The following is a 68,032-nucleotide window of genomic DNA, read 5'->3' as shown; positions in this document are numbered from 1 at the left end:
TTCTTTCTTTCTTTCTTTCTTTCTTTCTTTCTTTCTTTCTTTCTTTCTTTCTTTCTTTCTTTTTCTTTCTTTGTTTCTTCATCTATTTGAGAGTAACCAGCTGACATAATTTTGAAAGTGAAATCTGATGGGTCAATATACTCCAGTGAATTATAAAGAAGTACATATGCATACCTTTAGTATGGTGATTTGAATTGTATTGTAAGGTGATTTGTCTTAGAGCTCTATTAAAAAAGTCCTTATTATAAATAAAAACGTCCCTCAAAAGTAGCGGTATATTCCTGCTTTATATCATACTTTAAAACTATTTTGGCAGACAGACTGAACCAGGTTGAAGGTAACTGAGGAGTGTCAAACCCATTGGTGAATTAGAAGGGTGTCTATCCCAAGCATGTGAAGACTTCCCCCGGTGGAATGGGTAGATGAGAACAATTTGTTCCAATGGCCATGAAGGCAGCAAAATAAGATGCTACGGAATGCTTAGAGCCTGGTTAGACTTCAAGACTCCAAAGTCATCAAGCCATCTCAGGCCATCACCAGTCACCCTGACTCTGTCCTGCCACTGGACTGTGATGATTCTGGAGGAGAGAGTGAGGCCAACGATTTCGTGAAACTCTGTGTTGCTTAAATCCAATTTACACACAAATCAAAACATATCACCAATACCATTTTACCGTTTTTACCTATCTCAAAGTCATATGGTGACAGGAAAGTGATGAAGCAACAGGGGGGGATACTCTTTGAGCTGCAGTCATAACCCTATACACAGGCAGGTTGGGCCTTAGGATTATCTTCTCACTGGAAGCAGCAGTGGGATTTGGCAGCACCATAGGTGTCTGAGCAGTTTTTTAAGGATCTCACTGCTCAACTTACGGTGTGAGGAAGTGGCTAGAAAAGGTGCCCTACAAATTGTTTGCTTACTCAACCCTGGCAAAACATGAACAAATCTAAAGAATCTACTGGAAATGTTCACATGGACTTTTCACAAGTTGTACCCAACTTGTAGTAGAGCATTCCAAGGTCATGTTGCTCTGATCAGCCACAGTCAGAAGCATTATAACTTGACTCTAACATAGTGATGTCATTTTGATCCTCTTTGAGAATGAAAAACAACAACAAATACATTAAAATAATTCTTAGAAATACTTCATCATAACTGTATTGCACTCCTAACAGTTCTGATTTCCTTAGTTTTGGAAGATTTTTCTAAAGACTGTCTACAAATGAAAATTGCACTAGTACTTAATATAAAAGATGAATAAATTGACACTAATGAAATTCCTTCTATGAAACTTAAACTATGAGTTAATCAAAGAGTATAGAAATAAAGTTTCTGCACATTTCAATATGTTCAAATGTAGTATGTTATATCCATTGACAGTGGAAAAATATAACTTCATTAATATCGCTCCACAAAATATGAACTCTTAGGCCATGTGGTGATCTTATCAGATTTATAATTCTTGACTGTAGATGTGTAGATATGCCAAATGTGGGAGCTCTGTCTATTTCTGGAAGTCAGAGGATGACTAACGGAGAAGACAGGAAACTAACTACCTACTGAGGCAGCCTGCTCCTTTTGGACAGCTCCTTATAAGGAGTCAAAAACTTATCTCTCTGGAACTCTCCTCATCATGCTTGTTCCTTATTCTGTTTCCTAAAGCCAGCCTGGACAAGGGTATCCCTTCCACCCTCACAACTTTAAGGATCTTTTTAAGAAGATGCCCCCTGAAGTCCGATTTCTAGCCCTTACCTCTCTCTAGTTTTATCCCATCTACATTTGTCTCTTGAATATACTGTCATCCCCTCCAATTGTATACATGTAAAACAAACCGTTCTTTTTTTGTAATTTAGATTAAATTTTATTTTAAAAATGAAAATCTGCCTTCTCTCCTTCTCCTCTTCCCTCTCCCCTATTAAGAAAGCAAGAAAAACAAAACCCTTAGTACAAATATGTGTAGTTAAGCAATTCCATGATTATCTATGTTTCAAAAAATAATGTTCCAATCTGCACTCTGAGTCTGTCACCTCTTTATTAGGAGGTGGGTAGCTTGTTTCATCATGAGCCCTTTGTGGGTAGTCATTGTATTACTCAGAATTTTCAAGCCTTTTAAAGTTTATTTTAACATATTGTTGCTCTGTATAGATTGTTCTGATTCTGCTGACTTCACTCTACATGAATTCATACAAGTCTCCCCAGGTCTTTTTTTGTAAACCATCCACTTCACCTTTTCTTATAGCACAACAGTATTCCACAACATTCCCATATCATAACTTGTTCAGTCATTCTCCAATTAATGGACATTTCAGTTTCCAATTCTTTGCCACCATGAAAAAAAAAAACTTCTAGAAACATTTTTGTACATGTGGGTCACTTCCCTCTTTATTTAATCTCTTTGAGGGTATGTGCACGTAGTGGTATCACTTGGTCAAAGTGTATACACAGTTACTAGATTTTTTAGGCATAGTTCCAAATTGCTTTCCAGGGTGGCTAGACCAATCCACACATCTCTACCAACAGTGTGTTGTTGTTTTTCTATATACCCTCCAACATTTGTCATTTTCCTTTTTTGGTCAACTTTGCCATCTGATGGGTGTGAGATAAAATCTCAGAGCTGTTTTAGTCTCCATTCCTTTAATTATTAGCTATTTATACTTTTTTCGGTGTTACAATTGATAGCTTGTTTTTCTTCCAATGAAAACCACATTCTCACGTTCTTTGACTATCGATTGAGGAATGGCTTTTATTTTTATAAATTTGTATCAGTTCCCCATATGTCTTGAAAATTAAACCTTCAACAGAGACATTTACTGCAAAGATTCCCCTTCTCCCATTTACATGCTTCTATTCTAATTGAACTTCATCGGGTTTTTTGTGCACAAAGTTTTAAATTTTTATGTGATCAAAATTGTCCATTTTACCTTTTGTGATTCTTGCTATTTCTTATTTAGCCATGAACCCTTCTCCTATCCACACACATGACAAGTAATTTCTCCCTTTCTCCTCTCATTTATTTATTATGCCATCCTTCACATCTCAGTCATATACCCATTTGGAGCTTATTTCAGTATGTGGTGGGAGATGGTCTATACCTAATTTCTGCCAGATCATTTTCCACTTTTTCCAATACTTTTACTGAATAATGAGTGCATGCCTCAATAGCTGGGTTGTTTTGGTTTCTGAAACGCCAGACTACTGTGCTTCTCTGCCCCACTTCCAAAGCTGTCTGACTTCTTTCTTTTTCCTTGGGCTTTCCCTAGTTTTGTTCATTGTACCAACAGTTTCCCAGGTCCTCACATCCAGACTTCCAGCTCTTTTTGTCACCTAACCCTTCCCCAAGTCCTGACTCCTCAGACAACCAGACTTGACATTTCTTCTATGCTTCAAATCATCCCTTGGACATCTGTAAATGCTCAGAGTTACCAAGGATCTTACAGTTCATTGAATCCAACAACCACATTCTGATGGATGAAGAAACCGAGGCTCATTTAAGTTAAGTTCATTCAGTGATTCAGAGGTATGGTTAGGACCTACACACAGGAAGCCTTTAGAGACCAAAAAATCCAACCCACAGAAGATTAATCTTCAAAATCTACTTCTTTCACTTTCCATCTATGAAACAGACCCCAGCTGGTCACTAAAACTCAATCCAATTCAACCAACATTTAATAAGCACCCACTATGTGTAGTCACTGTCTCCAGACTTTGGTTTTCTTTGTAAAATGAAAGGGGTTGCACTTAATGATCTCTAAAATTCCTGCAAAGGTTATGGTTTTATTGTAAACCTATCCCCAAACCCCTACTTTGGGCTCACACAGATTGGACCAGGAAGGACCTAATCCAGCTCATATCTTTAGAAGGATACAATATCCCCAGCAAGTGTTGCTGCAGCCTCTTCTGGAAGATTATCATTAATGAATGACTCACTCCCTCTTCAAGTACTCAATACCACTTGGGGATAGCTCTGATTGCTAGGAAGTGTTTCCTTAAACAGAGAGAAAAGCTGCACCTCAGTATCATCTAGCTCCCATCTCACCATCTTCTATGAGAGGCTTTGTTTGGTGCCTTGCTGGAATCTGGGTATACAATGTTCAGGCATTGCTTTAATAGAAAGATAGAATGGGAAATCTGGAAACTGGGAAGCTCAGGGTTTGAATTTCATCTCTGACACTCCCTAGCTGTGCAATGTAGGACAAACATTTCAACTTCTCTGAGCCTCACTTTCATCATCTGTAAAATGGAAATCATAATAACACTGATCTCTCAAGTTTATTGTTATAGTGAAATGAAGTAATGCATGTGAAGTGCTTCATGACTCTTAGAGAATTGTAATAACATCTACTGCACAAGATTATTGTGTGGGCTAAGTAAGATAGCATGCATACAGCTCCTTGCACACCTTAAGGGACTCTAGAAATGCTGGCTACTATGATTGTTATTGTCATCATCACCATCATCATCATCATCATCACCATCACCACTGCAGGTCTGATAGCAGTCTAGTCACCCAGACAAAAAGACGATGAGCTGATTCTGGCCCGACCTTATCCTGATGAAGCCATTCTGGCTTTTAGTGCTCAGAGTCTCTGTCTCCAAGTGGCCCCAAGTACTCCACTGATAACATGTCATTTTTGCTGTTCCGTTTTCAGCTGTGTCTGATTCTTCATGACCCTGGTTGGAGTTTTCTTGGCAAAGATGTTGGAGTGGTTTGCCATTTCCTTCTCCAGTTTATTTTACAGAGGAGGAAACTGAGGTAAACAGGGTTAAGTGACTTGCCCAGGGTCACACAGGTAGGAAATGTCTGAGGCTGGATTTGAACTCAGGGAGATGAGTCTTTCTGACTCCAATCCTGGTGCTTTATGCCCTATGGTGCCACCTAGCTGCCCTGGTAACATGTACCTTACACCTTTCCATCTTTGCACATTTGTCTAGCCTGATCATGACTAAGTAAGTTATATGGAAGCTCACATAAGATAAAATGGACAATTTTAATTATATAAAATGAAACATTTTCACATAAATCTAATATGGTTTTAAAATTAAGGAAATAAGTAACTGGGAACATCTTTGCAGCAAGTTTTTCCAATAAAGGTCCCATATCCAAGCTATCTGAGGAATTGATTTACATTTATAAGACTAAGAACCATTCCCTAACAGATAAATGGTCAAAGAATTCAAATAGGTAGTTTTCAAAGTAAGAAATTCAAGTTATCAACAATCACATGAAAAAACCCTCTAATTATGAATAACTGGAGAAATGCAAATTAACGCAAATTCGAGGTTCTACCTCATACATCAATCAGACTGGCAAAGATGACAAAAAAGGGAAATGAAAAATACCTGAGGGGTGTAGGAAAATGGGTACCTTAGTGCTCTGTGGTGGAGCTAGAACTTGGTCCAAGCAATTTAGAACTATACATCAAAAGTTGCTAATCTGTGCCCTTTGACCTTCCTATACCACCACTAGGCCCATCTTCCAGAGAAATCAAAGAGAGAAGAAAAGGAACTATATGCACAAGAATGTTTATAGCAGTTCTATTTGTGGTAGACAAAAATTGGAAACTAAAGAGTGTCCTCCTACTGGGGAATGGCTAAACAAAATGCAGCATGTGAATACAATAGAATATTACTGTGACATAAAAGATGATAAAATGGACAATTTCTTTTTCAATAGCATTTTTTTTCCAATTACATGTAAAGACAATTTTAAACATTCATTTAAAAATTTTTGAGTTCCAAGTCATCTCCCTCTTTCCCTCACCACCCCCTCCCTAAGATGGTAAGCAATTTGATATAGGTTATGTATATGCAATCATGTAAAACATATTTTCATATTAGTCATGTTGTGAAAGAAGAAATAGGCCAAAAGAAAAGAATCACAAAAATGAAATAAGGTGAAAATAGTATGCTCCGATCTGCATTCAGACTTCATAGTTCTTTCTCTGGATGTGGATAGTATTTTCCATTGTGAGTCTTTTGGAGTTGTCTTGGATCATTGTGTTATTGAGCAAAGCTAATGCATCAGTGTGGGTAAATCTTTTCAACTTTTTCTGAAATGCACCTGCTCGACATAAAATAGACAGTTTCCAAGCAAACTGGGAAGACCTCTCTGAAATGATGCAGAGCAAAGTGAGTAGAATTAAAACAATTTATGTGATGATAACATCATAGGGAAAAACAACTTTAACAGACTTTAGAGCTGAGCAATTCAATGATAGACCATGAATCCAAAAGAATAGAAGTGAAGCATGCCACTTACCTCCTGTCAGAAAGGTGATGGAGTCAACATGCAGAAATAGACAAACGGCCAATGTGTTGCTGGACTATGCACGTATGACTGAGAGCTTTATTTTTTCAATTAAAAATTGCTAAGTGGATGGAAGATAGTGTAAAGGACAAGTGAACAAAAGAAAAAAAATTTAAAATGATTGGGGCGTGCTGTCATAAGAGGTGTGAGAAATGAAAGAGTTAAGTTTCCACATATGTGTATAAGAAATCAGCACAGACAAACTAACTTCTCTGTTCAGGGTGGGGAGTGATAACACAATTCTAGGCACGTAACGTATGTCAGGGGTGGGGCATATAAGGAAGATTATAACTTAGAAGGATTTAGGACCAACCCTGATCCAGAAAGGAGGAGTTAAGCAATTACTCACTCACTATAAGGCTTGCTCTGGCTTCTTTTACCTAGAGGATTTCTCTCCTTCCAAGGAGGTGTGCCTGCTTCTCAGGAGAGTTGAAAGAATGCACTTCAACCTCTTTAATAAAAAGTCTTGGAGACACCAGTCTTTGGAACTGAGTCTGGGGTCATTTTTATAACAGTAGCAGTAGCAATATCCCCTTGAAAGACCTTGAACATGAGTAGATAAATCAACAGGAAAAACAGTAACAGAAGAAAGGCCTCCAGATCTAGTAAATTAATTTAGCCACCTATAAATAAAAACTGCAAAAAAAAAAACCCAAATAAAAATGATCCAATACTTGATGAGACAGAGAATCCTATGGAATTTGAGGAGAACATTGAATCACAATACGCTGTTCTTGAGTGACTTAAAAGAGAAATGAGAATTTATGTCCTACACTGCAAAAATAGTGAGCAAAATAGAAAACTTCAATCTGTAACGGTAAATGTCACCAAAGAAACAAAAGAGAGAACAATAGATTGAGAATGCAAATGCACAGAAGTAAAAGACAACTGGAGACGAGAAGCAAAAATGTTCTTAAAAGTAAATATACTCAGAAGCAAGACATATGGATCATATGATAGAAACATATAGACACATAGAAACATATAGAAAGCGTAGAAACAACCTAAGGATCATAGGTCTCCCAGAAGAACATGATAGGACAAAAAACTTTAATATCATTAATGAAGGAAAAATAGAAGAAAATTTGCCAGGACTTCAAAACATAGAAAATGAAATTCCAATTGAATGAATCCAAAAGTGGCCTCCAGAAAAAAAAAATAAACCCAAGGCTGCAAACTCCAAGACACATAGTGATTAAATCTAACAACTCAATTCAGAAATAATAAGTTCTGTAAGCCATCAGGAGAAAGACCTTCAAATGCAAAGGAGAGAATATTTGAATAATGAAAACTATCTTACATTCACTAGAAAAAGTAGGAGGGAATGGAATAATGTGTTCTGAAGAACACTGGAACTCAGGATGCAGCCCAGGTTGACTTATGCTGCAAATCTGAACTTAACCACTTGGGACAAAAGATGGTCGTTGAGTAATAAAGAAGAGTTTAAAACTTTTTTTTTGTTTTGTTTTTAGGCAATTGGGGTTAAGTGACTTGCCCAGGGTCACACAGCTAGTAAGTGTCAAGTGTTTGGTCTGAGGCCTGATTTGAACTCAGGTCCTCCTGACTTCAGGGCCAGTGCTCTATCCACTGCACCATCTAGCTTCCCCAAAACATTTTTTTTAAGAAAGAAAACCAGAACTGAGGAAATTATTTTTATCTCAAACACCCCAAACAATAGAAATACAATTGGAGTGAATAAATGCAGCTAGCAATAGAAACAGAGTGACAACAGAAACACAGGTGAGAAAATTCTTTCTAAATGTCCACGAAAAGACAGGGGTGAAGGTGGAAATCTGAGAGAGGTAACAGTGAAGATGTGGACAAAGGGCATTATAGACAGCACCTGGTGACACTCTGCCTACAGGTGAATACTTCTTTTGTGAGACTACATTACAACATGGGAGAAAGTAGGGAGGTAGAGAGGAGTGAGTGGTGTGTGGGGGTCAATTCAAGAACTAGAAATGAGAATAAGGTGACCTCTGTGATCTCAGAAATTGAAGAACCTATTGGGGGACAGGTTAAGGAGGGGGGGGGAGATTGAAAATAGAGGAAAGAAAGGAGGCCTTACTTTGGAGGTGGGAGGGGATCCCATTGATGGACAATGCTCCTATTGGGAGATGAGGACCTAGTACTAGGTAAGGCCTGGGGGTTTTAGTGCCTGAAAAGTCTACTAGTCCTTGGAAGGGAGAGTTGGAACCCTCGATGGACAACTGGCACCTGGAGGAATGGGAGAGCATGTACCCAGGGAGGAGATTTTCAGGCAAACCAAGAAAAAGAAGAGGTTATAGTTGGGGCGGGGGGAGGTGCCCTACCATAGGGCAGTGTCCTCTCTGACACTTGAAATAAATGGCATTGCTCTGAGGGTAAGACACAATGGAAAAGGGGAATCCATGGGGTAAGCCACAAAAGGCAGTGGCAGAAAGTTCCTAGAGGACAGATGGATACCTTGGAGGCTTTGATCGTATGAGGAATACAGAGAAAAGACAGAGACCAGATGATTATAGGGGTCATGAATCAGAGAATAGGGGTCTAGAGTAAATAGGCAGAGAAGATGGATAATGAAGAAAGTGAAAGAAATCCTTTAGAAAGGGGTACAAAAATGAAATTAAAAAGCTTATTGAATAGTACTAGCTAAAAGTGAGGAGAGAAAGAAGGAATCTATCTGACTGAGTAGAAAAAAGGGGGGAAAGGGGCAGAACTTTATAAACAGGTAAAAGCAGGAGAGAGGACCTAACAGACAAAACCCTAAATGGAAAGGGCAACAAATAAGAAGAGGGGATCAGGGATGAGAAGAGAGCCAGTGGGAACAGGGCCACTTTAAAAAAAAGATTAAAGTCAAGATAAATAATATTGTGCTTACAGCAGAACAGGGGAAAAGACATATTCTGAAAAAAAAACATTTTAGAGATGCCTGTTTAGAGACACAATTTTAGAAATCTATGATAATTTTAAATGTGAATGGATTAAGCAATACAATAAGACAAAAAAGGGTACAAATTGAATAAGAAAACAAAATCATACAAATGTTGCTATAGGAAACACATTTACAAAACAAAGACACACACACAAAATAAAATTGAGGGACTGAAAAAAAAATTCACCATGCACCAAGTGAATCCAAAAAAGCAGGAGTTGATATGATGTTATCAGATGAGGTAAAAACAAACACTCAGAGGCAATTAGGTGGTGCAGTGGACAGAGCTCTGGCCTTGGAATCAGGAGGACCTGAGTTCAAATCCAATCTCAGACACATAACATGAATTAGCTGAGTGACCCTGGGCAAGTCACTTAACCCCATTGCCTAAAAAAAAACAACAAAAAAAAGCCCCCCAAAAATCATTCAAAAAACAAAAAGAGATAAACAAGGAAATTATATTATGCTGAAAAGAATCACAGACAACAAACTAATATCAGTAATAAATTTAGATACTTCAAATGCCTTAGCATTATGAAAAATGATTTCTCTTGGTATTCTGTGTCTTGGAGACTCAGAGTCCCCAGCAGAGATTGCCTTGAGTCTTTTCCTGGTCAAACTCCCACCTAGGCTTGAATTGATTTAATATGATCAGCTTTGGGTAGAGACAGATTCTTCTGCCTAGATAGCCCAAGACTGGGGGTGGTCTGATAGGACAGGTATTAAGGTATATCAGGTATGTGACCAAAGTTACATACTCAAGACCTCATTTTATTATAACCTACCTCTCAGTGTGTTGAACAATCAGAATTGATTGGCACCCCTTGGAAATACCTACTCTTTGAAGGGCATATTTCTCTATACCTCTAAATCCCAAATCAAGCCAGCTCTGAACTGGCCCCCTTGGAGGGGCCCAGTTTTGGACTGAACTCCCATGCAATGCATGTCAAGTCAGCTTGAAAGAAATTGAAGAGTGGACACATGCACCCTAAGTTTGTTTATCTCTTTCTTAGAACAGACTCCATAATTTATTGGAGTTTGACAGCACCAGAATTCACAAAGGAAACATCTGAGCTTTAAGAAGACACAGACAGTAACACAATAATGACAGGAGACTTCAATATCCCTTTGTCAGTTTTTGATAAGTTTAATGGAAAGGTAAACAGAAGAGAACCGAACAAATTTCTGGAGAAACTAGAGTTAAAAGATACGATGATATCTTCTAAATGGGATAGCAAAAGAATATACATATTTCTCTGTTTATAATTTTCCTAATTTTGAACTATCCTTGAATCCCTGGTATAAATCCCACTAGATCATAAATGAATAATTTCTTGTATTGGTGTAATCTGCTTACTAGGATTTTGTTTAAAATTTTTGATTGACTATTAATTAATGATATTGGCCTATATTTTCTTTCTGTGTGTTGTCTTTCCTTGGTTTATTTTCAGTACTATATATGTCTCATAAAAAAAAATTCTGGCAGGGTTCTCTTTTCCCCCTCAACTTTGCCTTTACTTATTGTTCTTTAATATTTTGATAGAATTCTTTTATTTACAGCTAGATCTATTGTTATTTTTTCTGAAACTGGATTATTTAATATCTCTATCTGGTCTTCTGAGAGTTTGAGTATTTTATATTTTTGAAGGTATTACTCTATTTCTTTGTGTTCTTAGTGTTGTTAGCACACAATAGTGCATAATATGTTCTGATTACTCTTTTTCTGGTTTTGTTGTGATTTCACCTTGCTAATTTGCTATTTTATTGATTTTATTTTCTGCTCTTTTTTTAAAATCACCTTAGATAAGAGTTGATGGATTTATTTAGTCCTTTAAAAAAAACAAAACCAAACTCTGGCTTTTAGTTTCATTTATTATTTTTATGGTTTTTGTTTCTAATTTATCTATTTCCCCTTCTAATTTTTAATTCTCTTCTTTTGTGCTTATTTTGAGTTTGTTTATTAATTTTCTAATTTTAAAAAAGTGCATATTGAGTTCATTAATCTTCTCTTTTCTATTTTGTTAACATATGATTGTAAGGATATGATTTTTCCCCTGAGGACTACTTTAGCTGCATACCAGAAATTTTGGTATGCTGTTTCATCACAATCATTTTCTTTTGCATAGTAATGAGATGTTTCTATGATTTATTCTTTGGCATACTCATTATTTAAGATTTCACTGTTATGTCTCCATTTGGGTCTGTACCTTTTGTTTGTGGTCCTTGAACCAATTTCTATTCTGACAATTAAAAAGTTCAAGAGACATAGTTTCTGGGCAATTTAGTCATTTTATTAATAAGTCCAGCCGGTTATCAATAAAAGAATGGTCATTTGACCATCTCTCTTAAACCAAAGACCCCTAATGATGGCGGGGGAGGAGTTACAGTTTATATACCCTTCAAAAAGGAGATGTTCCTGTGGGATGCCTAACCACCTCTAATTGGTTAATCAAATGGGAGGTAGGCTATTTTGGGGACCTGACTTATTGAGTGATTTAGGTCACTCAAATCTTGGTCAAAGAGACATCAATTTCCATATCACCAGTCTTGATAATAGAGAGAATCAACATTTCTCTGGGACCAGTCTGAGCAAACACAATGAGGAGAAACATAGCCATTAGCCTAAACTTAGAGTTTAGTTTCTTTTACTGTATGATTAGATCTTGACCTGGGTAAATCTCTAAGAGAGATTTCCCATGCTGGTTGGTTTCTGGATGAAGAAGTAGAAAAGGGGCAAAACCTTAGTCTTAATGTAATAATTAGCTATTAAACAGAAGAGACTGTGAAGGATGTAATGATTATTTCTGCCTTATTACCTTTGTTTGTATTATCTCTGTGATGTAGTATATGGTCAATTTTTGTAAAAGTTCCATTTGGTACAGAGAAAGGAGCTGGAGAGAGCACAGTGACAGGCAGCTGTCATGAATGATGTAGCAGTGTTAGCATCAATGATTCAGCCATGGGCAGCAGCAGTGGTAGCCACAGATGGAGGAACTTTGGCAGGAGACTGACTCCAAGCATTCTAACAGCTGGAGCCTTTTCCTTTCCCTGGCTTGTAGCTTAGCATACTAATCTGGAATCCAGCAAAGTGGAACTGAATTCTGGTTCCTCAGAGTAGCTGAGGGAACAATAATGCATTGACTCCATCTTTTTGTCCTTGTTTTATGGCCCCATTTTACTGGTGGCCAAGTTAATTACTAAGGTTTTACTTCACATTTAAAAGTTTTTCTTGCTCATTATTTACATTATTCAGAATATTTTTTAGATGAAGATAAGATCATTTTAATTGCATCTTGAAAGTTTTTTTATATTTTATTGGACAATGTGAGGGAAAGAAGGGAAACTGGATAATTGATTGCACTAAATTCAATTAATAGTTACCATTTAGTTAGTGGGTTTTTTTGGGGGGGGAGGGTGAGGCAATTGGGGTTAAGTGACTTGCCCAGAGTCACACAGCTACTAAGTGTCAAGTATCTGGTCTGAGGTCAGATTTGAACTCAGGTCTTCTTGACTCCAGGCCCAGTGCTCTATACACTGTGCAACCTAGCTGCCCTTAGTTAGTGTTTTAAGGTTTGCAAAACACTTTACATGTATTAAGTCATTTGATCCTCATAACAACTTTGTGAAGTGGGTGTTATTATTATCATTCCATTTTACATATGAGGAACAGAGGTTCAGAGATCTAGAGGGGTTAAATGACTTGCCCATTTAAAGCTCAGATGGCCAAGAGACTCCCCTATGTTTCCTAATTACTAGCTGACCTGGGGGCTTAGAGCATTTAATGAATTTTATTGGCAAGATGTATTTTCAAGGTGAATTTTTTTTAGCTTTTCAGAGAAAAGAAGTCACATAGAATTGGGGCCTTTGCCCTAGACTAACCTCCAGGAACCAATCTCATTGTTTTAAAACATACAAGTGTCTTTCTGTTGTGGTCTAGGGATGCTGTGAACCCCAAAATGCAAGGGCAAAGGTGTGGGTCTGTCTTGAAAGAATTCAACGACTCAAGCCTTCTTTCAGTGACAGACAAAGTTTATTGTGTCACCAACAGAAGCAGGACAGATTTTAAGAATCTGAGCAATTTAATGGGAGAAAGATGTACACTTTTATACAGAAAGACTGTATGATGATCTAGATGGGATCTAGGGGTGTCAAGCAGCCTGGGGTGATCCAGAGGTCACAGAGAAAGGGGTCTAGATGGGATTAAGGAGTGGCAAAAAGCCTGGGGTGGGACAGGTGCAGCCAGTGAGGGCCACAATGAAAGGGCAGTTAAAAGATTATTGACCAGGATGGGCTAGGTACATCAGGCAAATGCTAGAGATCTGGGTGCAGGGGTTTTGGGGTCCAGGTCCCAAAGACATGATCTTTTCCTTTTAGGGGTCCAGTGCAAATCCCATCCCCATCATTTCCATTATGGTTTTTTGGGTTTTCCTATATCCATTGAAGAAAGAGAGATGGAGATTAGGGAGCTCAAGAGAAAGTGCCAGCCACAGTGATTTCTGCCGGGCAACAGATATTTATAAATAAATGCAAAAAGTGTGGGCAATTAGCAAAATAAACTGAATACAAGGAGGCAAATGCTCCCTCTGAGTTAGTACTTCAGCTTGGACTGCTGTAACCTTGATCTTGAGCTTGATCTATCCTTTGGCTCTTCTCCAGCCTTTGTGATCCGTGGCTACTCCTTTCTTTCTGCCTGGGTCTTTCACTTCTCTCTCTCCCTGTCTCTGGACATAGACAACTTGGGAGTCTTCTCCCTCCTATGCTTCTCCACCCTTCCCATACATACAGAACAATAGCTTGATCAAACTCTCCCTTGACCTTATATTGGATAATGTAAATCCTACCTGGCTCAGTTGGAGGATTCAGACTCTTGGGAGATCTGGGGCACAGGTGGCGTGGGGATACATACTAGAAGGCTTTGAATGTCCCTGTTAAGTGTTCCAAGCCCAAAACTAATTTTTTTCACCATTCTCCAGAGCTATGAGGAAGTCTGCATTTCCTCCTCCCAGTTTCCCCTTTGCTCTTAATCTTGGTTGCTGATTGGTTATGGAGACTCTGGGGAATGATGTAACATTTAGCATTTCTAGCCAGAGCATATCCCTCTACTGGATCAGAGATGTTGCTGCTGCTGCTCTTGACATTCCAGATCTTGGGGGGTGAGTAGGGTTAGGGCTGGTGTTGGGATGGTCAAGGTAGCCCTCTAAGAGTCTGGGGGGGGGTGTGGGACAGTGGAAAGACCAAAAGTTTTGGAGCCAGAAGGCCTTAGCTGTACTCCTGTCTCTGCTTCTGGTTGTGAGCCCTTTGGCCAAGTCAGCAAACTCTCTTTGGTTCTCAGTTTCCTCATCAGTACTTAAAGTAATTGAAATAGATGATCTTTAACATCCTTACCTGCTTTGAAGGTTAATGTTTTGAGTTCTCTTCCCTTTTGAGTAATCTCTGTTCTATGGTTGCTTCTGACTCTCACATGCTTCTTTCCATGTTCTGTGTTCTGATATCCTCTGTTCTGAGATCTCTTCCTGTTGTAAGAACAGCGGTTTTATTATCTGAAGTTTCATGATTAATGTTGCCTGAGTATCTTTCTGCCCACAGGGTCCCTGTCCCAGTACCCAGAGTATAAGCTAGAGGTCCCAGCATCAGTGACAGTACAAGAGGGACTGTGCATCCGGGTCCCCTGTGCTTTCTCCTACCCTTCATATCACATGATCCATGACTCCCAGGCTTTTGGGTCCTGGTTCAAGAAGGGAGCCAACACTAAAAAAGACAAACCAGTGGTAACAAATGACCCAAACCAGGATGAGCAGGAGGAGGCCAGGGGGCGATTCCATCTTGTTGGGGACCCTAAGAAGAACAACTGCTCCCTGAGCATTGTGGATGTCCAGAAAAGGGACAGTGGGCAGTACTTCTTCCGGATACACAGAGGACAGAGTTTGAAATTCAATTACCTAAGTTATATGGTTAATGTGAGTGTGAAAGGTAAGGACTTTAGTGACAGGGAATTGATCTAGGCTGTGGGATAGAGGGAGCATCCAAAGAATCACTGGGAAGTGGGGTCTCTCATGCTCCGTGTCTCAAGGGGAGGGTGGGCCATGGGAACAAGTATTACTCCAGTCAATGCCAGTGGCCAGGGGAGAGTATAGAGGCCGTAAGTCCTGGAAGCGGGATTCACTGGGGGCTCCTCTCTTTGGAGAAACAGGGCATGAGTCAAGTTTGAGTCAGGAATTGGCAATGACCTGGGCTATCCTGTGAGTCAGAGATAGAGCCAGAGATATTGGAAGAGGGATGGATATCTACGTTATAGAGGACAGCATGAAAGTCATCATGGTGGAGACCATATTGTGGGCTCCTATTTGCTGAAACAGCGGCTTCTAGGCATCAGCGAGTAGCTCAGGCCCTGGGGTGATGCAGGAAGGACAGAGCTGCAATCTTAGAAGGGACGTCCCATTGTCAGGGGAACCTAGAGATATATCAGGGATGGTCTTGAGGTTACCGGTTAAGGTTGGAGGTCCCTTATCTGAGGTCTGCTTCACTTTCTTTCCCCCAGCTCTGACACAGAAGCCAGACATCTACATTCCAAGGACCTTGGACCCTGGACAGCTGGTGAAAGTGATTTGTGTTGTTCCCTCAGACTTTGTGTGTGGGACGCCCCCTATTTTCTCTTGGACAGGGGCTATCCTCTCTTCCCAGAAAGTCAGCAGAGAAACAACCTATTTCTCTGAGCTGACCCTTACCCCAAGTCTCCAGCACCATGGCTCTAATCTTACCTGTCAAGTGACCCTCCCTGGGGCCCAAGTAAGCACAGAAAGAACTGTTCATCTCAGTGTTACCTGTGAGTATTGGGGGCCAGGATACTTGGATCTGAAAACATGTGTACTTTGTGGATGGAGGAGGGGAATGGCAAATAGAGCAACAGACACCCCTGGAAAGCTTAGTTCCTTAATAGGGCAAAGCAGCACCTGGCATTTTTACAGAGGGCAAAGCTGATGTCCAAGACTGGATTTGAACTCTGGTCCTCCTGATTCCAGGGCTGGCACTCTATCTACTGTGCCCCCTAGCTGCCCAAATCACATGTCTCTTGGAGAGCCTTACATATCTAATCCTTTTTTTACAGATAGAAATGGTCTCCTCACATTCTCTAAAGGGATCTTTTTGGGAGCTGGAATCATAGCCCTTTTTGCCCTATGTCTCATTCTGGCACTGTGAGTGAGGTGACTGGCATTGAAGCTGGGATTGGGAGTGGGAGGAAAAGGACTACCTCAGTGGTGGGATTAGGGGTCATGTCATGATGTTGGGCTCATTTTTTCAGTGTGAAATTCCTGAGGAAGAGGCAGGTAGAGGACTCAGACCCCCAGGACAGCAAGGAAGTGGATAATATCCATCAGGTCTCTGAAGGGGTCCCTTTGGTGAGTGACTTGACCATGGTCCTGAAACACCATTCTCACCTTCCAAAACTAGGGGAGTTAGAGAAGATTAAAAAATGGTTTCTGCCACTGATCAGCCATGAAGAAGGGTTGGTCTTTGCTGTTGTCAGGCCACATTTGGAGTAGGATATTCAGTGGATCTCAGACATGGTCTTTCCCCTTTCAGCCTCAGTTTCCTAATTTTTGAAATGAAGGACTTGGGCCAGCTTCAATTCAAGTATGATTTTTAAAAAAAGTCTTCTATGTGCAAGGTCTGAGGAAGCATGGTGTACTCTAGAAAACTGGTGATGGGATCAAGGATACTTGGTTTTAAGCATTGCTTGTGACTTCTATTGGCTGTGCGGCCTGAGCGTTCTGTTGTTATTGTTCAGTCATTTCAGATCTGTCCAACTCTTCATGACCCCATTTGGGGTTTTCTTGGCAAAGAAACTAGGAGTGGTCCACAATTTCCTTCTCCAGCTCATCTTACTGATGAGGAAACTGAGGCAAATAGGGTTAAGTGACTTGCCTAGGGTCATACAGCTATTCAGTGTCTCAGGCCATATTTGAACCCTTAATTCCCAGCCCAGTGCTTTATCCACTGTGCCACCTAACTGCCCATAAAATAAAATAGGAAGTTCCAAAAGGCAGAGGTGAGTAACCAGAGTGAATACATTTCAGGCATGTGCACTGCTTCTGCAAAGGTACAAAGGCTGGACATGAAATGTTGTGAACTGAGAATAACATGTAGGTCCTTTTGCTTAGAACCACAAGTGCCTGAGGGAGGAACATTTTAATTAGTCTTCAAATAAAGTTTGTAGCTAGACTGTGAAGGGCTTTTAAATGAGAAATAGAGGAGTTTGCACCAACATCTGAGACATTGTCAGCCAGTCAATCAATCACAGTCAATAAACACTTATTAAATACCTGCTATGTGCCAACCACCATGCTAAACTCAGGATACATGTAAGGCAAAAGACAATCCTTGCCTTTGAGAGCTTATGCTCAAATGTGGGAGACGATGCATGAAAAGAAACTGAAAAGTGGTGGAGACAGATACCCAATGTGGGGTATGAGGAAGTCCTGCAGCCAGGTGGGCAATAGCTCTTCCCTCCTTAAGTGGGGGATCTTATAGGAGTTCCCCAACGTCCACCCTCCACTCTCCCATCAGAGGAAGAGCTGGGCCCAAGGGACTTACTGAGGATGTACTGGTTGAGAATTGATGTAATCTTGCAGGACAATGAGTTTCTGGACACCACAAGGAAGTCCAGGAGAGCATTCAGGTGAGAAATGATGAAATGGCTGTCCTGGGTGCCCTGCTTAAGTGGAGGATCTGTGAGGAATTCTCCAAGGTCACCCTCCATCTTCTCCAGTCATAGGAAGAAGGGGGCTGTAGAGGCAGGGGGTTTGAGGAGATCAGTGAATTCGTTAAGCTCTTATGATGTTTCAGTCATTATATTAAGCAGTGGGGACAGAAAGACAAAAGCAAAAGAGCCCTGTCCCCTCCCTACAGGGAGACAAAAATGCATGCATATAAGTATTTATTGAAAACATACGTAACAAGTACAAGGAGGTTATTGTAGGGTGGGCACTGGTGGTTGAGGCACCAGGAAAGGTTTTATGGAGAAGAGGGCACTTGATTTGGGTTTTGAAGAAACTAGAGATTCCAAGAGGGTGGTGGTGCCCTTGGCAGTGATGGAGAAGGTCAAGGGAGAGAGGATTGGGGGTCTGGTAGATAATGAGTTTTGTTTTGGATAAGCAGAGTTTGCGATGGATACAGGACATCCAGTTGGAAAAGTCTAATAGCAAATTGGTGATGTAGGACTAGCTTAGCAGAGCATGTTGGGCTGAATATACAAGATGTCTCAGGAGTCTTAGTGCAGTTTAAAGGTATATATAAAAAAAATTCAAACTGCACTAAAACTTTTGGGACACCCTATATAGCTCTAGAAGTCATCTGGTTAGAGATGGTAATCCAACACATGGGACCTGATGAAATCATGAAATGAGAGACTGTAGAGAAAAAAGAGAAGGACCAGAGCAGAATCTTGGAGGACACCCACAGTTAGGGGGTATGACATGAATAACAAATCAGCCAAGGAGATGGAGGAGGCATAATCAGATAGATTGTTGAACCCAGAGGGGGCAGTGACAAAAAACCCAGAGAGGAGAGAATATCTAGAAGAAGGGGGTTAGCAGCATCAAAAGCTACAGAGATGTCAAGGAAGATGAGCATAGAGAAGAGGCTATTCTATTGTGTGATAAGTTGGTAACTTTGGAGAGAGAAATTTCAATTGAGTAATAAGGTCAGAAGGCAGAGTGATGAAAGGCTCCAAGAGGGGGGAGATAAGGAAGTGGATGCTAGTTCCTTTTCCTTTCTCGGTTTCAATTTTCTCAGTGGCACCATGGGGAGCTGGGAGTCGCTGATCCCTCTTGTCCCTGAGAGTCTTTGCTCCTTGGCCCTGGTCAATCCCTTCTATCCATAATTCTCTCCATTTTCAAGGCTCTGAATCAAGGCACTCCTCATTTGGTGCCCTCTTGCCTTCAGGCCATTCATTTATATAAACAGGGTTCATGAGATCAGAGCTTTAAGGGTAGAAGGAACCCCAGAAATAAATTCACCCAAGCCCCAGTTTTACAGATAATGAAACTAAATCCTGGAAAGAGGAAGTATTTCGATGAGGTCACTTCTCGACTGGGGCAGTGTAATTCAATTACATGTCCTTTGATTCTACATCTAGTATTCTTTCCAAGGCATCACTGTGCCTACCGATCATGGAAGAAAAGGACCTAAGACACCACCATGACTGATTTCACTTCAATTTTATAGAGTGAAACTGAGGCCCAGAGAGGGAGGGAAAGTGACTCCCCCAAGGTCGCTCACTTTTCATAGACTTTAGAGTTGGAAGGAATCTTACAGAGAGGAAAAGCTGAGGCTCAGAAAGGAAAAGAGACTCTCCCAAGGTTACACAGAAAGTTACTGGTAAAGCCTTAGAGCTGATCTAGTGCAACCTTGCTTATTTTATATAGGTGAAAACTGAGCCCCAACAGAAAGAAGGAACTTACCCAAGGAGCTTAGAGGTTTCCCAGAAAGGAGAAGAGACTTACCTAAGGTTACACAGTTATATCAGACATACTATAACTTGGCAGAGTAGACTGGTTGTGGAGTCATGGAGAGGGTTCAGAGCCAACTTCTAACACTTAGTGGGATTTACCCTGGGCAAATCACTTCATGTCTCTTAGCCTCATTGTCCCTATATTTAAAATGGGATAATAATATCCCTAACACCTGCTTCACAGGGTTATTTTGGGAGTCCAATGAAATGAGATCTGCAAATCACTTGGTAGAATTTAAAGGACTATATACACCAGCTATTACATTAGGAGGGGGAAACTGAAGCCCCAGTGGCGGCCTCCTCAAAGTTCACCCATGAAGTAATAGGAAAAGGTTAGACTCAAAACCATAGTTTCTGACCACCAGCTTATGGCTTCCCCCTCTTTGTATCTCATTCTGTGCCCCACCCCCACCTTGAAAAGATCACAATTTGGCTGGTAGGCCATATGCATAAGCAAATAGCACTAACCATTCCTAAGAGAAAGGCTCCTGACCAAAAACCAAGATAGCCTTCTTCTCAAACCATGATTGGTTCCCCAGAGTCAGGCCGGGATCCTCAGTATCCTGGGCTGATGCCAGATTCTTTTCCTTTCACTCCTATAGGATCAACACAGGGGTCCCAGGTTGCCTCTGCCTAGCCCAGCCACTTCGGAACCCTCAAAGGAGATTCACTATGCATCCCTTAACTTCAGAAGAATCAGTCCTTGAAACAACCTGGAGAGCCAGAACCCAGAGAACTGAGATGCCCAGGACCAGTGCTCAGAGATTGTTTCAATGAGGTGGCATCTGGGACTCATGGGGTGGGAAGTCAAATGAAGAAGATACAATCTAATTCTATTCCTGGAAGGAGCTCACTCTGTCTGGAAACCCACTCCTCAGATCCTTCTCTGATCTGCCCAATGACATTGAGATAACCTGACAACAAAGTCTCCTTTCCTTTTGGACAGCCTAGCCCCAGGAAGCAAAGGAGTAGGCTGCAGAGAAGGCATTTTACAAGAAGTCATGTCCTGTTCTCACTAGGGCATTTGTCCAGAGGACAAAACCCTTGTTATCTGAGTCAGGGTCATAGAGCATAGAATCTCAGTGTTGGGGGAAGGGGGTCCCTTGTATAACATGTTTTCTGGCACTACCATCCCAATTCCCACTTGCACTGAGTTGGGTCCCCAGAGCCTGGCTACTCCATTTCCTCATATCCCTGATGGATTGGAGTTGTTTTCTTTTCCTTCTTTCCCTATTTCTTTCCTTCCTTCTTTCTTTTTCTTTCTTCCTTTCCCACTTCCTTCCTTTCTGTTTTTTCTTCCTTTCTCTTTTTTCCTTTCTTTCCTTCTTTCTTCCTTTCCTCTTTCATTCCTTCTTTTCCTTCTTTCTTTCCCCATTTCTTCTTTTCTCTCTCCTTCCTTCCGTCTTTACTCAAAACATAGAGACTGTTTATTATTTTTTCAGTCCACATTCTCTCCCTCTAATCCAATAAACATTTATTAAGTGCTCACTATGTGCCAGGAACTGTCCTAAGTGCTGGGGATCTGATCAACAAAAAGAAAAACAGTCCTCTATACTCAAGGATCTTACAAACTGAAGGGGGAGATAATGTACAAAAGGAGGCAGGAAAGAGGGTGGAGGGAAGATGAGGATGGGACACCAGGGAGTATCTTGTCCTGTGGAGTTGAAACCAAGTAGGGCATCAGATGCAAAGTGGAGTGAGTTGAGTCCAATTTCTGCCCTCTACAAAGGAAGGCATTTGGAGAAATTTGGTATTCTGCCCTCCAGCCTTCCAATCAGAGGGGAGAGGAGGCTAAGGGAGGTGGTGTCAATCAAAGCTTGAGTCAACAGCATTGTGGTGAGTTTAGAAGTAATGAGCTAATCTTGGGAAGGGCATATTGTTCTGTGGAGTTGAAACCAAGGCAGGGGAACAGCTGCAAAGTGGACTACCTCCCCTGCCCAATAAGAAGGTAAGAAAAATAAAATCTATTATAAATAAGCATAGTCATGCAAAACAAATTTCCTCATCAGCCATGTTTCAAGAAAAAGAAAGAAATAGAAAAAAAAAACCTGCTTTAGTCTGCACTGAGTCCACTAGCTCTCTTTCTGGAGGTGGGTAGCATATTTCATCATGAGTTCTTTGGGCCATGGTGTGGATCAGAGTTACTAAGTCTTTTATGGTTGATCACATTACAAAATTGCTGATACTGTGTAGATGGTTTTGGTCCCACTCACTCAACTTTGCAACAATTCATATAAATCTTCCCCAGGCTTCTCTAAAACCATCCTCTTCATTAGTTTTTAAAGTAACTGTATTTCATCACATTCATATACCACAGCTTGTTCAATCATTTTCCAATTGATGGGTATCCCTTCAGTTTCCAATTCTTTGCCCCCATAAAAAGAACTTTCATAAATATTTTTCCACATATGAATCTTTTTCCTCTTTCTTTGAGCTCCTTGGGGGTATTGCCCTAGGGAGTTGTTTTCTACTGTTATAGATCATAACTCCTCACAAGAATGCTTTCTGTCATGATCATATGTTGTTATCAAGTTGTCAGTTAGACTTAATAAGCTTAATTAGAAAAGGGCATCTACTAAATTGGTAGAGTTAAAACATTTTGTACTCAGCATTCTTCTCAAAATGTCTACTACATACTCTCATAGGTATGTACAATGTACATGGGAGAAGAGACTCAAACTTATTGGTCAAAGAGGTAACTTACAGCTGCTAGAAATGGTTTTTCTGGAATTCTTTAGATGGTCCACTTAACCATGGCATATTTTTCCTGCAGGGGTCCTTATAGAACTTTGAATCTTCATCCAGTCTCTCTTAGCTTCCAAGGTACACGCTGAACTCCCTGTTCTTTGGATGCTGTTGAGATGGCAATAGGAAGAGAGGAAGTTCAAAATCCTCTAGACCTGTTGAAGCTCATGGAGTCTTCCTCCAGGCAAGGAAGGGCAAGGCTGAGGGAGCAAAGTTGCTTTCCTTCCCAAGCAATTCCTTATAAAGGGTTTAGCTGAAACACTTTCCTGTCTGACATCAGGCTTTTAAATCTCTCAGGTCCCAAACTAGTTTGCTGTTCTTATGCAAGACTCAGAGGCCATACCAAGTCTCTTATCATAATCAGAAGGGGCTTCCTGTCACTCTTAGTTGAAATGTCTGTGAATGGTTCAAAGAAATATCCAGTCTTTGGTCAGACCTAATTCTGGTTGATTCAGTCAAGAAGAGTTATTTCCTGACAATAGTCATTACTTTTAAGTGGATCTCCACCTTTACATTTAGAACATAGAGCCTGAAAGATGAGAAGTACCTTAAGTTATAGAATTCACATCTGGGACGCTCCTGAGAATCCAAAATGTTGGAATGAGGAGGGACCTTAGAACATAGAATATTAGAACAGAGTTATGTCAGATTTGGGAGGTTCCTTCTGTACAATTGTAGAGCTGGGAGGGCCCTTAGAGACCACTTAGTACATCACATCAATTTCACAAAATTACACATACGTTGGGAGAGACTTCAGAGGCCATCCCATCCAAACTGCCAAACTGAATAGGAATCCCTTCCAAAATATTGCCCCGAAATATTAATGCAGATTTTGGCTGAACACATCCAGAGAGACTGGAAACAACTCCTTTCTTTCCAAGGTGGTGAATTCCACTTTTAGGTGACTGTTTGTTTTTCCTAACATTAATCAGTCAGTCAACAAGCAGCAAGCATTTGTTTATTAAGCACATACTGCATCCTAAGAAATGCGATTGGTGCCAGGGATACCAAGACAGACATGAAACAGTCTCTTCTCTCAAGGACCTTCCCTTAAATCAAGTGTGATAACACATACACATAAGTGTAACATCACCCTCTGGGTTCACTCCCCAAATCCACAGTAACACTAATCAGTTTGGATGCCCAGGATGGGCAGCTACTACTACTTTCAGTGTTCTAGGAGGAACCCTGTAACTGGCCATCCTCTTGACACCATAGCTCAGAAGCCCCCACTGGTGTGCTCTTTACAATCAGTCTGTAGACTCAGTTCTTTAGCAAAGGTGTTTATTCAAATGACATAGGAATAATAGTAGTTACAATTTCTTCCCCAAACCTTGGGCATAACATGTATAACCTATATCAGATTGCTTGCCATCTTTGGAAGGGGGCAGGGAAGGCAGAGGAGGGAGGGAGAAAAATTTGGAACTCAAAATCCTATAAAAATGAATGTTGAAAACTATCTTTACATGTAACTGGAAAAAATAAAGTACCATTTACATAAAAACTTGGGCATAATTTACCGCAGACACCCAAAATCAAGAAAGGGAAAAGTGGGAACAGACATACAGCATGCTGGTAGGGAAGTGCATGTGTACAGGGTGCATGGGGCCATGGCAATGAAGAGCCTCCTGTTTTTTCTTTTTATAGAGGGCCTTCTCAAACTTCATTGTGGGGCATGGCATCAGTTGCTTCACTGCTTAGCTGGGGTGGCTCCTTTCAGGTGCCTGTGGCATCTCAGCAGAATGGATCATTTTGCTGCCAGGCCGGATCAAGAAGGTCACTTAGCAGCCGAACTGGATCCTCATTAGGATTGATTCCTGTTGGCCTGGAAAAAGCAGGTCACTTGGCTCCTGGTCAACTGTTGTTAGAATGGGTTTGACTGCGCGTCATTCTATGGGCCTCCCTCCAGCAGTTGCCTTGCTGGAACTGCTGAAGGAAGAAGAGAAATACCATTTTATTGAGCTCTCTCTGCCAGTCATCTTCCTAGGCCTGCTGGGAGAAGGAAGAAATTGCCATTTCATTGCATTCCCTCTACCAGCCTGATTGCTTGGGCCTGTGCCCCAGGATTTACCTCTTCCCCCATCTACTTTGGGCATTTACAGGTATACTCTGATGTCAACAACATGGCACAACTCCCAGGGATGCTAAAAAACCCACCTGAACTCCTTGCTCAGTGATTTGTAGACTTCTGTCCTATCATACCCTCCACATCACAAATCCCACTAGTCATTATTTAAACCTGCTTCCCTGTCCTGCTCCCTTATTCCCATCTGGCTTAATCCAGCCCCACCCCAAACATCCAACTCTAGTTACCCACTCCTTCCATGTTGCTCTTTGGAATGCTTGGTCCATAGGTAAAAATCTTGTTTTCATTTAAACCTTTGCCTTTTCTGTTCTGTCCATCTTTTTTTCTTGTGGGGGGGGGGGTTAGGCAATGGTGTTAAGTGACTTGCCCAGGGTCACACAGCTAGTAAGTATTATGTGTCTGAAGCCAGATTCAAACCTAGCTGCTCCTGACTCCAAGGCAGGAGCTCTATCCACTGCACCACCTAGCTGCCCCATCTGTCCATCTTCCTACACTCATTAAAACCCAGCCCTGTCCTTAGGACACAGCTTCCCTGGTCATCCTTTCCAGAACTGGTCATGGTGGAGGACTTGGAATGCTCCTTGGACACTTCTAGGCACATCTCTCAGGAACCTCTCTTTGTTTGAGGCTCACAATCCATAATTACTATTCAATGAAGATTCTGGAAGTTATTATCTCCTGATCTTCAGGACACTCTTCTTTTCCCAATGAGTTCAATTCTTGGCTCACAGACTTTCTCTCCTTTCCAGTTCCTTCCCTTGGGATCTTTGGCATATGGATTGATATTTCCTCAATCACTCTAAACTTTCAGTTTATTATCTTATTTCTTTTGAACAGTTCAACTACTCACTGAGATGGTTAGATCCCTCACAAGTGCTTCACTTCCATGTTTCTGAACTTTGAAATTCCCTTATCAGACCACAATTCACCGTCATCCCACCTCCCCCTCCTTGCTTCTGGCTTCTCCTAATCTTGACTTTGTCCTCACCATGCCCTCAAATCCCATGCCTCACAGTCCACTGAATATCCTCTCACCCCTTCCCCACCTTGACTTTTTGGTGAACAAGTATGATTCCACACTATCTTCTTCTCTTGAGTCCCCTTTCTCCCTTATTCTATTACTGATATTTCTCTGTCAATCCTTAGCCTTGGATTACTGCTTCCATTAATTGCCTACCTTCCTACTCATGTGCTACTGAATTAAGCTGGAGAAAAATAAAAAAAAATGTACTGACTGTGATGGACTGATGGGACCTGGACCCCTAAAGGAAAAGACCATGTCTCTGAAAGCAATCCAATCACATACAGGCTGTACCCTGTAATTCTTCAGATAAAAGCTATCAGTGTAGGCACAGGGTGCTTTGCCCAAGGACCGTGCCTCTGGCAAACCTTTGTATAAACAGAACTCTCTTGTCCCTTTAAGAAAACTATCTCTGTGAACTTCCTGAATTTTCCAATACATTCCTGCAGCTCAGACCACTGGAGCCTCATGCCCAAGACACCTGGCCCACCTAGACTACTTAATCTTACCCGATCACCTAATTAGCCTACTTGACATTCCTTTTACTGCCACACCTGGCCCACCCCAGACAATTTACCACTCCTTAATCCCACCCAGATTGGTCATTGTCCCTTTTGTATATAAATATCAGTATCATCCTCATTAGTTTGCAGGTTAAGATTACTTTATTAGCGTTACAGTAAACTTTGCCACTGGACTGGAAGATGGTTTGAGTGTGTGAATTTGTTCCAGGCAGATGCCGCCGTGTACGCTGACATTTTGGGGTTCCCAGTACCCTTAAACCATGCCAACTGGGTCCATTACAAATTTATGTTCCCGAATCTCAACTGGGCCCTCACTGTGGCAAGTCAATCATTTTACACCTTCCCACTGGATTTGCCATCCCAGTCTCCATAACATGTTTTCCAAATTTTCTTTATCCCTTCTCGAATGGTTCCCCCTCTTTCTGTACTCTCAATAGACAACCTTACCTCATATATCACTGGTCCCTTTTAATGAATAGGACCTTAGATCTTCCTCATGATCTGAGATACTCTCTTTCTTTAGGACCTTGATTTATAGTGTTAGGTAGGATGATACAGAGATGACACACACTGAAATGTGCAATCTCATTGGTTGATATACCTATACCTTGACCCTCTGGGAGAAACTACAGCTCAACCTATGAGCTTATGGCCAGTAGTAATGGTCACAGGATGGGCAAGGCAAGTGTTAACCATTGCTTAAATGGTCATGTCCATTTCCCCATGTTGGGCAATAGAGGCATACTGGGGGACAAAAATAAGCCAGGGGACTTTCCATATCATTAGGTTACCTCTGCTACACTACGTCATCTTGGCCATGCCTGGGCTCAGTCACTATGACTGTACATTAAAAAGGGTGGAGATCCTCTAGTTAGCTTATAGCTAAGCAAGTTAACTAGCTTAACTAGTTAGGTTAACTAGCCTCTAGTTAAGCAAGTGAACTTAGCCATGACTAAACATATATTAAAAAACAAGTATTAACAGCACAGTCACTACCCCTATGGAATTACACTAAACTGAATAATACTGATTGGAATAAAATGGGGGTTAATAAAATAGGGATTAAATTAATCATTTGACAAAAATAGCCCTAATCTCTTCTCCAACGTTTAGTTTTGAATCTCTGCCTATTGGCCACCTTGAACTGGATATCTCCCCAATTATCTTAAACTCCACATGTTCAAAACTAAGCTCTTTCCCCACAATTCTCCAATTCTTGGGTACCACCGTCCTCCCAATCAACCAGGATTGTAACTTAGGTGCTATCTTTGACTCCTCACTCCCTCTCATCACCCATATCTATTAGCTGCTAAGTCTTAGTGTATCGACCTTTGTAACATCTCTTATACAATCCTGTGCTCCTTTGACACTGCCACTATCCCTATGAAGGCTCTCATAATCTTATCCTACTGCAACAATCTTCTCATTCTTTCTCTGCTTCAAATCTCTCTTTTTTTCATTCCATACTTTGCTCAGCTTCCAAAGAGATTTGCTAAAGTACAGGTCTAACTGTGTCACCCCCTTCCCCCAGGTGTGTGGTGAAGCCAGTTCATATAGCTTTTGACAGTACTTATGTTAAATTTTCAGTGTGAACGTTTATACCCCTGGAATCAGCAAATAAGGCTTGATTTATTGTTTCAGATTGATTTATTGTTTCATTGATTGCCTAGACTTAAGAAGGTGATGAAGAAAATGTTAATGATGCAGATTAAACCTAAAAATGAGTTGTACCTATCAGAGAGTCACTTGTTAAATATTTACCAGCATACCATTGCTCCCTCTTCCCCCCTCAATGATCTCCAGTGGCTCCCTATTATCTCTAAGATTAAACAGAAACTCCTTTGTTTTGTTTTTAAACGTCCTCCCAATCTGGCCCCTTCCTACCTTCCCAGTCTTCTAACATATCACTACCTTACACGTACTCTATGGTCTAGCTATACTGATCTACTGGTGCTTCCTGACATGAAGATCTGTCTCTTACTACTGTACCTTTGCACCGAATGTCCCCCATGCCTGGAATTCTCTCTCCCCTCATCTGTACCCTGTAGGATACTTAGATTTCTTCAAAATTCAGCTTAAAGGTCACTTTCGGCCATTGTGTTCTATTCAGGCTTGGGTGGGGCATAAATTCTTTGAATCAATTGCCCATGGCTGGACCTAACTTAGAAGTAAATGATGCAATCAAAGTACAGGGCCAGTCCCTCATTATAATATTCATTCTCTCACTAATTGTTAACCAATTGCCACACTCTGGAACTTCTCTCTTCCTAAAGGGCATATAAGCCATGAGCCTGCTGCCATGATTGTCTTAGGTCTAAGAGAGAGATGGCTAAATGACCATCCTTTTATTAAAATGCTAGCATTATTAATAAAATGATGAAATTGCCCAGAAATTATGTTTCTTGAACCTTTTTAAACACCACAGTAATATAGAAGAAATGTTAAGAAATGTTCTGTAACTAAGAAGATTCTGAGGCTTGAACAGCTCACTTGCATGTGAAGAAGCCAAAGGGATGACCTCTGTCCCTAGCTACTCATCTGCATTTGGAGTTAATACAAATATTTCTGTAACAGTATAAGACTGGTGGCTGATATAGGCATCTAGAGTGGGAGAAAGTTAAACTGGGTTTGTTCAAGAGGGAAATCTCTTTCCATTAGGCTTGCATTGCTCTAACTCAGAGTAGTAATAAGAGACAAAACCCTGGTTTGCTCCTCTGCGTTGTTCCCTAGTCCCTAACTTTTTCTTTACTTCTGGGAGTCTCTGTCTACCTTTTCTTCCACTCAATTACAACCCGTGGCTGCTACTACATTTCTGGTCACGTGACTGAGATGCATGTTGGGCATTGTATTGAGGTGGTTCTGCTATAGCTTCTCCTCAGATGCTATCGGTGGTCTAAGGAGGGTAGGTGATGTGTAGATACGAGCTTCATCCCATCCCCCCATCCTCCACCCATGGAACCCAGCTTTATGATTAGCTCTTCTGTGTTTCTCTCTGTTTCTTCCTCCTGTCTTTGCCTCTGTCTTCTTTGTCTTTCTTTCTATTGGTCTATCTGTCTCATCCCTGATCCACAATTGCATAAGCTGACAAAAACATTTCCAATTCTGAGACTTAAGCACTTCTCTTCAGTAGGGGTGTGAATGGATCAGCAAAGAGTCAGAACCAGGATTCTTCATGGTCCGTCAGGAAGATGTCTTCTATCATTTCAATGAATTGATAAGGGGCAAGTGTATACCTTCCATAGCTACCAAGTTGACTAGCATTTATTACACACTTATTATATGCAAAGCACTGTGCTAAGCACCGGGAATAAAAATACAAGCAAAAAGAAAGACATTCTATCTGGGGGGAGAACATGTGCATATATAAAAATGTACAAAATAAATATAAGATGATTTGATGGAGAAATTACTAATAATTGGGGAGAACTGAAAAGGTCTGTTGTTGAAGGTAACACCTGCCTTGAGTCTTGAAGGTTAGAGTCTATGCAACATAAATGAGGAGGAAGAAGAATCCATATATTGATGACAGGATGGAAATTGAATGCTATATATGGAGACCAGCAAGAAGGCCAGTTTTACTGTACTGTAGAATGTATCTAAGACCATAATGTGCCAGCAGACTAGACAGATAAGATTGAAAAAGGTTTTAAATTCTATGCAGAGGAGTTTTCATTCATTTCATTTCATTTTGTTTTTATTTTATTTTCTTATTTTAGCTCTATTGTATTGCCCAGGTGAAGAAATTAAATTGATTCTGTATCATTTTATAATTGACTCTATTCTGTAATTGATCTTATTCTATACTAATCCTTCATTTTGTATGATTGCTCAAACCATATTTCTTTGTCTCTTTGCCTATTAGCCAAATTTAGAGGTCCAATTGCCCTGCTAATCACTATTCTATTCTTGCCTCAAGGAAATCTGTTATCCTTGAGGGATACAGACAGACACCAAGGAGTCTGGTCCACTATCTCTAACCTTTAAGGTAACAAATGAACATTTCTTAGTCATAGGAGTTCAGTTTTCCCTCTGAGTTAGTTAAAAGGAAAACTTTTTATTCATCATATCTTCAGCTTCTGGGAGAATACAAAGACATCTGGTGTTATTTTTAAGTCCTGAAGCTAGCTCTGAGAGATACATTGTCCCTGAACTGACCTTGGACCCTTGAAGAAAGCCTTATCTCCCTAACAAACCTTTCTAGGTGCCAGGGAATCTGCTAACTCAGGTCCACTAATAAGATCTGTAATATGCAGATGGGACCCATAAACCAATCACACATTCCTGCATGACAGAGAGGGGTCATCACTAGCTCCACATAAATGCTAGTCCGATCTTTTTGATGTAACCAATCATGTTGTCCCTACCCACATGATGCTGTCTACTCTATAACCAATTACATTGTTTCCCCCATCTACCCAACTCTGCTCCTTGTTCTCTTGTACCTCCCCAATCTATATGAAGGCTAACAAACCCTAGTAAGTGTTCCTTGGTTGATTGAGAGAGCCAGTGACCGAAAGTATTGGTTACTGCTAGCCTAACTAATAAATTGATCATGCTCAGATCATTGTCTCTCAGTTTACCTTAATTTTAAAATATAACACAGGCTCACTCCTGGCCAAACATCTTAAAATAAATCATTGAAGTAGAGGAAACAAAAAGTTTAAGCAGACTGGAAATAGGGTATGTCCTGTTTAGATGATGAGTGTTAGGTAAACTAATGAAATTTATTTAGAAGAGGAAAAGGTAAAAAATTTAAAGGCTAATAATAGACAAAAGTGGAAAGGAAGGGTGTATCAGTATCAGATCTCAAACTATACTATTAAATAATTGTTAAAGTAATTTGGTATTGGTTAAGAAACAGAAAGTTCATTTAGTGGAACAGATAAGTTATACAGCATCCAAAAGTAAATGAACACAGTAGCATTGTGTCCAATAAATGCAAAGAAAACTAAGAGGCCATTTGGCAGAAATTGGGCATAGACCAAAATCTCATACCTTGTAACAAGATAAACTCTAAATGGATACAAGACTTAGACATGAAAGATGACACCACAAGCAAATTAAAAAAGCAAAAAAGAAATGACTGCTCAGCACTATGGATAAAGGAAGAATTCATGACTAAACAAGGGGTGGAAAAAATCACAGAAGATAAAATATACGATTAAGATTGTATGGAATTAAAACCTTTTTGTGTAAATAAATCTAATACAGTTAAAAATGGAAGAGAGAATTACTTAGGGAAAAAATCTTTGTGGTAAGTTTCTCTGATAAAGCTATGTCAAGAAGCATTTATTAAGCACTTATGATATGAAAGAAACCATGCTAAGCACTAGAGATACAAAGAAAGGCAAAAATAGTCCCTGTTCTCAAGGAACTAACAATCTAGTAGGGGAAACAACTTGAAATCAACTTGATATATGCAGGATCAATTGGAAATAATTTCAGAATGAAGACATTAATGGGGATTGGGAAAGGCTGATTACAGAAAATGGGATGCCAGCTGGGGCTCTAAATAAATGAGGGAGGCCAGGAGGTAGAGGTGAGGACTGAGAGTATTTCAGCTTTGAGTGAAAACCAGTGAAAACACAGAGTTGAAAGATGGAACATCTTGAGTGAGGGACTGCAAGGAGGCCAGTGTTACTGGATGGTAGAACATGTGGAAGGGAGTAAGGTGTAAAAAGCCTGACAAAGTGAAAATGGGTCAAGTTATGAAAGACTTAGAATCTTTAGAAGCCAAACAGAGGATTTTATATTTGATCCTCGAAGTGAAGGAGAGTCACTGTAGTTTATTGAATAAAAGGGTGACATGCTCAAACCTGAGGTTTAAGAAAAATCACTTTGATAGGTGGCTACAGAATAGACTGGAATGTTGACACTTCAGTCAAGAAGACTGACCACCAGATTTATTGTGATAATCCAGAAATGATGTAATGATACATAGGACCAGGGAGATAACAGTGTCAGACAAAGGGGAGGGGGCACATGTGAGAGATGTTGAGACTGAAGGAATGGCAGGAGTTGGAACCTGATTAGATGTCAGGGGTAAGGTAAAGTGAGAAATAAAGGATGATACCTTGAGTTGTGTATCTGGGTGACTGGTAGGATGGTGGAGCCCTTGATAGTAAGAGGGATGTTAAAAAGAAGAGACACTTTGGAAAGGAGATGAGTTTAATTTTGGACATTTAAAATTTAACTAGATATTCTCTGGAACAGCTAGTTTATGATATCTGATAGGCAGTTGGAAGTGCAAGACTTGGAGGTATGAAATCCACCTAAGCTAATTTACTTATTTAGTGCCATACCAATCAAACTACCAAAAAATTATTTTATAGAGTTAGAAAAAATAATAAAAAGATTCATTTGGAATAACAAAAGGTCCAGAATATCAAGGGAATTAATGAAAGAAATGCAGAGGAAGGTGGCCTAGCCATTCCAGATCTTAAATTGTATTATAAAACAGCAATCATCAAAACTGCTTAGTACTGGCTAAGAAATAGAGTGGTGGATCAATGGAATAGGTTAAGTATGCAAGACACAGCAGTCAATGACCATAGTAATATATTGTTTGATAAATCCAAAGACCCCAGTTTCTGGGATAAGAACTCACTCTGACAAAAACTGCTGAGAAAACTGGAAAAGAGTATGGTAGAAACTAGGCATAGATCAAAATCTTATACCATATACCAAAACAAAGTCAAAATAGGTTCATGATTGAGATATAAAGGCTGATATGGTAGGCAAACTGGGAGAGCAAGGAATAGTTTACCTGTCAGATTTATGGAGAACAGAAGAATGCATGACCAAACAGGAGATGAGAACATTATGAAATACAAAATAGATAGCTTTGATTACATTAAATTGAAAACGTTTTGCACCAACAAAGTCAATGCAACCAAGATTAGAAGGAAAGTAGAAAATTGGGAAAGAATTTTTACAACCAGTTTCTCTGATAAGGGCCTCATTTCCAAAAAGATATAGAGAATTAAGTCAATTTTATAAGAATACAAGTCATTCCCAATTGATAAATGGTCAAAGGATATGAACAGGCAGTTCTCAGATGAAGAAATTAAAGCCATCTATAGTCATATGAAAAAATGCTCTAAATCGGTATTGATTAGAGAAATGCAAAAAAATGAGGTACCACATCACACCTATCAGATTGACCAACATGACAAAACAGGAAAATGATAAATATTGGAGAAGATGTGGGAAAATTGGAACACTAATGCATTGTTGGTGGAGTTGTGAAATGATGCAACCATTTTGGAGAACAATTTGGAACTATGCCCAAAGGGCTATAAAATGTGCATACCCTTTGACCTAGCAATAGCACTTCTAGGGCTATATCCCAGAGAGATCATACAACTGGGAAAATAACCCACATGTACAAAAATATTTATAGCAGCTCTTTTTGTGGTGGCAAAGAATTGGAAATTGAGAGGATGCCCATCAATTGGGGAATGGTTGAACAAGTTGTGGTATATGAATGTAATGGCATACTATTGTGCTATAAGAAATGATGAACAGGCTGACTTCAGAAAAACCTGGAAAGACTTGTATGGTCTGATGCTGAGTGAAGTGAGCAGAACCAAGAGAATGTTGTACACAGTAATAGCCACATTATGTAATGACTAATATTGATAAACTTAACCCTTCTCAGCAAAACAAGGATCTAAGACATCTCCAAAAGCCTCATGATGGAAAATGCTATCCATATCCAAATAAAGAACTATGGGATTTGAATGCAGATCAAAGCATACTATTTGCTATTTTTTCTTCTTCTGTTGTGTTTTGTTTCCTCTTTCTGGTGGTTCCTCCTATTAATTCTAATTCTTACTTACAACATCACTAATGTGAAAATATGTTTAATAGGAATGTTTATGTATAGCCTATATCAGATTGTGTACCATCTGAGAGAGGAAGATGGAGGGGGAGGGGGAGAAAAATTTAAAACTTAAAAGCTTATGGAAGTGATTTTTGATAATTCAAAATAAATTGATTTTAAAAAAGACAAAAATGACTGGAGGTATGGAGAATGTTTGGGGTTAGGGACAAAGACATCTGTGAATCTATCATGAAGATGATAACTAATTCTGTTAGAGCTGATGAGATCATCAGGTGAAATAGGATAGAAGAAGAGAAGATGATTCAGGTCAGAGCTTTGGGGGATGTCCATTATCACTAGGTGAGATAAAAGAGAGAGCCAGGAGAATAACCAGGAGAGAGGATTCATGAAAACCTAGAGAGAAGAAACTGAGAAGAGGGTTATCAACAATAACACCAGCCTCAAAGAGGTCAAGAGTGTGAGGACTGAGAAAATACCATTATATTTGCTCATTAAGAAAGAGCATTTTCAGTTGAATGTTGAGTTTTGAAGCCAGACTACAGATAGTTAATAGAGTTAAAAAAAAAAAGGGAAGTGGAGGCAGTAATTGTAGGTGGTCTTCTCAAGAAGTTTAGTCAAAAAATGGAGGACAGATATGAGAAAACAGCTAGGAGGAATATTAGGGACCAAGGGAGGGATTTTTGAGTGTGGTGATGATATGGGTATGGCACCAGGGAGGTAGCCAGTGGACAGGGAGAGGATGAAAAGAAGTGAGAAAGTGAGGAATATAGAGGGAGCAATCTGGAGAAGGGAGGATGGAGTAGAATTACTTGTACATGTAGGGGTTGTCTTGGCAAGGAGAGTGCCAACCTCTTCATGTGAGACAGGAATGAAGGAGGAGATAGTAGGGGAAGACATCTGAATAAAGTGAGAAGAGGAGAAGAGAGCCCTCAGTGAGTAGCCTCAATTTTTTCAGTGAAATATGAGGCAAGGTTCTCAGCTAAAAGGACAGTAGGAGGGGCAGCCATGGGAGATTTGAGAAGGGATAAAAAAACTTGATAGGGCTGCTGTGGTGAGTGGGATAGTGAACTGATTAGGGAGGAGTAAAAGATTTGCCTTGCTTCAGTTGAGATTAAGTTATATATTATGTGTGTGTGTGTGTGTGTGTGTGTGTGTGTGTGTATTTGTAGTGGATACAGGCAGCATGGTTTCCTGATTTCCTCTAGCTTGGTTCAATAGCACTGGAATAGCATTGAAGGCTGGAGATGGTCAGAGTAATCCTAGGCTAGAGGTTGGCATGGCAAAATCAATGGTAGGATAATAATAATAATAACTAGAATTTAGATAGCACTTTAAGGTTTGCTAAGAACTTTACATATGTTATCTCATTTGACCTTCACCATAACCCTGTGAAGTAGGTCCTACTATTTCCCCAATTTCACAGATTGGAAAACTGAGGCTAAAAGAGATTAAATGATTTACTCCTCTCAGTCATTCATCTCAGGATTATCTAAGGTGCTTATCCAGGTTTTTCTGAGCCCAACTTCAGCACTCTATCCATTCTGCCTTCTAGATGTCTCTGATAAAGGGCAAGGGAATCAAAAGAAGAGGATAGCATAAAGTTGAATTGTGTCACCAAGGGTTCAAGATTGGGAAGGGAGATCAATTGAACCAGTACAATGGCATTGGCCTGGGGAAGAGTTGAGCCCTGAAAGGATTGTAGATCTCTGAGGGTGAAGTACAAGTTTCAGCTTGTAAGGTAGAGGGAAAGGTGGAATGACAAATAATTCTGATCAGACAAAAGAATGTCACTGTTTATAACCATGGAATGGTACAAAAATATTCTCTTAGGTTATGGCAAGATCAAGGGTATGACCATCCCAGTGCATAACTGAGGTGGAGTGGAAGGCATTTTCATGGAAAATGAGTAGGTGGAGGAACTGAGAGATGAGAGTGTTTGACCGGAGAAGCTATTTATGTTGCAGCCCCTTTCGAGGAGGGCAGGAGCTGAGGAAGAGAGAAAGATTATGAGCCAGGCACTGAACTCATTGAGGAAAGGATCCTAGAGGTCAGTAGATAACACCTACAAGAATTTTGATTGACTGAGAAATATGGATTGAATGAGCCTTAAAGGAGGAGAGGAAGAAATTACTGCTTAGAGTAATGAGTGATGGTGATAGAGAAAGAGAGAGACAGTCTGGAAGTGGCAATGAGAAGCAAGGGATATTTCGAGTTCTCCACCAAAATGAGTGAGTTCAGGGGGTGTGAGTAAAAGTGTAAACAGTTCTAGAAATGGTAGGAATGCTGTGTTATCAGGAGGGAGTCAGGTCTCAGTGGGTGTAAGAAGATGGAAGAGGTGAGAAAGGAAAAGTTTAAGATGAAGGCTAGTTTGTTTTCTTTAGAGAAGCTATTCCAGAGAGCACGGTGAAAAGGGTGGGTAGATCTTGAATGGGACATTGATGGAATTGGGTTGAAGTGAATGGGGAATGAGATTGGTATGACAGCCTGGGTTTCAGAATCACTGGGTTGGGGAGAGTATGATAGAGTGGGAGTATGCTAATCATTAAGGAACAAGTTCAAGCAGGTTGCATCATCCTCTGGGGCCCAGGCAGCTGGTATGGAGATGGTAAAGGCTGGAGAGTAAGCTGGTAGTATTGAAAGAGCAGTATAGCTAGCTGGGCCTTCTCACAATATGGTGGTTCCAGTCAAGGATTCAGCCTCAATCAATGTGTAAGCCTCGGGGCTGAGTCCTCCTAGAGCATCAGCCAGTGGGGTTACCTGAATTGGAAAGGAAGGCAGGGAAACAACTGATAAGGAGCTAGGGTAGGCCTAGCAAGAGTACCAGGAGGAGAGGCAGCTAGGTGGTGCAGTGGATAGAGCAACAGCTCTGGAGTCAGGAGGACCTGAGTTCAAATCCTATCTCAGACCAGACACTTGACATCTACTAGCTATGTGACCCTGGACAAGTCACTTAACCTCAATTGCCTCGCAAAGAAAAACAAAAACAAAAACAAAAACAGAGTACCGAGAGGGCTTGTTAAATGGCTGATCCAGGCAAAGACCCTCCTCCTGGGGTGGGGTAACTAATGAGGAATTGCAACAGGCCCCAAAGTGCCTCCCGCCCATCTTTCTCTCTCTCTCTCTCTCTCTGTCTCTGTCTGTCTCTGTCTCTCTCTCTCTGTCTCCTCTCTATTTCTGTCTCTCTGTCCTGTCTATCATCTTTTTATCTATGGAATTGATAAAAATATATAAAATAGAGAGCCATTCCTCAAGAGATAAATGGTCAAAGAAGCAAAAGGCATTTTTAGCCCTTACTATGTGCCAGACACTCTGCTAAACTCATGGGATACAAATACAAGCAATGAAAGATAGCTCCTTACCTCAAGGAGCTTATATTTGAATGAGGGAAGAGAACATTCAAAAGGTAGCTAAAAAGCAGGGAGTGGAGGAAGATGTCCTCTGGAGGTAGGGTGGGCTGTGGGTGGAAGGGTGGGATAGTGCTGAAGTCTAGAAAGTCTGCTCTCCTTTCCCCAATCCATCCCATCAATGGAGGCCTTGGGAGGAACTCACACACAGAATGAGGCTGGTATGGCAGGGGTATGTTTCAGCGTGAGGATGAGGAAAATTCTAGAGTGAGATGGTTCCCAAGTACCATGGTGGCAAAGTCTATAAAGTCAAAAGCAGAGCTTTGAGGGAAATAAAGTCTGGCCAAACATGATTGCTCCTCAAAATGGAGGCCCCAGAAGGAATTCACAAATGGGAGAAGAAGGCTGACATGATAGAGGGATGGTCCAGGCAAGGAGGCCCAAGACACTGAGGGGAGGTCTAGGGGAAGATGGCAGCTGTGGCATGGTGGACAAGTCCAGAAGATCTGAAGTAAAATTGAAAGGGGAATCAAAACATCTGGTCAAAACATATGACTTCTTCCAAGAATCGAGTGAGAAAAAAATGCTCTAAATTACTATTAATCACAGAAATGCAAATGAAAACCTCTCTGATCTGCTACCTGAACTCATCATGTTAGCAAAGATGTCACAAGAAGAATCTGACAAGTAAGAGAGGGTCCACAGGAAAATAGTCACACTAGTGCATTGTTGGTGGAGTTGTGAATTGGTCTGGTCATTCAGGATAGCAGGCTGATACCCCAAAGAAATCAAAGAAATTTTCCTTTCTACTTGTACAAAAATCTACTTGTACAAAAATATGTATAGCAGCTCTTTCGATATTAACCCCAAACTGGAAACTAATGGGGGGGGAGGGAAGATCTACCTCTCAGAAAAAAGACGGAAATTATGACATATGAATGGAATGGAATGTTATTGTGCCATAAGAGATGAAAAAATAAACAATTTTTTTAGAGGGAACTGGGCAAACTTTTATGAATCGTTTTGGAGTGAAATGGGCAGAACCAGGAAAACAATTTTTACAATTACAACAACATTCTAAAGAAAAACAACCTTAAAAGACCTGAGAAATCTGGTCAATAAAATGATAAACTCTGATTCAGTGGCCTGAAAATGAGACAGGTCACCTACCACCTCTCAGGAAGGTGAAGGACTTAAAATGTAGAATGAGACACACATTTTGGGGCATAACCATATTAGGAATTTGTTTTGCTGGACCTGGCTTATTTGCTATGAGGGTTTAATTTTTTCATTAGTAAAATTTTCACTTGGAGGGGAAGTGGTATGGAGAGATAATATGTGTTTGTTAAAAATAAACAAGCAAATGAACAAAAAAAAAAAAAAAGAACTATCCGCCAGTGGAGTGGCCTCCTTCAGGACGAAGCTAGTTCTCTGTCATTGGGAGGTAATAATAACAATAGCTAATATTCATCTTGTGCTTACTATGTGCTATTTACTGGGCTAAGAGCTTTATAAATATTATCTCAATTGATCCTTACAACCACCCTGGGAGGTAGGTGCTATTATTATTCACATTTTATAGATGAGGAAACTGAGGCAGACAGTGATTAAGTGACCTGCCCAGGGTCACACAGCTAGTAAGTACATGAAGGTCTAGATTTAAACTTAGGTCTTCTTGACTCTAGGCCTGCCTCTTGGTTGTGGCCTTAGGCTATTCTGCACATCTAGATAGTATGTATTTCTGCCTGGGACTTTCACTTCTCTTTTTTCTCTCTTTTTCTGGGTTGGGGAAAGTTGGGACTTCCCCCTTTTCTATTTTTATCACCCCTTTCCCATACACACATTGCTACAGCTTTATCGGACTTGTTCCTGGCCTTACACTGGACAATATCAGCTGGGGTAAGGTGATCAGGGGAGCCATACGAGAAGACAGTGAAAATTTCCTTTGGGCCCTCAACTCCCATCTTATTTCAGACACTGTTCTTCAAGGAGGCAGGGAACCCATCTGAATTTTCCATTCTGTTTTCACCTTTGTTCTTAATCCTTCTTGGGACAGAGGCCTGGGAAACGACCCAGTGTCCAGATAAAGCCTGGCCCTCTCCTGGCTCAGAGATGTGGCTGCTTCTGTTTCTACTCTCCTTGCGGGGTGAGTAGGAACATGGTAGGGGTGGGAACATGCAAGGACACTCCCATAAGCCTGGGGAATATGGGATGGTGGAAATATCATCGTCCTTGGCTGGAATCCTGCTTCTGAAATTGGCGTAGAGATTTTTGGCCACATCACCAAAATCTCTCTGGTGCTTGTTTTCCTTGTCAGTAAATAAGGGGGTCAGATTAAGTGAACTCTAATGTTTTTACCTTCTCTGAAGTTCTATCTTCTAAGTGAGGTTCATTTTAGCTCTCCTATTTTCAATGTTCTAAGGCTTGGTCATTCCTAGCTTTGACTTAGCTCTCCAAGGTCCTTCCAAGCTCTGATATTCTCTGTTGAGATCACTATTGTTGCCTGAATCTGTCTCTGCCCACAGGGTCCCTGTCCCAGCATCCAGGGTATTGGGTGTGTGTCCCAGGATCAGTGACAGTACAGGACGGTCTGTGCATCAACATCCTTTGCAATTTCTCTCACCCTCTGACCAGTGTTTCTTGGGCTTTTAGATCCTGGTTTAAGGATGGGGCCAACACTGATACAGAAAATCCTATGGCTACAAATGACCCGAGGTGGAAGGTTCAGGAGGAGTCAAGGGGGCGATTTCACTTGTTGTGGGAACCCTCAGAAGAATAACTGCTCATTGCATATCACAGATGCTCAGAAAGGAGACAGTGGGCAATGCTTTTTTCAGATAGAGAGGGAAGTGAAAATAAAATTCAATTAACTGAAATATAAATCCAATCTGAATGTGAGAAGTATGACAGGAAAGGGAGCCAAGCCACAGAGCAGGGAGAGCCCTTGATCTCTTAAGCCTTTCAAGATCCATGTCCTAAGGGAAGGACCCCATGGGTCCACAGGGATTTGAATCAGAGCAAGTAACAAAGCTGGGGAATGAATGGAGGGCATGAGAGGTGGAGGAGGGGGGACCCTTTGGCATCATCTTTGTAGATAAATAGGACCCCAGGCATGAATGAATGATTCAGGCCTTGAGTACTCTCCTGAATGCCCTGAGAGTTAGAAAGAGAGCCAGGGATGTCAGAGGAGGAAGGGACACCTGAGGTAAGGAGATGGTGAGTATGGGGGATGGTCTTAAGGCCATCACCAAATGGGGGAACCACTGTGGGAAAAAACAAAACCACAGGCAGAGCAGAGTGGCTCAGATGCTGAAGATTCAGGACAGAACTGGGGCTGGGAGTGGTCACCTTAGTGCTAGGACACCCCAGCATCATCTAAAGGATTGACCTAAGGCTATTAGCTAATGGAGGGTCTGGGAAGCTGGGGTCTCTTCTCCAGCACCCAGCTCACTTTCTTTATTCACCCCCAGCCCTGATAGAGAAGTCAACCATATATATTCCAGAGGCTCTAGAGGAGGGTCAGCTGGTGACCCTGATCTGTGCAGCCCTCTGGATGTGTGGGGAGGGGACACCCCCCAACTTCTCCTGGACAGAGGCTGCTGTCTCTACCCAGGGATGCAGCCAGGACTTCCCCTGGGAGTCTTTCTCTGGGTTGTCCCTCATGCCAAAGCTCTAGGACCATGGCACCAACCTCACATGTCAGATGACTTTCCCTGGGGCTAAAGTGAGCACAGAGAGAACTGTCCAGCTCAGAATAACCTGTGAGTGTTGGAGGGTAGGATACCTGGAGTCTACAATAATAATGAGATCTAATAAGTGGGTAGATGGGGGGGAAATATGTGTCTGGGAGACAGAATACCAGGAACATTTGGAAGGTGCAGATTTCTGGAGAAAGACAACAAGGTAGTGTCCAGCATAGCAGAGGAGGCAGGTATACAGGATTTGGGGTCATGCGTCCTGGGCTTGAATGTGGCCTCTGACCCTTCCTCAGCCCATCCCATAGGCTCATCAGTTTGTCAGGGGATCCTCATTCCAATCTAGGAGGGTCCTCGGAATAGATCAAGTCCACCTCCTGCTCCTCAATTTACAAAGAAGGAAGTTGCAGCCCAGGTAAGTGAAGCAATTTGACCAAGGTCACATAGGGAGCAAGCAGTGGAACCAGCATTGAAACCCAGGTCATCTGTCACACCATTGCTTTGGATTCCAATTTCTTTATCTATATAATAGTAATAGTAATAATAATAATAATAATTATACTTGTGGTATATCTTAAAGTCAAGAGACCTCCGGGCCCTGGGCCAACAACAGTTTGAACCTGAGGGGGAAGCCTGACAACCTTTGCCTCAACCTCCCAATCATGTTGGGAAGAACCAACATGGAATGTTGAGCCTTAGCATCCTACTAGTGTCTGATGGAGGAGAGTACTATGGGGCAGGGGGCCTGGGTTTTTGAGGGTAATGGGACCTGGACCCAGATTCCTGGGATGTAGGAAGGAAATAGGAGATCGGGGGCAAGTGGCATCCAGATATAAGAACAGAGGTGAAGAAATGTGGTGGGGAGGGAGGGGAAGAAATTAGAGTTTGGAGGCAATGGCTCTCTATGTCCAAGTAGATAAACAAATTCAATTCACAGGAAGGTCTGAGGTTTCAGTGATATGGAAAAAATTTAGAAAGCGTGAGAAGCAGTGTGGACTGCCAAAGACCTCTGAATGTGGTTGCAGGAAAGGTAAACCTAAAACTTGGCCCATCTCATTGCCTGACCTCTGGTAAATCCCTTCTCCTCTCTGAGCCACAGTATCCTTTTCTGCAAAATAGAGAGAATAATATTTGCACTATGGAACTCCCAAGAGAGTCATGAAGATTGTTTTAATAAAGCTTCAAGTCTTAGTGGAAGTTTAGATAAGGGTGTGTGGGGGAGGACAAAGGACAGAATGCCTGGGTCCTGAGAGAGTCTCTCTTACCTAATCTTCTCTCTCTGCAGCTAGAACAAAGCCAGACACCCTCACATTATGCAGAGGGGCACTTTTGGGATCTGGGATCATGCCCCTCCTTACCCTCTTTCTTATCCTGGCATGGTGAATGGGGAGGCAACATAAGGAAAGGGAAGAGAGACCTCTGCAGGGGTGGAATTGGAGAGTGGAAGGGACCAAGGATCCTGTCAAATGTTGGGCTCATTCCTTCAGGGTGAAGTTCCTAAGGAAGATGAAGCAGCAGGTAGAAGACCCAGATGTCCAGGACAGGAAGGAGATGGACTCTATCAATCAGGTTCCTGAAAGAGTCGCTTTGGTGAGTGAGCTGACTATGTTACTGAAACCCTATTTCCACCCACTAAAAGTCAAAGTAGCTGGAGTTAGACATTCAAAAGTGACTCCTGCTATTTATTTGCATGTCCAATTCACTGATTTTCTCTTTCTCTCTTTTTAAAAAAATTCATATAAGCATTTAGAGACAGAAAATATCCCCCAACTACTGCTTTTGCTACAGCCCACAAATTTTGGCATGTTATCTTATTGTTGTCATGATCTTTAATGAACTTATTTCTTTGATTTGTTCTTTGACCCATTCATTCTTTAGGATTTTGTTGTAGAGTGTTTCCAATTAATTTTTGATCAGTGCTTCAAAAGTCCTATACTGAATATAATATTTGTTACATTATGGTCAGAAAAAGATCCATTTAATATTTCTGCTTTTCTGCATTTGTTTGTGAGGTTTTTATGCCTTAATGGTTGATTTTTGGGAAGGTACCATGCACAGCTAAGAATTAGGTATGTTACTTTCTATTCCTATCCAGTATTCTCCAGAGGTCTATCACATCAAATTTTTCTAAAATTCTAATTATCTTTTTCATTTCTTTCCTGTTTTTTTTTAGTTAAATTCATCTAGGTCTGAGATGGGCAATTTGAGGTTCCCCCACTATTATAATTTTACTGTCTATTTTCTTTTATAACTTATTAAATTTTCCTTTAAAAATTTAGATGCTATGCCATCTGGTATATATACACATTGATATTACTTCATTGGCTATAGTACCTTTCAGCAAAATGTAGTTTTCTTGACTAGATCTTTTGATTAGGTCAATTTTTGTTTTTTGCTTTGTCTGAGATCATGATTGCCACCTCTGTCCTTTTTACTTAGCTGAAACATAAATACATTTAGCCCCATATTCTTATTTTAACTTTATCTGTATCTTTCTGTTTCATGTATATTTCTTGTAAACAACATATTGTTGGATTCTGATTTCTAATCCATTCTGATTTCCTCTTTCATTTTCTGGGTGAGTTTATCCTATTCCCATTTAGTTATAATTGCTAACTGTGTATTTCTTTCCATCCTATTCTCTTAAATATATATCCTTCTTTTTTATTCTGTCCCTTCCTCAAGAGTCTGTTTTGCTTCTGACCACTACCCATTATCTCCTTTAATCCACCCTCCCTCTTATCCCCATTCCTTTCTTTTAAACACTTTCCCTCCTACTTCCTTGGTGGGTAAAATTAATTTCTGTACCTAATTGTGTGTGTGTGTGTGTGTGTATTATTTCCTCCTTGAGGCAGTTCAGATTAGAGTGAATGTCAAATGCTGCCCACTTGTTATGGAGAAGATTTCATGGCAACATGTGGGAAAATTGCTAAGATCTCACTCTGCTGTGTCGACTCCCATCACTTATTATTTATGTTGCTTTAGACATGAGCTTGCCTCTCTCTGCTTCTGTGTCTTCATCTATGAAATGATAGGATCTCATCAGCTTAAATTCTATTCAAGAATGATTTTAATAAGCTCTCTCTTTGTGCAAGGAATTAGAGGCAAGATGGTTGAATGGATGGAGTACTGGTCTTAAAGTCATAAAGAAACAGGTTCATGTCCCATCTCTGATTCCTACTGGCTACATGACCTCAGACAAATCACTTGTCCTCTCAGTGCCCCAGATCTAATTCTCTGGCTCTGTTTCAGAACAGTTGCTGATCTTCATAAGGAGAAGAAATTCCTCACTGGGAACTCCGTAGACTGAGGAAATAACAGATCAGGCCAAAAAGAAAAGAATGTTCCTGGAACTGTGCTTGGTACCAGAGGAAGCAAATACTAATTAAATAGTCCCTGACCACAAAGAGCTGACAGGCTACTATGGGGAAACAATGAGAAATCAGATATATATTGTGTATATGAAATATATGCAAAGAACACGGCAGGGTGAGAATACTCATGATTTTTTGATGATGGCTTTTTGTAGGCCCTTGAGTTGAGTTTGAGGAGATCTGAAAGTTCCAATAGGCCCAGTGGAGGGAGAATGAGGCTATTTTGGGCTGGGGGTACTTCCTGTTTCTACCTGCAAAGATGCAGAGGTGGGAGATGGAATAGTCCATTCAGGGAATGAAAGCTAGGCTAGTTGGGCTGGAATAGAAATTGCCCGAGTGATGTGGAATCATCATGGAGTCGCACGTTTGATCTGGATTGTGAAAACTTTGAAGTGCCAAACAGAGAAGACTTTGTATTTTACCTTAGAGGCAATGTGAGCTATTGAAGTTTCTTGATCCAAAGAGTGACCTAGTCAAACCTACATTTTAGGTCTTTCAACATGGCAACTTTGTGGAGGATAGATTAGAGAAAGAAGAGACTGGAAGCAGGGGGACATAGTAGGACATTGTAATAGTCTAGGAGATGAAAGATACAGGCGTGAGCTAGGATAGTGGTGAAATGAAGGGAGAAGAGGGCATGGGTATAGGGGAATCAGTGGAGGCAGAATATACAAAGCTTGGTAACTAACATGGAGGAAATGGTGTGTGTGTGTGTGTGTGTGTAGGAGTGAGAAATTGAGTCTGACACTGAATCATGCAATTGGGTAGTTGGTATGACTAACTGGTAGATCCAGTGGTGGTGTCCTCAATAGAAATAGGGAAGTTAGAGGGTGGGGTAGATTTGGTGATTTAAAATATTAAATAATCTTCTTGTTACATCATTTTTCAGTTGTGTCTGACTCTTCATGACCTCATTTGGGGTTTTCTTGGTGAAGATACTAAAGTGGTTTGCCATTTCCTTCTCCAGCTCAGTTTACAGAGGAAACTGAGGCAAACAAGGTGAAGTGACTTGCCCAAGGTAATCCATGAAATTGTCCAACCTGGTGATTTTAAGGAGAGAAGTTTCAGCTGAGTGGTAAGATCAGAAACTTGTTTGATGGGAAGAAGAGAGGACGAAAAGAGGACATAGAGGTGGGTCTCCTCCCTTTTCTGAACCCCAATTTTCTTGTTTGTCCAATGAGTAACTGGAAATAGCTGGTCTCTAAAGTCATTCATATCCCTGAGAGTCTAAAGTGGGAAAATGTTTGGCCCTGGTCACTTCCTTTCTGCCATAATTCTCTCTATTGCAAGGCTCTGATTCAAGACATACTTCACCTCCTCTTCCCTCCCCTGTCCCCAAAGGATTCCTTCATGTAATGGGATCATAAGATCATGGACTTAGGGGTAGAAGCTACCTTAGAAATCAATTAGTACCAGCTACTCACTTCACAGACAAAAAAAATTAAAAATTGCCAGAGAGAGGAAGTGTCTTAGCTGAGGCCACTTCATGACTGAATGTTTTCAAATATAGATCTTCTGAATCTAATCTGGTATTCTTTCCAAGGCATCACAGTATCTCTCCTTCAGGGCAGAAAAGAAGCTTAGTGATCACCTGGATTGACCCATCTAAGTTTTACAGAGAATAATACTGAGGCCCAGAGAGGAAAGGGCCTCACTCAAGGTCACAGTTTCCTTTTTTAAGTTTTAGACTTGGAAGAAATGATAGAGAACTCATTTTACAGAAGAGAAAGCTAGGGCTCAGAGAGGGAAAAAGACTCTCCTAAAGTCACACAGTCAGTGACTGGCTTAGCCTTAGGGCCTATCTGGTGCCACATTTTACAGAGCCCAAGAGAAGAAAGAAATTTATTCAAGAATCTCAGTGATTACCTAGTCAACTCTCTTAATTTTTCTTTGGGCAAAACTGAGTCCCAGAAAGGGTAATGGTCTACAAGAGCATCTAAATACTCTAGTCCAGTTGAAGCTTGGCAGGGTAGACTGGATATGCAGTTATGAAGAGGGTTCAGAGTCAATTTCTGATACTTCATGGGATTTTCTCTGGGTAAATCATTTAATGTCTCTGAGAATCATTGTGATCATCTGTAAAATGGAGCTAATAATGCATCTAACACCTTATTCACTGGATTATTTTGAGAATCCAATTAGATGAGGTATGCAAATCACTTAGCTGACTTATTACAGGAGGGTAAGCTGAGGCCTTAGAAGGGGAAGATCCTTTCTTATGTTCACCCAGGGAAAAAGGCTGGTCTGAAACCTTACCTTCTGACTTCTAGCTCAAGATTTTCCCCTCACTGTATTTCTTTTTTTTTCCTCACTGTATTTCCTAACAACCCTCCCCGTTCCACCTACCTGACCTCTTCTCTCCTCCCGTGACAGGTGGGTCACATGCATAAGCAAAGTGCACCAAAGAGCCCTAAGTGAAAGACTCCCCATCCACAAACCAAGACAGTGTCCTTTCCAATACTGGGTTCTGATGGTCAGGCTAAGATCCCCAAGATCCTTCCCAGGATCTTTCCGTGTTTGATTTTTTATCCTTCACCCCTACAGGATCAGCAAAGGGATTCCAGATCGCCAGCCATCGCCAAACCCCCCCCCCCCCCCCCACCACAGAAGAACAGTACTACACATCCGTCCGGGGCTTCAGATGACCCAGAGAGCCAAAACCCAGAAAACCATGGCACCCCAACCAACTCTTCAAAGATAGGTTCCACGAGGAAGCATCTGGGCTCATGGGGATAGAAGAAGTAAAGAGAATGCCTTCTCACTCAGTGCATAGAAGAGCTTCTGGAAAGTCATGCCTCAAGCTCTTTTCTTCTCTGCTCAGACTGACGATGGAAACACTTTTCCATCTGCACCCCTCAGGAGTGGAGAGAGAGGGCATTAGAGGATCAGGGAAGCAGAGGAGGTTTTGTTCTCAAGAAGTCAATCCTTTTTTCTCTAGGGTGCTTGTCAAGGGGACAAATACTTGACTATTTGGACCAGGGGATCATAGACTGCAGAATGTCAGGGGTTAGAGGACGCTTCTGCTGTGTATGTTTTGGATCCACCATCTCCCCTCCCCCTCTCATTGACTTGGGGACTCAGAACCTGTATACTAACTTCCCCAGATCAGCAGCCCCCAGGAATTGGATTTTGCTCTAGTTCTTATGAATGTTCACTGGTGTGCATCCCACCATGATTGACAGTTGGCATCAAACACGCTTGTTCCTCAAATGTCTGTGAGTGGCTTTCCCACAGGTGCACATGGTGCCTGGAGAAAATTGCCTAAGGTTCAGAGAGCACACTTAGAAAAAAATGGTTAAAAATTCTTGGGAGTCCCTTTTCTGGAGTTTTAAAATGCTCCTCTTAGGTGTGGTGTGGCTTTTTCACAGGGTTCTTCATAGAGTCTTGAATCTTCAACTTTTTTGCTAGTGGCTTCCAAGGCAAACACTGAATCAAATATCCTATGGATGCAGATAAGATGCTAATGGCCACTAAGTGGTGCCATAGTGCACGGAGTGCTGAACTTGGAGTCAGGAAGACCCACCTTCCTGACTTCAAACCTAGTTTCAGATACTTACTTATGAGTTGTGTGACTCTAGGCAAGTCACTTAACCCTGTTTGCCTCAGTTTCCTGATCTGTAAAATGAGCTGGAGAAGAAAATGGCAAACTACTCCTTACCAAAAATGAACCATTAAGGCATAAAAACCTCATGAACAAATGCAGAAAAGCAGAAATATTAAATGGACCTTTTTCTGACAATAATGTAATAAACATTATATTCAGTATAGGACCTTTGAAGCCCTGATTAAAAACTAATTGGAAACACTCAACAACCAAATCCTAAAGAATGAATGGGTCAAAGAACAAATCAAAGAAATAAGTTCATTAAAGATCATGACAGCAATAAGATAACATGCCAACTAAGTGCCAACTGGTCAAAAGAGAAACGGTTACTGTTTACGTTCACTCTGAGCAAGGAGGCCCAAAAATAACCATGAAGTGGTGCTTGGGCAGGGACCTATTGTTGTCCAATGTATAAGCTCTAGAGTGAATTGGGTTTAAGCCTTGGTCTTTGAGAAAGAAATCTAGCCAGTAAACCCCAGAAAAGAAAAGGAGAAGGACAGGGGGAGAGAAAAGGAGAAGGACAGGGGGAGGGAAAAGAAGAGGGAGAGGAGGACAGAGAGGGAAAGAGAAAGAGGGAGAGGAAGATGGAGAGGGAGAAGCAGAGGGAGAGGGGACAATGATCTGAATTACCCAACTGGAACTGGCCAGTTGGGTACCCATTCAGGCAGCTCATACTACCTTGTGTTTGTCCTTCATTCTCAAAGAAGACCATGACATCAGGGCAATGATGACATGGCTAAGGTCTTTTCAGGTTCTCACTTTGAATGAGGTAATGCCCATTCAGTGAATAGGCCTCTTTAAAAAATGAGTCAAGGGATGGCCCTTTTAATAAAAAAAAATCAAACTGGGAGGGGAAGATCCTCAGGGGTGCTGGCCAAAAGATAAATAGTTACTATTTACATCCACGATTAGGATCTGAACCCAGGAGCCCTAGAGATCATCATGTCCAACCCACAGAAGACACAGCTTCAAATGCTACTCCTGTTACTTCTAGCCTATGAAAGTATGGGTCAGCTATTTAAAATCAATCTAACTCTATTTGACTAATTTTTCATAAGAGTCTTCCCAGTGTTAACATCCTCTCTGGACTTTGGTTTCCTCATTTATAAAATGAAAGGGTTACACTAAATGACCTTGAAGTTCCTCTACAACTCATATTACTGTAATCTGGAGGTCTGGACCATAGCTCTGGGCTCCCACAATTTGGGTCAGGAGGGACCTAGTCCAGGTCATTTTTAGAGATTGGACCTTTTCTACAACATCCCCAACAAGTGATGATACACTCTCTTCTGGAAGACTTCCATTTACAGAGAACACATTATCTCTTCAGGTAGCCAATTCCACTTGAAATAACTCTGTCAGGGTTTTTTTTCTCACACAAAGACAAAATCAATGTCTCATTTTTCTACCTTGTCCACAAAGATGGCATCAGAGGTTTGGTCCAAATCCTTGCTGACATCTGGGTATACGATTTTCAAGCATTGCAATTGTAATGGGGGACTGACCAATAAACCCAGTGCTCATGGGTCTGCTCAGACTCCATCGATGTGCCTGGCTGATACATTTCCCCATGTGGCAAAGGTTGTGCGAGTCTGCTTCTAGGCTAGTTGTGTCATGGAAATTCTTTGGAGAGACTTTGGGGCAGGTGTAGACACTTTATAACTGGTTCTAATCTGTTAACCAGATGATGGATTGTGGCCTCTGGTTGGTTGCAGTTTCATAACCAGAACAAGAGGCTCCTGCAGTCCTTAACTTCTTCCTCTTCCTTTCTGTTGGTTAGACCAGTGCTCTCTTGGTTGAATCTCTCTTCTTGTTTTGACTAATTCACTAATGGCATCTGGTGAGATAAAATACTACAGGGCTTGTGGCATTCTCCCCTCTGTGGCTGACATGCGGCATGGGCTTCAGTTTTTTCCTTGGTGTTTTTCTTTCATTTTTGTTGAGGTTGAGGGTTACAACCTTGTAGGATTTTGAAAGGTTAAGAGGATCATATGGGAATACATGAGTATGTGACTCTAGGAATCCAAGAGTCTAGATTCTGTGCTAACCCACCAACAAAGTCCCAAGCAGGGAGGAGCTATCTTCAGGACCCAGCCCAGTAGTACCTGAGATGAAAACTCAAAGTAGAAATGATTATGCATTTGGATGGGAACTTGGTGGAATGAATGTTATGTAGAAACTAGATTAAAGCCAGACATACTATCCCCAGAGACCAATGTGATATAGGGAAGTGTGTGTGCACTGAAAATTCATACTTTTGTTCCTGTTATAACTTTAAGCGCACATCTCTTTACAAAAATGAATTGATGTTAGTGGCTATGTAGAACTGAGATGTTAATCACTGGGGGCTAACAGTGGGGGAGCATAGAATGGGGGCTTTAGCCAGTTGTGCTGCCCCTATCAATCCCTCAATGGTGTCCCTATAATCCTGAAAGGGAGATGTATCTGGTCTTCTGAGAGAGTGAGTCCAGTGTACTTTCTATACTCTGAAAAATGCTTGGACTTAAAACCCAGGAAATCAGGAAGACCAGGATTTTAAACCTACCTCTGACATTCACTAGCTGTGTGACACTGGGGAAGTCACTTCACTTACCTAACCTTCAAATTCATCTGTAAAATGGGTCTCATAATAACACCTACCTCATAATCTTATCATTGTGATCAAATGAGGTACTGCATATCAAATGCTTCATATCACTGAGAAATTTAATAACATCTGCTCAGGCTTGTTGTATGGATTCAATGAGATAACATATACAAAGCACTCAGTATGCCTTAAAGCACATTAGAAATGGTAGCTATGGTTACTGTCATTGACTATGATAGTAATCATCATCATCATCATCATCATCATCATCATCGTTAAATGTCTGTTATCTGTATTGCCTGCTAATCTAGTTCAGACAAAAGTGGCTGGCTTGATCTCATTCTATTAAAACCATGCTGACTCTTCGGTTCAGGGTCTCAGTTTCCAAGTGTTCATTCTCCTAATAACATGCACTTCACACCTTCTTCTCCTTGTGCCTTTGGTTTAGCCTGGTCTCATCACATGATTTTTTGCAATACTTTCAGCCTCCTACCCCAGTACCTTTGGTATAGCTTAGTTTCCTTCTTGTTCCCCTCAAAACAGCCTTCCATCTTTCTATTCACATGCCTTTGGCTTAGCCTTACCTCCTTTCTATCTTTACAACATCCTTATATCTTCCTGTCAGTAGGTCTTTGGTCTCAGATGTACTGGATTTTAGAATCATAGCTTAAAATATAGGAATGATGAAGTCAGTGCACTTCATAAGAGCTAGTTAAAAAGTAAAAGTAAAACTAAAACATTTGCTAAAAAGTAAAAGAATTGCTAACATAATTCTTGTGGAATAAATGGAGATAGGGTCTACATATAAATATAATTAGGTTCATTCAGAACTAGTTGAATGGCTTACTTCAAAGAATTATCAATGTTTCCATGTCAACCTGGAAAGATGGTCTTTAGTGAAGAGCCCCAGTGATCTGTGCTTGATTTTGTGCTATTTGATATTTTTTATCAATGACTTATGGCACACTCATCAAAATTTTAAGTTGGGACAGTTAGCTAACAGAATCCAGAAAGATCTAGAGAGAATATTAGATTGACTCTAATGAGAAAAAAATTTGGCAGGCACACATGTAAAGTCTGATTGCCTGCAGGATCAAATACAAAATGCTCTGTTTGGCGTTCAATGACTTTCATAACCTAGCCCTCGCTGTCTTTCCAGTCTTCTTACACCTTACTTCCACCACATATTCTTTGATCCAGTGATACTGGCTTCTGGGCTGTTCCATGAATAAGCCACTCAATGTCTTGGCTCTGGGCATTTCCTGTGGCTGTCCCCCATGACTGGTGTGTACTCCCTCTTACACTCTGATTACTGATCTCCCTGGCTACAAGCCTTCTCCAACTATGTTTATTGATTGATTATGCTTAAGTTTAGGAAATCATCTTCACAAGTACAAGATGGAGGAGGAATGCCTCAACAGAATTTTATTGATAAAAGTTCTAAAGGTTTGGGTGAACTGTAAGCCCAATATGAATCAATAGTGTTGTATGGCAGGAACCCCGCCCCCCCTAACAAAAGCCCTCATGTAGTGCTCAGCAGCATTAAGAGAGACATTAGTGACTGTGGCTCTTTACTCTGCCTGGATCATCCCACATTTGGAATACTGCAAATATTGCAGTTTAAGAATGACATTAAGTTAGAATTTTCAGAGGAGAGTAGCCAGTGCTGTGAAGGGCCTGAGTGATTTGGTGAATCACTAGAAAGAATTGTGGATGTGTGGCTGGAGAATAAAAGGCTCAGGAAAGACATGACCATTATCTTTATGTTTTTGAAGGGCTGTCACATGAAAGAGGGATTAATTGTATGCTGTTTGGTACCAAAGGTCTGAAATAGGAGGCATAGGTAGAAATTACAAAATGGCACATGTTGGTTTAACATCATGAAAAACTTCCTAACAATTAGAACTATCCCAAAGGGAGGGATGCCTCAGGAAGGATTATGTTTCTCCTCCTTGGAGGTCTTCAAGGTTAGCTTACATAAAGTTGCTGAGTATGTTGTAGTGGGGATTACTTTTGAGGGGTCTGGTTGGCACTAGATATACCAAAGGCCACTGAACTCCCTTCATGCCATGGGATTCCATGCCATGGAGATTTTCACAGAGTCTCTTGAATTCAGGCAAGAGATCTTTAAATTGAAGATGAAAAGGTACAGAGAAAAACCCACACCTCTATTATGTCATGTTGGGTACAATAAGGGCAGCAGATACAACATAGTAGATAAAGATAGCAGTGGAAAATCTCTGTAGTACTCAAGGGCCAATTTCCTAGAAAAGAGGTATCGATAGAGACAGACATAGACTCTATACATGTAATGTTCCTTCTTGCAAGGCTTGGACTGGCTGCTGTGCAAGGGGTATATGTTCCTAAAGACCCTGGGAGCTGTATTTCTGCCACAAATGAGAAGAGAGAACTCTTATTGCAGGAGCAAGACTGGAGGATGGAATTTTCCAGCACAGCAGGAATTAAAAAAAAAAACCTTTCTGGAGAAGTCTAAGAGAGAAGAATGGGGGAAGAACTGGAGAGAGAGATTAGTGACAGGCAGCTGAGGTGGCAGGTGGTGGCAGTGGTAAGGAGTAGCAGGGGCCATAGAAGATGTATGACTCTTCTCAGGAGATTGACTCTGAACCTTATAGTAGCTGGAAGCTTTTTCTTTTCCTGGCATCTCAGTTTATTTAGAGAATCCAACAGAGAATTAATGAATTCTGACTTCAGAGAAAATGCTAGAAGAATAATGTATCCACTCCACTCTGTTTCTCCCTTTTATTTTATTACCCTCATGCTACTGGTGGTGATGTTATTTATGCAATGTTTCCATTGTTTCCATGCTATTTAAATATTTTTCTTACTGATTATTTAAACAATAGTTTTCTGGATAGAGATGAAATAATTTAAACTGAGATTATGTTTTTACTAAGGACAGTGTGAGAGAGGGAAGGGAAATGGGCATAACTCTTTGTACTGAATTCAATTGTCCAGAGGATCATTCTCTTGATTTTGCAATAAACATTTGGCTTGGGGGCTCAGAGTGTTTTTTAAAATCTTTAGATTATTTGTATTTTCAAGTCTTAAAATAAAACTTTTCAGAGAATGGAAGCCAAGTAGAACTGAGACCTTCACATTACACTAAAAGCCCTTCCAACTAATTTCATTATCTTTAGGCAGACAAGTCTTTTCACACCAGGACCTGTGCGGCTTTCTTCCACCCACTAAAGAGAGAGGGGAAACCTCAAAAGACAGTGATGCCCCAGGCAAGTCACAGTTGCCTTTGCTGGGTTACAGATATTTATGTGGAAATACACAAATGGGCAATTAGGTAAGGTAAATTCAAGGAGGCAAACACACTTTCTGAACTAGTATTGAGACCTTGTGTAATAGGACTCATAATTTGCCATTGAAGGATATACTTCATTCCAAAAGAACAGGTTAGATAATCATATACAGATGTTGTCACATGAGGAGATTCAGAAACTAGAGGGAGGAAGCATCCTGGAAAGTGTTTGCAAAAGGCTCAATAATGGAACAAACAGAAGTCACAGTGTTTAGGGAATATATTCCAGATGACCTGGACAGCAGAAAGAAATAGATGAGGTTTTAAAAATGTTTGTATTTATTTTTGAATTCAATTTCATTTTCAAATTCTCACCTTCCATCAGTTCTTTATTGAGAGAGGGATAATATTTTTCATCATGAGACCTTTGCAACTGTGTTAGATCATTATTTCTAAGAGTTTTGACCAGAGTTAATAAGTCTTTCACAGTTGGTTATCTTTACAAAATTCCTGTTACTGTGTAAATTATTCTCTTGCTTCTGCTAACTTCACTTTGTATCAGTTCATGTCTTCCCAAGTTTGTCTACAACTACCTCCTTCATCAATTCTTATAGCAGAACAGTATTCCATCACATTCATATACCATAATTTGTTTATCCATTTCCCCCACTATTATAGTTTTACTTTCTATTTCCTCCTGTAACTCATTTAGTTTTTCCTTCAAGAATTTGGATGCTATACTGCTTGGTACATATACATTCAGTACTGATGTTCATAGTACATGGCACCTTTAAGCAAATGTAGTTTCCCTGATTACCTTTTTTGTCTGAGGTCATGATTGCTACTCCTGTTTTTTATACTTCAGCTGAAACCCAATAGATTCTGCTCTAGCCCCATATTTTAACCTATGTGTCTTCCTGTTTCAAGTATTTCTTGAAAACAACATATTGTAGCATTCCGGTTTTTAATCCATTCTTTTTTCCTCTTCCATTTTATGGGTTAGTTCATCCCATTCACAATCACAGTCATGATTGCTGTGTATTTCCCTCCAACCTATACTTATCCTATGTTTTGCTTCTGACCACCTATTCCCTTAATCTGCCTTCCCTTTTGTACCCTTCCCTTTCTCTAACCCCCTTTCTTTTCTACTTCCCTATTGATTAAGATGAATTCCTACATACAACTGTGTGTGTATGTTCATTTTCCCTCCTGGAACCAATTCAGATGAGATCACATTCCAAGTGTTGCCCACTCCTCCCCCTTCTCCTATTATGTAAACTCTTCCTTGCACACCCCATTTATGTGAAATAATTTCCCCATTCTTCCTCTCCTTTCCCCCTCTTCAATGCATCCCTCTTTCTCATCCTTACATTGTTCTTTTGAGACCATCCCAACATAATAGAATCACACTTAGGCTCTCTGTCTAAGTAGACTCCCAATAAGATTCCTGGTGAAAAATAAAGTTCTAAGGGGTTACGTGTATCATTTCTTCATAAAAGAATGTAAACAGTTTAACTTTGTTTCATCCCCTATAATTTCTCCCTTATGTTTACCTTTTCATGCTTCTCTTGAGTCTTGTATTTGAATATCAAACTTTCTCTTCAGCTCTGATCTTTTCATCAGGAAGGCTAGAAAGTCCTCTACTTCATCAAATTTCCATTTTCACCTATAGGAGTATACTAATTTGTTCTCAGTAAATTATTCTTGGTTGTAATCCTCACTCCTTTTTCTTTTGTAACATCATATTACAGACCCTCTGCTCCTTTAAAGTGGTAGCTGCTAAATCTTATGTGATCCTGACTATGGTTCCACAGTACTTGAATTCTTTCTGGCTGCTTTTAGTATTTTCTCCTTGACCTGGGAGTTCTGGATTTTAGCTATAATATTCCTGGGAGTTTTCTTTTGGGGATTTCTTTCAGGAGGAGACTGGTAGATTCTTTCAATTTCTAATTTACCCTATGGTTCTAAGACATCTGGGCAGTTTTCCTTTATACTTTCTTGAAATATGACATCCAGGGGCAGCTAGATAGCACAGTGGATAGAGCACTGGCCCTGAAGTCAAGAGGACCTGAGTTCAAATCTGATCTCAGACCAAACCCTTGACACTTACTAGCTGTGTGACCCTGGGCAAGTCACTTAACCCCACTTGCCTAAAAAAAAAGAAAGAAAGAAAGAAATATGACATCCAGGATTTTTTTTTTGTTCATGACTTTCAGGCAGTCCAATAATTCATAAATTATCTTCCCTCAATCTATTTTCCATGTCAGCTGTTTTTTTCCCTTTGAGATATTTCATTTTTTTTCTATTTTTCTTTCCATTTTTGACTTTATTTTTTCTTAATAATTCATAGCACCATTAGCTTCCTCTTAGCCAATTCTATTTTTTTTCTTTTTTTTCTTTTTATTTTTAACATGTGTTTTTAAAACTTTGGGTTACAAATTTTCTCCCTTCCTCCCTCCCCACCCACCCTCATTGAAAAGGCAAGCATCTCGATACAGGTTATAGATGTGTAGTCTTGCAAAACACTTCCGTAGTAGTCATGTTGTGAAAAACTAAGTAAATTTACCTTCATCCTATCCTGCCCCCCCATTTATTCTATTCTCTCTTTTGACCCTGTCCCTCCTCAGAAGTGTTTGCTTTTGATTATGCCCTCTGCCAATCTGCCCTCCGCTCTATCAACCCCCTGCTCTCTTGTCCCCTTCCCCCCTTATTTTCCTAGAGGGTAAGATAGATTTCCATACCCCATTGTGTATATTATTTCCTCCTTAAGCCAAATTCTATGAGAATAAGATTCATTCATTCCCTTTCACCTTCCCCCATTTCCCCTCCACTGTAAAAGCCTTTTCTTGTCTGTTTTATATGAGATAATTTACCCCACTCTACTCCTCCCTTTCTCCTCCCAGTGTAATCCTCTCTCATCCCTTAATCTTATTTTCCAGATATCACCTCTTCATCTTCAACTCACCCTGTGCCCTCTATCTATCTATCTATACATACATATAATTTTTGTCCCTTCCCACTACCCTAATACTGACAAAGGTCTCATGAGTTACAAATATCATCTTTCCCTGCAGGAATGTAAACAGTTCAACCTTAATAAGTCTCTTATGATTTCTCTTTCCTGTTTACTTCTTCCATGTTTCACTTGAGTCTTGTATTTGAAAGTCAAATTTTATATTCAGCTCTGGTCTTTCCCTCAAGAATGTTTGAAAGTCCTCTGTTTCACTGAATGGCCATTTCCCCCCCTGATGGATTATACTCAGTTTTGCTGGGTAGGTGATTCTTGGTTGTAGTCCTATGTCTTTTGCCCTCTGGAATATCATACTCCATGCCCTCTGGACCCTTAATGTAGAAGCTGCTAAATCTTGAGTTATCCTGATTGTGTTTCCACAATACTTGAATTGTTTCCTTCTGGCTGCTTGCAATATTTTTTCCTTGACCTGGGAATTCTGGAATATGGCTACAATATTCTTAGGAGTTTTCCTTTGGGGATCTCTTTCAGGAGGTGATCGGTGGATTCTTTCAGTTTCTATTTTGCCCTCTGGTTCTAAAATATCAGGGTAGTTTTCCTTGATAATTTCTTGAAAAATGATGTCTAGGCTCTTTTTTTGATCATGGCTTTCAGATAGTCCAAAAAGTTCTCTCTGCTGGATCTATTTTCCAGGACAGTTGTTTTTCCAATGAGATATTTCACATTCTCTTCTATTTTTTCATTCTTTTGGATTAGTATTACAGTGCCTTGATTTCTCAAATTGTCACTAGCTTCCAATTGCTCCATTCTAATTTTTAAGGAAGTATTTTCTTCAGTAAGCTTTTGGACTTCCTTTTCCATTTGGCCAATTTTGCTTTTTAGGGCATTCTTCTCCTCATTGGCTTTGTGGACCTCTTTTGCCATTTGGGTTAGGCTACTTTTTAAGGTGTTATTTTCTTCAGTATTTTTTTGGGTCTCCTTTAGCATCACTCTCAGTTTTTCCTCTACTTCTCTTACTTGCTTCTCAAAATCCTTTTTGAGCTCTTCCATGGTCTGGAATCAATTCATATTTTTCTTGGAGGCTTTGGATCTAGGAGCTTTGGCTTCTTTGTCTTCTTCTGGTTGTATGTTTTGATCTTCTTTGTTACTAAAGTAAGGTAATATAGTCTGACTCTTTTTGCGCTACTTGCTTATGATCCTGGCCAATTATTTGAGTTATAAACTCTTTGTTAAGGTACGGGTCTGTTTCCAGTGTGAGAATGTACTGTCCCAAGCTTCAGGGGTTTTGTGTAGCTGTTTTCAGAGATATTTCTAGGGACCTGTAAATTTTCAGTTCTTCCAAGGTGTTATGATCAAGGGCAAGGTGTTTACTCCTTTCCTGGCCTGTGCTGTGGTCTATGAGTGACCACAAGCACTCTTTTTGTCTTGGAACTGTGAAGATTTCCTCTCCACAGCCACTACGAGCTCCACTATGCCAGTGCTCCTCCTCACCCCAGGACCACCACCCAGAACTGTGACCCAGGTCCAAGGACAGGCAAAGCAAGAGAATCCTGCACCAGCAGAGAGATCCCTGCAATCCCCCTCTGATCAGCCACTTGATTCCCCCTCAGTCTTTGGCCCAGAAACTCAGGAGGCAGCTGCTGCCCAGGGGGCCAAGCTTGGGGAATGGGGCTGGAACCCCACCATGCTTCTCTCTCACCATCGCTGAAACAGACTTTTCCCACTGACCTTCTAAGTTGTCTTTGGTGTTCATGGGTTGAGAAGTCAGAAACTACCACAGCTGCCTGTGATTCAGTCCTCTGAGGCCTGCTCCAGGTTCACTGTGGCCTGTGAGCTCACACCCAACTGCGTTTCTCTCCCAGACTGGAGCAATATACCTTTCTGATCAACCATCCAGGTTATCTTGGGCTGGAAATTTGTTTCACTCTGTCTTTTTGTGGGTTCCACTGCTTTAGAATTTGTTTAGAGTCATTTTTTTTTAGGTATTTGGAGGGGTTTGGGGAAGAGCTCAAGCAAGTCACTGCTTTTACTCTGCCATGTTGGCTCTGCCCCCATCAATTCTAATTTTTAAGAAGTTATTTTCTTCAGTCAGGTTTTGTACTTCTTTTGTCAAGCTGTTGATTTTCTTTTGATAATTTCCTTGCATAGCTCTCATTATTTTTCCTATTTTCCCTCTACTGCTTTTGTTTGATTTTTAAAAGCATTTTTTTTGCTCCTTTTTACCTTTTTCTTTAACTCTTCTGACAATTCTTATTGGTTTTATGTCTAATCTGCATTTTTTTTTCCTTTGACTTTGCTTTTAGACATTTTCAAGCCATTATTTTCTGTGTTTGTGTCTTGCACTTCTTGTCATCCTAGTAGTTTATAATTCCAGGTTTTTTTTTCCCACTCATTTTCCCAGTCTACTTTTTGATTTTGGACTTGATTTTAAAGTAGAGCCATGCTCACTTTTTTTTTGGAGGGGCAGAGCTTCCATCTTTTTTGTCCTTCTGCTGATTTTACAGGTTGATCTGGGAGCCTGTATAAGTTTTCTGTGCTTCTCTGGTGTAATCTGGGGAGAGGTCTGTTCACTGCCCTCTTGGGCTGTGCTCTGCAAGTTTCTGACCCTGGTTTGTGTATAATGGCTTGTATGTGGTTGAGTTTCATTAGCCTGCTATTGGATTTAGTCCCTGTTAGTTCGCTGGAAGATCTCGCAGGTTCAGAGTGATTTAACTGCTGACTCCATCTGGGTTTGGTCTCTTAACCTGGTTTATTCAACTGTAGGCTTATGTGTAGGGCTGATACTTAGAACTGAGTCCCCTCTCAGCTAGGTTTCTGGTTTGTTACTTGATCCTTACACAGGCAGGGCCCCTGCTCCTTCACAACCACTAATCTCTGCCCTGGAATTGTGACCCAGGTCTAGGCAATGGCTGCCAGAGCTGTCAGATGCCCTGTTCCTGTTCCTAGTGCCAGTACAGATGTCCCCTCTCTTTTTTGCCAAGGTGCTTACTTCTGTGGTATTCAGTCCTCTTACTGTTTCTGGACACTAAAATGTTCCTGACCACTGCGTCCACTGTAGCCACCTCTGTAACCTACATTGCTACCTCTACCACTGCCATTGCCACTGCCACTGATAAATTGCTTCTGCATTGCCCTCTTGGTCAGCCTCCAACCCAGTGATTGTAGACTTTTCTATCTTCCTAAGCTGCCCTGGCCTGCAAAAGTGACTCCCTGTGTTTTTTCCTTGGCTTTCCTGATCAGAATTCAGTCTGGTACATTTTCTATATTTTTGTGGAGAAGCTAGAGCATAAATGCGACCTCTTGCTCCACCATCTTGACCCTGACTCCAATATATGAGGTTTTGCCACGAACTTGACATGCAGTCATAGCCATGTAGTATTGGGATACTTCAATTAACCACACAAATATGGAATTCCCTATTTTGCCCAAAATAGGGAAGTGGAAAAAATTTTGGCTAGCCTTAATCATAATTTCCTTTTTCAAAAGAAATGACAGCAGGAAGTGATATTTTTTTACTTGATTCCCATCCATAAAGAGGAAGTGGTGGCTGAGATAATAATGCTAGAAATCTTGGGGGAAGGGACTCCTCCATCTTTAAATTTTGAAATAAAGTGAGAGAAAAGTTGAGCACAGTCTGATGGGAGCCCTAAATTTTAGGAGACTGGTTTTCAAAAACTTCAGTCAGAATATAGGCAGGATTGGACTCAAAATCTGTAGAGCAAGTTGGCCCAGCAAAGATGGGCAGTTCTGTAGAATGAAGTTGGGAGAAAATACAATTGCATGGAGGAAGCAAAAAGTAGAAATGATCTAAATTGATATGGAACTCATTTCTTACTCAAATTTTAGAAGGACATAAAAATTATTTATGAAGCTTATTATGTGCCAGGCAATGTGCTAAGTGCTTTACCAATATTATGTTATTTGATTCTCACAATAACCCTGGGACATAGGTTTTATGATTATCTCCATTTTATAGTTGAGAAAACTGAGGCAGATAGAGATTAAATGACTTGCCCAGGGTCACATGGCTAGGAAGTGTCTGAGGGTGGATTTGAAGTCAAGTCTTTATAACTTCAGGCGTAACAATCTTAACAATCAACTATACTACCTAGATGCCTCTTATAAGGACAAATGATACAATAAAGATAAAGTATTTTGCAAAGCTGAAGACATTATATAAATGATAGCTCTTAAAAAGACAAGCTTATAACATAGATCAGATGAGACACAGAAAGAATGGAGAGAGAGACAGAAAGAGAGAGCTCCATTGAGAGAGAGAGAGAGTAAGAGAGAGAGAGAGGGTTCTGACATCTGGAGCCAAACAGAATAGGTCTTTCCCCTCCCTCCCACAAATAACATCCTTTCATATACTTGAAGATGGCTATCATTTTCCACAAGTACCTTTTTCTTCACACTAAAAATTTCCCATCCCTTCAAATGTTTCTTATATGGTATGGCGTGACTTAAGCTATTCACCATCCTTGTTGCTCTCTGAACACCCTCCAGTTTATATCAGTAGCCTTCTAAAAATGTGGTGCTCAGAACTGGATGCAGTCCTGACAAAGGTATAGTCCAGAAGGACTGTTTCCTTTCCTCTATAGTCCTGGAAGGCATGCCTCCATTAATGAAGCACAAATTTTCATTAGCATTTTTGTACAACACTTCTACCTGTCGTCTCTTATTGATCTTACAATCAATCAGAACCCCTGGGTCTTTTTCAATTGAAAGGTTATCTAGTTTCCCCTCCACGTTGTACTTACAAAGCCTATTTCTTGAAATGAAGTGTAAGACTTTACATTTCTCTCTTTTAGAAGAGCCAGAGGGGACTCTTGTCCCACTCTCCTGGGATTGTCTCCTGTTATACAACTCAGGTATACTTATGGCTCAAACTATACACAGTTCTAGCTAAAACTGGTTGTTAAAGCTCTCCAACAATCTTGCTGATCCAGTATGCCTATAATTCCCCTTTCCACATCCTGAGTAGGCTTTCCTGGTTCATTTTTAGAAGTTATTTTGTTGATTTTGGTCTGTGCTGCCATGTGCATCCCACACTCCTCTAGGTTGCCACCTACAGCATGATGCCCCATGAGACTGTGGCAGTGAGGGAGGCTACATGTGACTCCCCATGACTAAATCACTATACCTGCTATGCTGTGTTTGGCTCTGAGTAGTTAAAACCTCTTCTGATCAAGTCTTGCATCACTGGGTGCCATTCACCCCAACTCCATATGAAATTTTCATGGCTACTACATTTCCTCTTACTAAATTCAGCCTGTTGGTCTAGCCTGTAGAGACCATTTTGGAGCCAAACTCTTTCATCCAGTACTCTGGTTATCCCTCCCAGCTTGGTGTCATCTGCCAGTTTGAAGAGCATGTTATTAATGATTTACCGAAGTCATTGATAAAAAGGTTGACATTGATAAAAAAGTCAACAGCACTAGGCTAAGCACAAATAGATCTATGGCATATCCCATGACAGATCTCTTTCTATGTTGACATTAAACCATTAACAACTAATCCTTGGACATGGCCTCCAGACCAGCCCTGGGTTGGTGCAATTTTTTTATTGTTTACTTTTCATCCATGTTTTCCACAAGAATAGTATGTGAATGGCACAGCTTCCATGAATGAGGAGGGACTGGCCTTGCTATGCTTTGTCCTGGTCAGGTTATTAAAGAGAGAATATACAAGGGAAGAAGGCTATAGAAAAACTATAGAAAAGTCAAGAAAGAAGACTGAGACAAGGCCATTAGATTTGGTAATTAAAAGACTGGGACACTAGGTGGCATAGTGGATAGAGTGCTGGATTTGGAGTCAGGAGGACTTGAATTCAAATATGACTTCACTTATTAGCTGTGTGACCTTGGGCAAGTCACTTAATCCTGTTTGCCTCAGTTTCCTCATCTATAAAATGAGATGGAGAAGGAAATGGCAAACCACTCCTATATTTTTGTTAAGAAACTCCAAGAGGGTTTTCTTTAGAGGCACAAAGAGGCAGACACAACTAATTGAAAATTTTAAAGATCACAGGTAACTCTGGAGAAGGTAACTTCAGTTGGTTCCCAGGGCCCTGGTAAGGAGTGTAGGGGACATTTTGGGAAAGTACTAGAATAACCTCATTCTCAGGGTCCCAAGGAAAGAATGGGCCACAGGGACAGAGGGGATCCCAGTCAGAGGGAAGAGCAAAACCAGAGGACATTTGGAGGTCAAAGACAGGCACCAGAGCTTGGGAAGGGGAATGCACTGTGGTCTTCTTTAGGTGGAGAAATGACTCTAGGCAGAGCTGAGGGGCCCTGACCTTGGGAATAACCTAGAATGCCAGGAAAAGAATCAAAGGTGCTGGGGGAGGGAGCAGCATCTGAGTAAGGAATATCCGGTGAGGCAGGAGGGACAATCCCCCCACCCCACCAGCCAGCACAGGTAGAGGCTACAGTACACATTCTTCTCTTTGCAGAAATGGGCCCAAGGGCAGGGCTGAGTCACTCTTGTCCTGGGGATATAGGAGATCCCTGGGGGAGAAGGGACAGAGCTGGGACCTAGGAAAGGACCTCCCAGGAACAGTTGACTCTGGAGACATTTAAAGGATGGTGCTGAGGCTATTAGCTTAGGGAAGAGGTCCCTGAGGACCTTCCCAGGGTCTTTCCCAAGGACCTGGCTCACTTAATTTCTTCTCCCCACCCCCTCCAGCTCTGACATAGAAGCCCAACATCTAAATTCCAGGTATCCTGGAGTCTGGCTACTCCATGACACTGATGTGTGAAGCCCCCTGGATCTGTGGGGAGGGGACACCTCCCATCTTCTAGATAGGAGTTGATCTCTCCCACCTGGGACCAAGCTGAGAGACCTCCTGTTTCTCTAAGCTGACCCTGACCCCAAGGCCCCAGGACCATGGCACCGACCTCACCTGTTGAGTGACCTTTCCTGGGGCCAGAATGAGCACAGAGACAACCATCCTGCTCAATGTGGCCTGTGGGGTGCTGGGGACATCTGGCCAATGGGTGGAGAGTTAAGGAGGGAGAATCTAAGGCTGAGAACCAGTACACTTGGGTCGCTTGGAAGGTACAGATCCCTGAAAAGAACAAGGCAGTATCTGGCATGGTTGGGGGAGAGACTTGGAGTTACATAATAATCACAGTCATAATAGCTAACATTTATATAATGCTTGCTGTGTGCCAGGCACTGTGCAATTATCATTTCATTCGATTCTCACAACTACTCTGGGAGGTAAGTAGTATTATGATCCCCATGTTACAGATGAAGAAACTGAGGCAAACAGAGATTAAGTGACTTGCCCAGGGTCATGCAACTAGTTAGTGTCTAAGGCTGGATTTGAACTCAGGTCTTTTTGACTGACCCTCTATCCATTGTGGCACTGCATTTTTTTTTAGTTCTTTTTTTTAATGGTAATTTTTATTTATTTTTTTGTTTTCAACATTTACTTCCACAAGATTTTGAGTTCCAAATTTTCACCCCATCTCACCCCTCCCCCAACCCAAGATGGCATGCATTCTAAATACCCCTTCCCTTAGTCTGCCTTCCCTTCTATCTCTCCCCCCCCTTCTCTTATCCCCTTCCCCTTCAATTTTCCTGTAGGGCAGGATGGATTTCTGTACCCCATTTCCTGTACTTCTTATTTCCCAGTTGCATGTGAAAACATTTTTTTTAAACATGTGTTTTTAAAACTTTGGGTTCCAAATTTTCTCCCTTCCTCCCTCCCCACCCACCCTCATTGATAAGGCAAGCAACTAAATATGGGTTTATATATGTGCAGTTAAGCAAAACACTTCCATAGTAGACATGCTGTGAAAAACTAACTCTATTTCCCTTAATCCTATCCCATCACCCCATTTATCCTATTCTTTCTTTTGACCCTGTCCCTCCTCAGAAGTATTTGCTTCTGATTGCTTCCTTTCCCAATCTGCCTTCCTCTCTATCATTCCCCTACTCTCTTGTCCCCTTCCCCCCCTATTTTCCTGTAGGGTAAGACAGATTTCCACACTCAATTGAGTGTGTATGTTATTCCCTCCTTAAGTCAAATCCTATGAGAATAAGATTCACTCATTCCCTCTCACCTTCCCCCATTTCCCCTCCACTGTAAGAGCCTTTTCTTTTCTATTTTTTTGTGGGATAATTTATTCCATTCTACCTCTCCCTTTCTCCTTCTCCTAATATATTCCTCTCTCACCACTTAATTTTATTCTCCAGATATAACCCCTTCATCTTCAACTCACCCTGTGCCCTCTATCTATCTATCTATCTATACATACTTATAATTCTTTCCCTCCAACTACCCTAATACTGACAGAGGTCTCATGAGTTACAAATATCATCTTTCCATGCAGGAATGCAAACAGTTCAACCTTAATAAGTCTCTTATGATTTTCTCTTTCCTGTTTACCTCTTCATGTTCCACTCGAGTCTTGTATTTGAAAATCAAATTTTCTATTCAACTCTGGTCTTTTCATCAAGAATGCTTGAAAGTCCTCTATTTCACTGAATGACCATTTTTTCCCCTGCAGGATTATACTCAGTTTTGCTGGGTAGGTGATTCTTGGTTGTAATCCTATCTCCTTTGCTCTCCAGAATATTATATTCCATGCCCTGTGGTCCCTTAATGTAGAAGCAGCTAAATCTTGTGTTATCCTGACTGTGTTTCCACAATACTTGAATTGTTTCTTTCTGGCTGCTTGTAATATTTTCTTCTTGACCTGGGAACTCTGGAATTTGGCTACAATATTCCTAGGAGTTTTCCTTTGGGGATCTCTTTCAGGAGGAGATTGGTGGATTCTTTTAATTTCTATTTTGCCCTCTGGTTCTAAACTATCAGGGCAGTTTTCCTTGATAATTTCTTGAAAGATGATGTCTAAGCTCTTTTTTTGATCATGGCTTTCAGATAGTCCAACAACTTTTAAATTCTCTCTCCTGGATCTATTTTCCAGGTCAGTTGTTTTTCCAATGAGATTTTCACATTGTTTTCTAATTTTTCATTCTTTTGGATTTGTTTTACAGTGTCTTGATTTCTTATAAAGTCACTAGCTTCCAATTGCTCTATTCTAATTTTTAAGGAAGTATTTTCTTCAGTAATCTTTTGGACTTCCTTTTCCATTTGGCCAATTTTGCTTTTTTAGGGCATTCTTCTCATTGGCTTTTTGGACCTCTTTTGCCATTTGGGTTAGGCTATTTTTTAAGGTATTATTTTCTTCAGTATTTTTTTGGGTCTCCTTTAGCAAGCTGTTGACTTGTTTTTCATGATTTTCTTGCATCACTCTCAGTTTTTCCTCTACTTCTCTTACTTGCTTCTCAAAATCCCTTTTGAGCTCTTCCAAGGCCCGAGACTAATTCATATTTTTCTTGGAGGCTTTGGATGTAGGAGCTTTGGCTTTGTTGTCTTCTTCTGGTTGTACATTTTGATCTTCTTTGTCATCAAAGTAAGATATATAGTCTGATTCTTTTTGCGCTGCTTACTCATGATCCCGGCCAATTACTTGAGTTTTAAACTCTTTGTTAAGGTAAGAGTCTTCTTCCAATGTGGAGAATGTACTGTCCCAAGCTTTGGGGGTTTGTGCAGCTGTTTTCAGAGATACTTCTAGTGACCTGTAAATTTTCAGTACTTCCAAGGTGCTATGATAAGCGGCGAGGTGTTTCCTTTCCACCACCACAACAAGCTCCACTGCACCAGCGCTCCTCCTCCTCACCCCAGGACCGCCCCTCAGAACTGTGACTCAGATCCAAGCACTGGTAAAGCAAGACATTCTTGCCTCAGCCCTGGCAAAGACATCCTTGCAATCCCCCTCTGATCAGCCACTCAATTCCCCCTCAGTCTGTGGGCTGGAAGCTCAGGAAAAAGCTACGGCCCGGGCTGCGCTCGAGACTTGCGGCTGAGACCTAGCTCTTCTCTCACCGCAATCACAGACTTTTCCCACTGACCTTCTAAGTTGTCTCTGGAGTTCAGGGGTTGAGTAGTCTGGAAACTGCCACAGCTGCCCACGATTCAGTCCTCTGAGGTCTGCTCCAGGGTTGCTGCGGCCTGCGCACCCACGCCACACTGAGCTCCTCTCCCTGCCTGGCGCGATATACGTTTCTGATCAACCATCCAGGCTGTCTTTGGCTGGAAATTTGTTTCACTCTGTCTTTTTGTGGGGTCTGCTGCTTTAGAATTTGTTTAGAGCAATTTTTTTAGGTACTTGGAGGGCTTTGGGAGGGAGCTCAAGACAGTCACCACTTTCCCTGTGCCATCTTGGCTCCTCCCCCGTGGCACTGCATTTTGTCAGAGGATCATGGACTCAGAGAAAGAAGGGACCTCAGAAACCATCTTGTCCCCTCTCTCATTTCATTGATGAAGAGTGAGACCCAGAGGGAGGACCTACCTTGCTCAAGGTCTCACTGGTAGAATGTGTAGAGCCAGGATTTGAGCTCAGGTCCACCAGCTATCACTTCACATACCTGGACACAGGGGAGCAGAGAAAACTGTCCTGGGGGAAGGATCCCAGAACTGGGAGTTAGGACACCTGGTTTCTAGTCCAGACTCTGCTATCCACTTGTGGGGTGACCTTGGCTGAATTGCTTTCCCTCTGTGGGCCTCAGTTTCCTCAGGATTTGAAGGGAGGGAAAGGAAGAGGAGGAAGAGAGTGAACAGCCTCCCCCCTTTTCCTACTGTTCAACCAAGAGAAGGAAGAAGCAGCAGAGGATAAGGAATAGGAAAGGGGGGTTTATATGTCACAGCCTCCTCACTGGTCTGCAGACTGAAGAAAGAGAAGCATATCTCAGCACCTATTCCGCAGACTTGCTGGTCAGTCCTTCTTGACCAACCCCAAAGACCCAGCTGGACAGTGGATACCCTGCTGAAGGCCTCCAGAAGAATGAAGCCCTTTGGACTCAACCCTGACATCAGTGGATAGCCATAACTGAGAATAGCTAGAGAGATGCAATGTCATTGGGCCAAAGATGGTTTGTGATGACTGGGACCTGCTCTTGACCTGCCTTCTACATGCATGATGTACTTGTCCTCTATTCCTTCTTCCCCTGTGCCTTCTCAGGCTGCCTCCTTCCTTTAGCCTCCCCTGATCATCTTACCTGCCTTCTGAACTCTCGCTAGAGCACTTTGTCTGCATGTCTCCTTTGCTTCAACCTTGTACTTCCCTGATTTTTGCACCTATTATATTCTCCATGCTCCCCCTGACTTCATCTTGTGTAGACTGTATACTTGTTGAGACCGGACATATCTTAACTACTTTT

At 41.0% G+C, this 68,032-nt stretch overlaps 1 protein-coding gene, 2 long non-coding RNA genes and 1 pseudogene across 3 annotated transcripts; all 4 read left to right on the top strand.

Moving 5' to 3' along the window:
- Positions 1–14,281: 14,281 nt before the first annotated feature.
- Positions 14,282–20,985, top strand: LOC114040197 (myeloid cell surface antigen CD33-like). The gene is given in 6 exon segments (XM_027858213.1): positions 14,282–14,375; positions 14,809–15,192; positions 15,761–16,045; positions 16,328–16,415; positions 16,523–16,619; positions 20,335–20,985. Coding segments are annotated over 6 exon segments (1,053 nt in total). The 3' UTR covers positions 20,440–20,985.
- Positions 20,986–39,410: 18,425 nt separating this feature from the next.
- Positions 39,411–41,088, top strand: LOC114040171 (annotated as a pseudogene).
- Positions 41,089–41,105: 17 nt separating this feature from the next.
- On the top strand, positions 41,106–44,475 carry LOC114040198. The gene is made up of 3 exons (XR_003568746.1): positions 41,106–41,408; positions 42,481–42,583; positions 44,246–44,475. It is a non-coding gene; the product is annotated as an uncharacterized LOC114040198 (long non-coding RNA).
- Positions 44,476–45,345: 870 nt separating this feature from the next.
- LOC114040199 lies at positions 45,346–47,577 on the top strand. Its single transcript, XR_003568747.1, has 2 exons — positions 45,346–45,498; positions 46,912–47,577. It is a non-coding gene; the product is annotated as an uncharacterized LOC114040199 (long non-coding RNA).
- The last annotated feature ends 20,455 nt before the right edge of the window (positions 47,578–68,032 follow it).

The sequence above is a fragment of the Vombatus ursinus genome, unplaced genomic scaffold, assembly GCF_900497805.2.
Source record: "Vombatus ursinus unplaced genomic scaffold, bare-nosed wombat genome assembly UNPS02012758.1, whole genome shotgun sequence".
NCBI classification, from domain to species: Eukaryota; Metazoa; Chordata; class Mammalia; order Diprotodontia; family Vombatidae; genus Vombatus; species Vombatus ursinus.
The sequence above is the reverse complement of the archived record's forward strand: the minus strand, read 5'-3'. Positions and strand labels throughout refer to the sequence as shown.